The 65,848-nt window shown below is 42.3% G+C and overlaps 2 protein-coding genes across 2 annotated transcripts; both read right to left on the reverse strand.

The window, feature by feature from the left end:
• Window positions 1-368: 368 nt before the first annotated feature.
• On the reverse strand, window positions 369-34,659 carry LOC128424906 (WD repeat-containing protein 70). Its single transcript, XM_053411346.1, has 18 exons — window positions 34,591-34,659; window positions 33,768-33,827; window positions 33,574-33,657; window positions 33,403-33,490; window positions 33,100-33,280; window positions 32,192-32,251; window positions 31,748-31,881; window positions 30,318-30,471; window positions 27,369-27,445; window positions 20,754-20,928; window positions 13,519-13,618; window positions 13,090-13,174; window positions 12,854-12,992; window positions 6,571-6,671; window positions 5,484-5,563; window positions 3,751-3,867; window positions 1,839-2,001; window positions 369-1,210 (listed from the first exon to the last, which is right to left on the reverse strand). The coding sequence occupies exons 1-18, from the start codon at window positions 34,613-34,615 to the stop codon at window positions 1,123-1,125; spliced, it is 1,911 nt and encodes a 636-aa protein (XP_053267321.1). The 5' UTR covers window positions 34,616-34,659; the 3' UTR covers window positions 369-1,122.
• A 1,060-nt stretch (window positions 34,660-35,719) lies between these two features.
• Window positions 35,720-54,384, reverse strand: cplane1 (ciliogenesis and planar polarity effector 1). Its single transcript, XM_053411765.1, has 50 exons — window positions 54,254-54,384; window positions 53,788-53,927; window positions 53,565-53,700; window positions 53,351-53,470; window positions 52,823-53,055; window positions 52,596-52,699; window positions 52,357-52,513; window positions 52,141-52,244; window positions 51,780-51,962; window positions 51,255-51,504; window positions 50,938-51,135; window positions 50,043-50,827; window positions 49,724-49,914; window positions 49,364-49,444; window positions 49,110-49,274; window positions 48,739-48,906; window positions 48,432-48,663; window positions 48,175-48,311; window positions 47,871-48,088; window positions 47,619-47,783; window positions 47,326-47,473; window positions 47,129-47,238; window positions 46,885-47,034; window positions 46,677-46,788; window positions 45,727-46,036; window positions 44,531-45,640; window positions 44,067-44,218; window positions 43,904-43,977; window positions 43,754-43,815; window positions 43,169-43,424; window positions 42,851-43,078; window positions 42,106-42,747; window positions 41,858-42,012; window positions 41,679-41,766; window positions 41,515-41,590; window positions 41,111-41,245; window positions 40,927-40,989; window positions 40,749-40,819; window positions 40,090-40,333; window positions 39,729-39,979; window positions 39,480-39,579; window positions 39,150-39,308; window positions 38,738-38,780; window positions 38,518-38,649; window positions 38,252-38,432; window positions 38,095-38,150; window positions 37,854-38,021; window positions 37,520-37,662; window positions 37,161-37,399; window positions 35,720-37,023 (listed from the first exon to the last, which is right to left on the reverse strand). The coding sequence occupies exons 2-50, from the start codon at window positions 53,866-53,868 to the stop codon at window positions 36,868-36,870; spliced, it is 9,522 nt and encodes a 3,173-aa protein (XP_053267740.1). The 5' UTR covers window positions 53,869-53,927; window positions 54,254-54,384; the 3' UTR covers window positions 35,720-36,867.
• Between the last annotated feature and the right edge of the window lie 11,464 nt (window positions 54,385-65,848).

Here is a 65,848-nt window from a genome sequence, read left to right on the forward strand (position 1 = left end):
GTAAGTCGCCGAGTACAAGCACCAGCTCCATGACAGAGTGCTAAGAGTCTCCACGTCTTAACAGTAAAAAGCTAACATCAGATGTCTCAGGGAGCTTCTGTCGTCACGTCAGGAAATATTCAACCATCACATGAACAATGTGACTCATGCTGTGTTTGAAACACTGGCACTTTATGGCAGAGGTTTCATTCCAGAGAGATGTGTAAAGAACTCAAACATGGGTTTCATTAGGTCTGCACGTTGTGGGCGGTATCCTCCCTCAGTTAAGACACATATTGACACTGTGCAGGTCATTCGAGGCATTTGAATAGAAAGAGAAATTCCACATCATTATGTTTTTGTAACAATAATGCAACAAACACATAATGTATAGTTGTGGCCACACCTACTTTTAATGTTAAAAACTTAGGCACGAAAGCAACTAGACTCCATTTCAGATTTCACTCTGGATAAAATGCATCACTATTAAACAAGAGAATACTTATTTCCTTATATCGAGGTGGAATAGTGTGTAGAAAAACCCAAACTATCAGATACCTGGATGAACTTCTGCGTTTCAACTTCAACAAAACAGTAAACCTTTAAAAAAATACTCCGAACTAAAGCGGGCTGATTTATTTGTATTTCTTTGCATTTTGCAAACTTATGTGGCAGACTGTTCTACATAGTTCATGAACAGAACCAGACCACAAAATCTGGAGCTGGTTTAAGAGGCATCAGCCAACTCTGGAGACGTGTGAGGACAATAGAAACGATAGAAAATAAAGTCTGCACAATCAAAACAGACACAAAAATCCAATTTCTTCCAAAAACTGATGAATTTAAATGAAAGGAAAATAAACCTGTTTAAGATTATATGACGCTTGCCAAGTTCAGATGCCTGCACATTAATGTGCTGACGCTCAAAACAGAAGCAAACATACACAGTTAAATTCAAATACCAGGAGGGAGGACAGGAGCTGTACTATTTAGTCATTTAACTGATGCTCATATGCACAGTTTCTGACAGTAACTCATTTTTATAGGATTGATCCTGAAACCTTGTGGCCGTGGTGCAGTAAACCAAACCACAAGCTCACCCTGTTAACTATCCGATACAAAATGAAGTGCAGTCGAAACCTCTCAGATCTTGCGTTTCTTCCACTGTGGCTCCTTCTCAGCTTCCTCATCCTCCTCTGATTCCTCTGCAAACAAAGGCTCGGGCTGGGTCCTGAAGGGATTCACAAACACAAGGCCAAAGCATTGAAGTAAAGATTAAAGAAAACAACCACGGTTAATTACATTTTAGTGCTGCAGATAATTATCTATTCTCTTCAGGCCAACTGAGGCTGAAGATAGTGTGGGCTTCAGATGTGACATGAAGCAGTGGACTGGACAGTAGAGACCTGCTTTTCACTAAGCTGCTCCTCGGAAGAATCAACTTGAGACGCTTCACCTTAATGTCTGTGAAAGAAGGAGTTGCTGGTGGTGTACGTCACCTGATGTCTGCATCACTAGTATTTAGCAAAAGACCGTTTCCCTGCAGCACTGTAGGTGAATCTGTTGGATTTGGCTCGCAGCTTTGTTCCACACTTTCATACTGTCGCTGTCTGAGTGCGATAGGGATCTGAAGCTGCCCATTACTGAAGAGTGAAGCTGTAAAACCGGTCAGCTCTTTAAACATTCATGTGTCACACCAGTAGGAAGAAACCTAAGAACTATCACAATACCCTGAGAAGAACTCAGAGTGTTCAGCTTACACCGACTGCTAATGAGGAAACAAGAGAAGAGACTGAGACACAATGAGGTTGATGTTTGGGGTATGAAGGTTTACAGAGGAAGATAGCAGTTATTCTCACTCTGTGTAGGCCGGGGCGACCCAGTACGGGTTCTCTGAAGCTTCCTTGGCGTGACGTAGGATGGCAGCTCGGGGGTCACTGTCATCCGTTTTGTCTAAAGCGATGTTCTTCACGATGAACGACGACAGCGTGCCACCGTGAGCTGCGACTCTGCCTCCACGACCTGTCACCACACAGGATCACCGAGTCAGACACATACATGGAAAAGGAACACAACTTGTTGGATTACAGAATTTGTTGGTTTGCTTACTTGTCACCTACCTCAATAACCTTTTATTTAGAAAAACTAAATATAAAATTACCAACTTTGGCGCCCCCTATAGTTACGACCACATTGGCAGACAGAAATTCACACTGCTGTACCTCTTAAAAACCAACATGATGTAATAAAGTAAAAATTGAATTCACCCAAAGGCCTGACATTTACCAATGAAGTGAGGACTGACATGGCAGCCTGCTATTGGCCGGTTGTTGCTACTAGATGACGTCATCACGTGTTAATCTACCATAATCTCTGTGATTTAGCATCAGATTCATTCAACTGTGTAATCACATGGACGGATAACAATAAAAACATTAATAGTGTTTGTAAATACAAAACTGAAGCCTCCTGGTATAATCTATTTCAGGTCATTACACACTGGATTATATTTTTCAGATAAAAGACACAAATACTTCATACCAGAATAAGCCGTGCACAAAAGGTTATAAACGGTTTTGTAATTATGAGCAGTTTATCACATTTGGAGCTTTTTATGACTTTGGGCCGATTTTGTGCATTTGTTCCATTTTTGTTTCACAAAGAGCTGCAGTGAGCCCTGCTGTAGCTGGAGTGCGTCTCTGCTGCTGGCTGAACTTTACTACAGTTAATGGAGCCTCAGGGGGTAAAAAATGTCCTGCTTTCCAGAGAGGACATTATTATGGTCGTCTTAAAAAGGTCAAGGCTGGGACAGGGACACGCACACATGCACATATCAATACTGTACATTCAAATACTCTTAACATGCAGGGATTTCCGGCTGTACTGGGGCTGTTGGGCTGTCTGGGGATCAAGAGGCACCTCTCTCCAGTGCTTGTAAGCATTCTGCCAACCACCGAGCATTACCTTGCACTTATGCGAGTTAATTCACACCGAGGATAAACAATATAAATACAGCCTGTCATCTAAAGACCATTGGCATACCATCAAGCGGTCAAACCTATTTTCATGACAGGGACCTGCTTAACATTTTATTTGCCCAAGGAGACAGTTTAAACAGCGTTGTTCAATCGGAGAAACAAAAACTTGCACTTTATTGCACAGTGGAACCCTGGGACTGTTGTAAGTACATAGTACTGAGGGACTAAGTGGGAAAAGAAACAGCGAAAGTGAAAAGATATGAGCCAGCTGGAACACAATAAATCAAGGAACGCTGTCTGGCACTTTTGCCTATTGGAATGAAGCTTGATTTTTAACCATGAATATGCATGGGGGTGGTATTTGTGGACTTGTGTATTGGTGTAAAAATACAAACACACTGAGAAGGGGTTCCAGAGAAAGTCGACAATGCATCATTATGTCCGAGCAGTTAAGAAATATGAGGCAACAGCAGGCCACAATGAATCTTAGAGGGGCCAAGTGGGAGCAGTGCTGTGAAAGCTCTCCACCTCAGCTGGGTTGCATCATGCTGAACACATCAACAAGTGTGGATTTGTACATTTGCCTCAAACAGAATCTGCCAATGAACATGACCTTAGAATATGTTTTAAAGAAAAGTTACAGAAATATTTTGTTTTCACACATTACATGCCTCGTCGACTAGGGACATATATACGATATCCTTTGTATTTCCCTTTTTATTATATTGTATTAAATGTTATACACCAATAAAAGCAAAGTAAAAACAAACAAATAAAAAAAAAAATAAGTTACCTGGTCCCGACACTGGAGGCTCGGGCTTGTTCGACTTCTTGGGGTCAAGTCTGTCCTTCTCCAGCTGTTTCCGTGTACTCCGCTGTCGGGCCTCTCTGAACATGGGTAACGCATGAGCTGGAGAAGCACAAAGTAAACACGGATAATCAAGTTGCTTAGGTTACTAAACGGCAAGATCAAATAACACAGCCGCGCAAATAAGCGGGCAGGGCGTCCGAAAATATGTTCAGTGATTGCAGCCCCCGGACGATGACAGAAATGCAAAGCTGCGTGTGTTTTCAGAAGGCGCAGAGACCCACCGGCCCAATCTCACCTACTACTACACCTCACGAAAGATGTGCTTGGGTTTGCACCAAAATACACACAGACACACACACCTGCTGATCTCTGGCAGTGTCTCTCCATTTGTGTACTCTTTCTGCCATAGTGCACACCAACATATTCATTATGTCTCGCGTTGTTTAGATTCAGACAATTACTCTTCACACTTTTGTGAACACTATCGCAATAAAAGGCCCGCAGCACTTAAACCCACGAGTGTGCGAGTGAACGCGTGCATGAGTAAGTGAGAATGACTGCCCTCGAAAGGTGTGTGAGAGTGAGTGTGTGTGCAAAGCCAGTGTGCGCTCAGCTCTTATCCTCGGGGGTTACAAAGAGACACTTTTTTTTTTTTTAAGGGCGAGATAAAGTGATTTTCCATTCAGGAGCCCTGTCGCTGTTCAGTGTTAATTCTTCTCCTCCACGCTACATTAAGCAAAAAGGTTACTGTTAACAGATTCCCTCGCTTTTCTCAATGGGCCATCACTTTTTTCCTGTCCCCTCTAATTTTCCAGTGCCAGGGCATCAAGTGCGTCACTCACTGCTTGTGTCAGTCAAAATGTCTAGCTTCTTCACACCTTGTTGGCAAGGCGATGAAATCACATGATGCGTTTGAAGCGGTTGCAGCAGACCAAACAATAGATTATGTCTGAATTGGGTCTGAGCAGCCAATCAGGGACGACGTGTTGGCAGTTGTCCGGTTCCTGTAGGTTCATGACTTCAGTGTGGGGACAAAGCACTATGAGGCACGCACAGAGGAGGTGAGGGCCTCGTGTGTTGGTAATATGACAGGATGACGGATTGGGATGTAGTGTGTGTGTGTACGTGTGTGTGGACTAGCAGGAGATCACGCAGCAGAGGTGGGAGAGATGGCTGCCCGTAGCGTGATCTGCCGTGTATGCAGACCACATGGACCTCATGGCCGTTGCGTGGCACAGTCGATCCGCTCATCCACACTACACTCCATCAGCTAATGTGCCTGTGAAAGCCCTGAACACTCTCCTCACAAAGCCCCCAGTGTGAGGTAGTGTGTTTGCATGTTTGTGTGTGAAAAAGAGAGTGAAGACACAAAGAGGTAGCGTGTTTCTTCAAACTTTAGAAAATGCTCTGCTGGTTGTGTCATGGACCTGGAAGACGGATGGCATGTGGAGAGCACTGTGGGGTAGTGAACTTAGCTGGTGCAAGGCTTTGAGAAAGACACTTCACTGATTGTTTACTGATCAAAGGGTGATGCCATGCCATGCACGAAAAGACAAGAGAGCAGAGAACTAGGATCAAAGTTCATTAAGTGGCAAACTGTTATCCTTGGAAGGTACTGTACGTATACAAGTGTGTGTGTGTGTGTGTGTGTGTGTGTGTGTGTGTGTGTGTGTGTGTGTGTGTGTGTGTACAAGTGCAGACAACCAACAACTTACGCGTGATGATGTAATCTTGTGTTAGGACCTCGGTGTGCTTCTCTTTCCGCTGGCTCTTCACCACACAAAGCTTCGCCCCTCTAGAAAAGAGCCAGTTGGTTACACAAGATGCTGTTTGAAGGTGTCACATAGAAAACAAGACATTAGGGATAAGCCCTTTTTATATTCACCTGAAGAGACTAAAACTAGTGTGGATTTTGTTAAGGAAAACTACAACTAAATATGTTCTTCAACAACCTTTTTTTCCTTGACAAAGACAAGACAGAAACGATACAGGATCAACCTCATTACAAACTAAATATCTCAACATGGGATATATAAAGACAAGATACAACATATCATAAAATATAAAAAAAACTTGTGACTTGGAGTAATTTAATAGAAGTTAACACTGATAATATCAGTGCTTTGGAAGAAGAAAGAAAAGAGGCATTAAACTACTGGTAAGAATACAACTAACCTTGACTGGATAGATGGATTTTCAATATAACCTGAATTCTTCCCAGAATTTGAAATTAATACTTAAAAAGGGATGAGCTTCACTAAATATGATACAAACAAGGATGTGTGACACAGGAGTAAAACAAAAAAATTTATAAATAGGCAAACTCAGCCTATTATTTGTAGAATCAAGCAGATTAACTCAGTTGTTGTCCAAAAAGTATGAAAAACAAGTAATAGAGTGATGCATAGTGATGCACTGAGTGACATGTTAGTGATTGGGAAGAGCAGTGAAGGATCCAGTCCTGGTATTTAGTTTGACAAACAGAAGCAGATGTTGAACTTGAAAAATATCTTGAAACATTTGGGTCAAATATTTTTTTCTCTGCCAACTTCACAACAGCATTTTTGATGCGAGTTAGTGGGGCAGTTGGGCAGATGTCCTGTCTCTGCAACACTTCCTGTGTGAATAAATCCTCTATAGAGTTCTATAGCACAGCTAAGGCTACAGAGACAGTACTGCTCAGTAGAATACATTCATTGTTTGGGTGGTTAGAAGAGATTCCAAGTGACAGTTGGTGGTTTTGGTGATCAGTATAAAGAATAAAACACTAAACATTCCCCTGAAGGTCTAAATAGCACATACCTGTGGCTTTTGAAAGGATCGTAGTAGACCTTGGCCAGTCCATTTGCAGTTCCCACCATTATCTGGTTCAGTTTTGGATGCCACAGGCAGCGGACAGCACTCTGGAACACACACAGAGAAAGACAGAAACGTCAAAATAAAGTTGCTGCACAATAACTGAAGAACGTCATGCCTTGGAAAAGCAGTTCATATCAGGTAGAGAGCAACTTTCTCTACTGTGGTTGGGATTAACGAGAGTATTTCTGCCTCTCGCCAACAAAAGGTAGCCATCGTGTTTTATTGTCCTATAAGTATTGTGAGTGTGTGACCTGGGTTGGCTGTGGTACAGCGGGGATCAGTCCGAGCGTGCTCTGCTGCTCTAGTTGACTATATTTGGTTGCTGGGATGAGGGCTGGATCCCTCGGTCTGTGTGTGACAGATGGCCCAGTGCCAACAGGCAAATGTGACCACATTTATCCAGAGGTGTGTGTGTGTGTGTGTGTGTGAGAGAGAGAGAGAGAGAGAGAGAGGGGCAGAGAGAGAAATACAACCACAGTTGTTGGACAGAGATAAAGTCTCTGCTCAGTCTGTGATTTAGAAGTTTATAGTAAAGAGCTTGTCTGCCTGCTGTCGTCCCGTCTTTCTATGGACACATTACTGAAGTATCACAACCTTCTGTCACTACTCATCTTCAACAGTGTCATCATTAACACACATCTATATTCAGTGGGCTCAAAAGTCTGAGACCCTTTGCCTTCTCTCTTTTATGAGAATGAGAACATGGTCTCACTTTGGACCCCCACTGAACATGTGGTGAGTGTATATGTTCTGCAGTTGGAGAGACATGTTTAAGCGCGATTGAGTGTTTTCTGCGACTTTATGCAGAACACAGAGGGCAATCTGGGGGGCGGGGGTCTAGGACAAGAGCGCAGGGTCGAGGGTGGGGGTAGGACAATGACTGGGACATCCAGATTCTGTGATGGTGAAAGCTGCTTAGCGCCCAGCTGTTCAGCTTCCCGCCATGATACCAGAGGAAGGAGTCTCAATCTCACACACACACACACACACACACACACACACACTCACGCACACACGTGGATAAGCACGTACACAGACAAGTACTCACACATATACATAAGAGAAAATCAAAGTATGGCTAGTTTGTGTTTTACAACTATGAGTGATCATATCAAATATTAGATAAGGATGCAAATCAATTTAATAACTTTGTCTGTGAATTACTTGAATTCACTATCAGCACAATTGGCTCCAGTAACATTACCAGTATACTTCTCCACTATAAGGCCAGCAGCAGCTCAGTAGTAGTGTGTGACTCGTGGGACAGACCAGGGTTAATCTGCTCAACCAGATCATGAGCCAGCTGTAATTAATAGAAAGAGCTAGAAGTGCTTAACATCCGCCTCATGTGGAATTTATTTATAAGCAGATAGAAGATAACATATAAATGATTCAAATGAATTACTTAATAACCACACATTTTAATACGTTTGCACAGTGGATATTGCACTGCATCATCGCAGTATAACCTCCAGTTGATTAAAGGAGATTGATGATGCTCTTTCTTGTGCATTTTTTTCAAAGTTCTGCAAAGTTAAAAGTCTGCGGTACATGAGCTCCTCTCCTCCACAGAAAACATTCCTCCAGAAACATTCAGTCAGTTGTCTGGTCAAAATTTCAGGGGAATCTGGATGTCACATGACCTCATGATGCCTTACATAATGCACGTCTAGCGGTTTGTTTGGCAAGGCTCTTCACAAAGTCAGGTAAAGCAAGAGCATAGGCTGGAAGCGGTTGAACAATCCCAACAGAGTGGACTAGCTGGTCAATCAGAGCAGATTGGGATTAGATCTTAAAGAGACAGGAGCTAAAACCAAACGGGGACTGAAAGAGGAGCTGCAGCAATTGCCAGTATGAGCAAAGTGATGCGTTTTCTGAACATTACAGAATCTAAATTAAACCTCTTAAAATAATAAAACAAAATGAATAGGTATGAACCTGAATATGAGCATAATGTGTCTCCTTTAACAAATTACCCTGAACTGTGAAACCTGCAGTTTTTCTGTCCCATAGGAAGCTCCAAAAAATGCATTAACATGTTTGTATCGTGACCAATTGAAGTCTTCGGTTTGTTGATGTGCCTCAGGGTGAATGTGTAATGGGTTATGAATATGCCTGTCATGGTTGCTTTAGTAACCCGGACAGCCCCACATGCAAGTGAAGCAGAGACGACAGTAAGGAATTCTGTTACACTCCGCAGGTACTGTCAAAGATGGAGGAATTCATCCGGTGCTCAGCAACACGGCACAGAACGGCCCCAAATCAGGCAGCAAAACCAAAATAAAAGTGACAACACAGCCAGGCAACTGCAGTCCAGTTAAATTCAGAAAACTGCCTGTTCAGACCAAACAAATCATTCTGTCAACGGGGGAACAAGGAAACCAGAGAGAGCAGAGCAGCCTCAAACAGGCCAGTTAAGTGGGGCCCACCCCCAGCTGGATCCACTGAGATATCCACATCCAAGTACAGCCCAGTCCAGTCCAATAGTAAGACTGCTTTCCAGATATTCAGAGCAGCATGTTTATACTCTGGGAAACCCTGTTTATGCTTCACGTCCACAAAATTACATCACATCGTGAAGAAGGAAACTTTAATCAGTCAGTTCTTTAGTAGCAGCCTCCTATACGCCATCGGATAAAAATACCAAAGGCTGATTGGGGATAAATAAGACAAACGCCACTCACCCAGTATGTATGCTGATTATGAAATAAAGTTATGCAGCACTAATGGTACACAACAGCTGTGTGCCTTGTTTAGTCTCTGGTGAGTGGATCCAAATGTACACTGCTTCTGACAGACTGGCACTGTTACACAGGCCAAGTGAATGCAGTAGAGTAGGAAAATGCCACTGTTAGCACTTCAGCGACACACTGAGTGGGAACACGTCCAGGAAGTCTGTAATTACTATGAATACCTTACTGGAACAACTGGTGTTTACCATTTCAGAGATTCACTTGGTAAGTAAAAGTTGATCAAGCATGATAGCAGGTGTAGCATGGGCAAATAGCAGCGATGGTTGTAGGTTGCAAAGTCATTTTTCACCAACAGAAATCCCTGTCTATGCAGCATAAAATCATATTTGAGTTGCAATCTTGAATTGTAAATTTTTTTAGTACAAAGAGTCATTCAGTTTTCAGGCATTTAAAAAGCACTTTTAATTTCATTGAATGTTTTGACCTGTGAGTAAAATACAGAATATCAATACCAATCACATCAGTGATGCTGTGGGGTCTCCATTTGAAATCCAGCCGGAAGCTCAGTGCTTTGATAGTCAGCAGGGTCTCACCTGGTTCATGCCCTTTTTGATGGACTAAGATAAGGTTGAGAGTGTCTGAAGTATTTACTGAATTGGCCTTAAACAGCCTGCGCTCCCATGCACAGCCCAGCATCCAGGTCCGGGGGTTATGTAGACTGTTTAGTTAGAAATGATTGGTGGCCCTTCCTCTCACTCTACTGCCTGGTACGACACTTTATAAAGACTGCACTTAAATTCTTGGGCCATCTGAGAGGCAGGTGGGTGATGTAAACACAGTAAATAGCACATTCATCAGGTTCACTGAGTGCACGTCAACCATATCAACTGATCTGCGGCAAAAACTAAAATTCTCTATCAAAATTAGTTTTGAAATGGATTAAAGGTATCGATAAACTCTGACATGGGTCATTTCACTCAGATTGCTAGAGTAATAGAAAGTTGGGATCAAAGATGGAATATCTAGAATACATTTTATGGAAAAGTAAATATCCAAAATCTCTAAAGGCATCAATCCAAAAGTCTAGGAAATGAAAATAGTCTAGTCTGCAGGATGTGGTACCACCCTTTCTTTTTTTCCATGCTTCTCTAAAACACTTTGATTCTCTATGTTCCATTCATGTTATAATACAGAAAAATAAATAAATATTTCTATGCAATTTTATGATATTGCAGAAATTTATTTCAGCTTTCAACAACTTATGAAAACTGCCACTTAGAAGTTCTAGCACAGAAAGTATTAAGCTGTGGCCACTCAACACGAAAATGTTGGAACTATAACTATAGCTTTAATTAATACGAAAGGAATTTATATAAATGTTGTTATATTCTTACAAAAAACGTCATGGACAAATAAATGGCTTTAAGGGTAATTTTCATTAACTAAATTGGTTAAAGTTTAGAAGAGCAAAAGCGTAACTTAAGTACTTTAAATCATTACCGTATAGATTTTAATAGGCAAGTACAATTAACACAAATAAGCTGTTGCTAAGACGACTTGCAGCTTTTACTAGTTTCTAGAATGCACTGAATTGTGTAACACTGGCTTGGAATTTGTGGAAATTCGGCTGCATTTCTCTTAAGCACAACGGCTGAGCAGACAGGAGGAGGTTTTTCCCTCAATCCAGCTACACCGTGCTGAAGCTTTCTCACAATTTCTCACAATGGCAGATGGTGGAACGAGTGAAAGGCCAATGGAAAAATCCCTCCCAAATGTTTACCGTCTTCATTAAAGTGAAAGAGAAGACAAACGTCCACGGATAGATGCATGAGAGGAGGTGGGTTGTTAAGTTCTAAATAGACTCTCTGACCCAAAGTGTCTGGGGTCTCTCTTTGACGGTCCCAACAGCAATTTCCTCACTACAGTAAAAGTGAGAGCAAACGTTAACTCACTGTCGTTGAGTGACACAAGTTGAAGTGAACACTTTAAATTCAAGTGTGCTTTACCTGGAAAACACAGTTTAGCTCTGGCATGTTTTTATGTGGTTTCACTCGCACAAACAGTAGATTAAGACCTGAGTGTGACACAGGGGTTGCTGTCTCAGCAAAACACACTAAACTATTTTCAAACATTTGGCATTGATGGATGACAGTGATGTCGAAAATGCTACTTTCAGTCAGAGTTACAACAGAAAAAGAGAAATCAGTCAATTCAGTTTCAGCGTAGTGTCATTTTTCTTCAAGTGTCAGCACTGACGGGGTATTAAAGCTCTCCTAGTTAAAAACTGTGCACAATCTTGAAAGTTTACACTCAGGCTTGAATCTTACAGTAATCCTTTTAATTAATTTTAACACATTAATATATTAAAGTTAGTGTAATCCAGCTGCTAATGTTTTAATCCAAGATCTTTGAAGGGGAATTCAGGTCATACTTGGATTAAACAAGTGACAATAACTAAAAACAAATTTGGGTTATTTTCATAAAAAAATATATATAAATTGGGTCGACCAAAACACAGCCCGCCCTCCCCTCCTCTCAGCTAGTGCAACTGTGCAGTGGTGTGTGAACTTTGTGTGGATGCTGTGCCAAGGTTTGCAAGCTAACAGCAGCTGGCTGGCATAGCAGGAGGATATACACACACACCCACACAATCCCTGCATTTGTCTCTTTCCCCTCTCTCAAACATGTTCACTCCAACGGCCCACGTGAAAGTGTCCTGCCCGAGTCAGAGAGACCAAGTAAGAAGCCATTAGTCTGTCGGACCTCACTGTTATGACTACAGATACACAGAGGCTAAATCTGATGAAACCGACTTGAAGACAGTGATAGGAGGAGCAGGGAGCTCCTCCACTGTCTGAGGAGAGCACCTCTGCCCTTCTTTTCAGCACCTATGGCTAGTTGCCCTTACCAAATGGATTTCTGGGAAAGCAGGGATAGTCTAAATTACATATTATGCTAAAGTTTGTGGCAGCGCTGTCTGTACATGTGAAGTGAATGGAACATGCCTATTGTGTGAGTAGATAATTTAATTTCAAATATAACTAAAAGGCCAAACACGTAAAAGCGGCAAACACTGTCCTGCCAAAGGTTTGTGGGACTTACTTTCTGTAAGGAAAGGTCGCTTTATTCCACTTTCTTCAAATTTGCATGAAACCATTTAGTAAGTTTCCTCTTTAACCTTCACTTCCCGTCAATAACTCTGTCACCGTCTTCTGCATTTTCCCCACAATCGTGCCGCTGTTAATTTATCATCCTGGATTAATATTGAGAAAATTCAGATTTTGCTATGTTGCCAGAAGTTGCTAAATAAGTCTCTATCTTGTAAAGATATAATCTTAAAACATATCTCATGGCGTTTGTGTTTGAGCCCAAACTAGTCGCATTATAACTGGCATGTGGATTCATTATGTGTCTTCTCCATTGTGTATGACCTTTTGGTTGTTTTGCTGTATAAACAACAAATCACATCAACCATCTGAAAACTCTCTAGTAATGAGGGTATTTGTGGATGTGGGGATCGAGGAAAGACTTACTGCATTGGTGACTTCTATTTCATAGACTTTCTGGAAGGAGGCTCGGTCAAAGAAGACCAGCTTCCCGCTGCCCTGGTCTTTCTTCACCGACGTCCCGGTTAGAATAAGCTTGTCGTCTGGGCTGAAACAGCAGTCGGTCCTAATAGAGACATTTACCCAGACGCAACATCAGTTCATAATCCACACCCTTATAACAACAGACAGGCAGATTGTGAATAAAATGAAGCGGGTCTTACATTGTAAAGTTGTTAGGTAATCCAGTAGCTACATTCACTGGCTTCCTGAAGTTGCGTATGTCCCACGTCTTCAGAGTGTCATCACCTAAAAAAGATATACACAACAGATGAATATTGATCGGCGAGATTTAGTTTAATGAGTGTGTAACTTTATTAAAGAATAATTTCTGTAAAATATGTGTGCCTACTTTTCCTTACTACAAGGGATGTACCGAGTTATTTCTGTTTATCTTTGTGTTAGAAACCTCTTTTTTTTTTTTTTATATGCATGTCTTCAGAAATTATCCGATGCTGTTTGTCCTTGTTTATTTGCGCAATCAGGAAGGAGATGAGCTCATTCTCTGCTTAAAATGCATCGCTTCGGTGATCAGCCATTAGAAAAAAACCATTAGACCTGAGCAGCAGAGCTGCTTTTAGGCATTGTCTTACCCCCACGTGAAGCCAGAGTCACGCCATCATAGGAGAAAGCGAGGCAGGAGGGGTCTGATCCTGGAGTGTGTGCTTGCTTACAGTGGAACTTTGTATGGACCTAGTGGGGAAAAAGAGTAAATAAGTATTGAACACTTTGATTTGTAGTGATATTTGTACATCAGGGTCTGGTGTAGATTGGTGGTTGATGGTTCAGGAGTTATGTGTAACCCAGCTGCAGCCTCATATCCAGGTCCTGCCTAATGGGCATGAAAGTGAAAGTCTAGTACAGGGGTCACTCCTGTTTATGTCTAATTATAGAGTTGTGCAAGTGACAAAAATAGACATGCTTGAGCAAATACAGTTTCAAGTTTATTTATATGCTGTTGATATTCATAACAAGCAACTCTGAAGAGCATTACGGAGACATAAAAAAAATAACCTGATGAAATTGATCATTAATAACACATGAAAGTGATTAACTAGTGCAGTCCTGGCTTCGACTGCAGTTTCCATAAACACGCTGCTGTGCTTACTACACATAATTAATATTAAAAAATAGTTTAAAATCTCCTGATGAATTATACTATGAAACCGCCAGTGTTTTGCTTCAGTAGCAGACATCTCAGCCTGTCACTGCAGTAACTGAATGACCTTTTCATTCTGTCTTCATAACAACACAGTTTCCATTCACTTGATCCACAAGATGTTCTATTTTTAACGAGAATGTCTCTTAGTTGCATTTCCTCGCCCAACAGTCCACTTATGAGAATACATTTAAATTCACTAGATCCACATTTTTATTTAAATCTGTGGGAAATGTCCTCTAAACGTGTCTGAATGCTAAATTCCTCAGTTTCAATGGCATAAAAGTTTACTGCAGCCGGGTATCCTCTGCAGAAACCAGCATTTCCATTACTCATCCAAACAGCTGTTTTTGATACACACTGCCATTAAATGTAAGAGGAGTTCTCCGGTGGCACAGATATGCGAGAGCCAAGTCTGCAGGTAATAATCCAGCTCCTGATCATTAATCATTTTCTTACACATACACAAAGAAATGGCCAAAAAAATAAGCTGCACAAGCAATTTGTGAACAATAAACAGCAGTGAAGGAGAAAACAAATAAGTCAAATTACGTTTAAGTTATGTTCATGTTTCTCCAGCTAACCACAGGTTTATATAAGAATCTTCATACAAGTCAAAAGCAATGATACAATTTTTTATTAGTTTTTTACTCTGGATTTCAGGGAAATCAGGAACATACATTCTCCAATTAATCAATTAATCTTTTAGTGGATAAAATGCATCACAGCTTTCAAGAGCCAATAATGCTGTCTTTCAATTCTTTGATTCGTCCAAATCAGTCCAGACTGGAAATTAAGTTTGTGGCAGTTTTTACATATTGTCGTCTTTACAATTTTGCCCAATGAATTAACCCAATGATTAATCAACTGTCAAAAATGAATTAATCAGCTAATTGTTTCAGCACAATTTGAATGGCTTGTTGTCAATGTCTTCCCTTCCACATTTTCACCTCAGTGCCTCATGCAGTTTTACCTGAGCAGGGTTGAGCCAGAGATCGATCATTACTAGACGCTGGTGAAGCAATAGTCTGAAAAGTGGGCTGGCTAACACTCAAACAAACATAACCTTGGCTTATACCGCTACACTTTCATTAATCCTCAACGAAATGCAAATAAATCACTGAAAAGGGGAATTGCAGCAACACTTGACCAAGAAAAGAGGATAAGGTATCTTAAGTGAGCCCACGAGCGCAGAAGACAGATAAGATAGAGCAAAATAGAGAAAGGCTGGCAAAAAAAAAGAGCAGGGCAGAGTGGCGTGTAAGGTGAATGAGTGATGTGTCGTCATGATACAAGAAGGAAACGAGGCCATTCTTCACTTCCAAAGTAAATGCAGGGGAGTTAATAACTTGGACGAGACAGATAACAACGTTACCTTGATAACGTGGATTCGAGGTTTTCAGGCCTTAGCCACTAAGCTCTACAGTCTCAGCGGGGATAATTTTCTGCTTCGTTTCATCAGCATTCTAATCGTATACCACCTTTGACTCAATTCCATTTTCCTCATTTGTTATCTCTGATTATCTACCTGTTCTTTTATTTGCTGCTAAAATTGAGTTGGTGAAGAAAGTCAAAAGGTCAATTTCAAGTAAAAAAAAGTACATTATCTAATTTTTTCAAACATTTCTAATCTTGTGGAATAGTTTGGCCCTATAGGCTATCTCAGGCCAAATGAGTAGCTGCTAAAGTATAATGTAAAAGGCTGAGCTTAGAGAACAGTCAGGCTTTCTATGATGGAGTTAAAACAAAGACACCAATCATGCAGTCACAGTGACTACTGCCACTGCTGTTTAATTATAGCTTATACAATCATAATCCATATATGGTGGGCACAAGTAGGTTGGGTTGGATCAACGAACTATGACCAGAAGGTTATGCTAATGAGCAATTATCTTGTAATTATATTAATTATGTGCTTTGCATGGAGCTCAGAAGCAAATCAAAAAGTGGGTCTAGCGGAGAGGACAATCCAGTTTCTAGTTTGTAAGAAAATGCAAGTCTCTGTAGGGCGAGTGCATTTGTTTCTTTAGGACAACTTCTTTATAATCATAGTCACAAGTTTCCTCAGGTCATCTGGTAAGAAAAGTTATGAGCCTTCGTTCATCTCCTGATGAATCATTCTACTTAATTGTTTCTCTTTTCATCTGATTCCTTTATTTGTAAGATTGAGACCATCTGCTTATAACACATACCATGTTTTAACCCCTGTTTTATTGTTATGCTGCGCTACACTGGGTTCAATCTGGCTCTTTTGCACGGAAGATGAATGCAGCGTGCTTTTACAGACATATATTTAAGAACATATCCTGCTCACAGACAGACTGAGTGAGAAGTCGACATTACTCTGGCCCAGAGGAAATGTTTGAAAAGAAAAAAACTGATGAAGCAAGGGAGACGAGAACAACCAATTATAATAGAAATACCAAATAAATGGGAGGGCAGATACACATCGAAAGTAGTGCTTTTACTAGGTAGCTTGTGGTAATTCTAGCTGTGTATTGCAAACATACACCCACTTCAGCTATTCCTAGATCATATACTGCAGTTGGAAAAGCCTGAGTGTTTACTTACTATCCTGATGTTGGCTGGCACTGGCAGATGCCATGGTGTTTGCTTCCTGTGATAATCTACACAGCCGGTTTGTGAAACCAGACTCTCATACACTGTTTGAAACTTCTCTCACGCCTTGTGACATCCTCTGTGCCCTTCACTCAGCCCAAAGAGTCTCTGAATAATTTGTCATAATTGTGTTAGAATGTTTTAAACAGGTGTGCGTGTATAGCACTTTATATCAAATTTTATATACACACATACATGCATATCCAAACTGACACACACTTGCACCTGATCCACATCAACACACATTCAGCAGCAGGAGTTGATAAATAGCTGAAAGAACACAGCATTGGGTTTCATCCTCAGCAGACTATGACAGCAATCTACCGCAGGGCCAACTGTTCCTGACCACATCGAGTATCGCAATATAAATACGGCGCGGCACTGCATGTCTCCTACTTCTATAGTTTTACAGCCGCACACCTGAAAGACTTTGTGATGCCCACAGTAAAGTCAGTCGTAACATCTCACTCTGACCTTTGTTTCGTTCTGAGAATCAAGTGGCCAAACCGCAGTCCACAGCAGCTGCTCTGATCTTTCATGGAAATCAACAAGTGGCGATGGGATGTAAAGCCGTGTGTTAGAGGATCACATTGGATTAAGTGTCCGGATAATTCAATAGTGGGCTATATTAAAGGAACTGTACATCTCTATGTTACACGCTGTGTAGAAAATGTGATTCTCTAGTGTTGTTGTTTCCAGGTCTTTGTTCAGGAAAGGAATGAGTACGAGCTAAAAGCTGAAGAATACCTAGATGAAAAGCATCTTTTCCTCGTCCTTTAGTGACTCCACATGTGGAAAGGAATGATAGGAGGAATAATCTTCTGCTGGACTGAGGTCTGTTGTAAATGTTTATGATCAAGCTGCCTTCAGATAGCATGGTGGACCAGTTTAATTGCTCTTTGAATGCTTCCACAAAGACAGATTCATGGTGTGTAGGTACTCTAGCTGGTTATCAAATCCTAAACATTTTCATTGGACTTTTCTTCTGTGTGTGTTTTAATCTCCCACAGGCCCATCTTTTATGACCTGCAGAGTTAACGTTGATACTGAGCAGAGTCGCATTAAAAGATCCTTTTAGGCCGCTGACTAACTGATGTGCTGGTGATCAGTTTATGCAGGCGACAATAATTTATGTTTGACTGGAAAAAGAAGCAGTGCTAGAGTGGAGAAAAAAGTATTCTGAATTATTGATTAATTCATTAAAAATGGATTCAAAGGAAGAATGATAGAATATCAAAAAAGATCTAGATAAAATTTTCAGAAAACCCATAAAACTTCTTGGGGATCTGTGTTTCTGCTCATGACTAAGTATCAATTACAGAGCATATAGAGAAAATAAAATAAAGATTGACATGTCCTCTCGTGATAACACTCCCCCACTGTGTAGTTTATCAAAAACCACTGCTTCTGGGTTCCCACTTTGAAGTCTGGAAACATCTAAGTCCACCAGTGACATCATAGCATTCCTCAGGACTCTGTGGTAATGTTTTGGAACGGAGACCTGCACCCTCAATGCACAATGCGGAGTGCACATTACCTGGCAACCATTTAAATGCAGTCTTGTAATTCTGGCACCGACCCCTCTGGTCAGAGAATGAGCATGCAATCACTCTCTGTGGCAGTCCACTAAAAGAGCCGTACTTGACTCCCATCACAGGATCAATCAACCGGTGTCAGGGTTCAAGAGCACGATGTGTCATCCTCAATAGCTTCTCTTCGGGCTGAGCTCGAGATCAAGGTCATGTACGTGATTGATCGTGATTGATCCGCCTGCATATTCTGGCCGTGAGTAATAGAGGAGATACAACAGGAGATAGGCTTCGTTTGAATTGGGGAGGGAGCTTGCGGTAAAACCACAGAGAGGTCAACTCCTTTTTAGGGTTGTGGCTGAATTTGAGTCAGCGGCACAGGTTGCTGATTAGTGCAGAGGGCACTGACTAAATTCTTGAGCCATTCAGACAAGACAGGCTCCAGTGGTCAGGCAAGAGACATGACTATTGTAAGCTGCTATGGGACGCAGGGTAAATATTTAGCTTGGAGAAGGAGGGGTAATATATTTTGAGAGCTTCAACCCAATCACTTGGAGTCTGCTGCTATGAGCAGCCCTGGGGTAGAAAGATGGGTGAGTGCAGAACGGAGTCTATTCAAGCGTATACACAGTTGCAGCGGAAAAAACAACCACCCCCGAATCTAACTGCATCTCGAGTTCTGTGATTTGAAAGTTGACTGTTGGGAGTAATTATCGTGTAGCCTACTTCTCATTTGACTAATCTGGATAAGCCACTCTTTCTGCCTGTTCCAACTCACTAACGACAGCTTTATTGTCACTGTCTCTATTCTCATCTAAAATAACAGAAGCATTCAACCTTGTCCACATATGGTGCTGGACAGAGGAAAAGATATGAAGTGGAACAAATGAATGAGGCTAGAAATGTGCCAAAACACTGAGGTCAGAAGAACTTCATTAAGCTACACTCACACCAAATTGTCAATATATTCCTGATTGTCTCAGACAGTATTATGAGTGTTTGTAATTTTATTTTTCATCTTAAAATGTTGGTCCATAGTGTTTTAAGACTCCATGGTGAGTAAGGTTGAAACCATATTTACAAAAGAGCGAGCCATAATGTAAGACAATACCTCACTGGAATGACACCTGCAATAAATCTTCTTTGAGTGCTGCAAGTCCCCAAAACATGCTCTTTAACAGAAACACATTCATCCAGCTGTTTGTCCTCCTCTTTCCATCCGTTGTAGAGGTGCGTCTTGTGAGTTAAAAAGCAGGTGAGCAATAAACTATCAAACCTCATCTGTAAAAGATGATCATCAGGAAACCAATGCAAGTGATATCCCTCTACGGTCATTACCCTGTCACTGTGACAGGCAGACTCATGGGAAGACAGGCAAGCATTGGTTAAGGACCAACCATCAGTGATGTAACGTTTAGTTCCTCAGAAAATCTTCATGACAAAATGCGTTCTCCTAAGGGCAATGGAAGTCATTTATTTCCACAATGAAGATTTGTCAAGTAACTCAAGTGAAAAGAGCCAAATGAGAGAGAAAAATGCTTCCAATGAGCCAAGATCAACTATTACCTCAACAATGTGAACCTTGAAAAATGGAATAAACACTTTGATCACTCAAATGACTCATTAACTAATGGTGGAAAATCTGCAGAGGGAAATTGTGATCGGGCCTCCCACCAACTTTTGTGCAACCGAACTCAATCATCACACGTCAGATAATTCAGTTACATAATCTGCTGTGTCATGCTAGTGATGTAGCTCTAGGGACTGTAATTCTGTGGGTTTGTCCACCACTTCAGTGATCCCCTGATTTTAACTAAGACGCCTCAGTAAATGCTGAATGATTTCCATTAAGTTTGCAACATGCATTTGTTCCCTGATCTTCTTCTCTAGTGTCATCATCAGATAAAAATCCTTTGACTGGTAGTTAAGATCTATACCAACAACACTAATGACAATGCCATCAGCCTGAGCAGTACTATGTGTTAGGTTACAGTTAGTGAATGCTGGCATCCTATCACAGGTAACTTAGATTGTGAAAACAATAAATAGTACTGTAAACATAGCATTTAGCTTTAAAACACCAAGGCCGGCCTCACAGAGCCTCTGACATGGTTGTCTTCTGTTTCTTGAGAGTTACAAAACAATAAGAGAGACTCTGAACAAAGCTCAGTGCCATGTACCTGGACAGTGTGGTAACAGGGACAATATAAGCAGGGAATTTGAATTCTGGTCAGTGTTAGTGACTTGTTGACCTCTGACCTCTCTGGCCTGTGACCGGATGACCTGCATCCCATGACTCTGTAACCAAGGCCACAGCAACATCCTACGTTTACAACCACGCTGTTTACACATTGTGATGGTTGGTATGTGTGTGTCTGTGTGTGTGTGTGTATGTGTATGTATGTGTGTGTCTGTGTGTGTGTGTGTGTGTCTGTGTGTGTCTGTGTGTGTGTGTCTGTGTGTGTGTGTCTGTGTGTGTCTGTGTGTGTCTGTGTGTGTCTGTGTGTGTTTTCAGACTCACGCTGAGGTTTCTGTCCCAGATCTGGATGCTGCCATCTTGGCAGCCGGCTGCTATCAGCTTCCCATCACGGCTGTATGTGCAACATGTGGGTGTGACCTTCTTCCCCTGGAAGCTGCGCGGTTTGAACACGGCCTTGTGCTTCTTCTCAGAGTTCACGTCCCATGTGCGCACAGTGCTGTGGACAGGCAGAGAATTTATCCTTAACCAACTGCCATGAATCAGTCATGAAATATCAGTCCCTCAAAACATATTTGGTCATTAACACTATCAGTCACTGTAATAAATCAGAATCATATAAAGATACAGTGAGACCCAGTCATGTTCACCTCATCTGAACATGAGGTTAGGCAGCTATGTGTTGCAGGGTGAGGGCTTAGCAAACAGCAGAACAGTAGATCAGTCTGACAGGCATGTCTGAAGCTTCCATGAAATTCAGATTTTCTCTCATACATCTGTTGAACATATTACACAACCTGGGCGACTGCGAGCAAGGACTTTAGGTGTAGACTTTTCATATATGTACAAATAAAACATTTAAAACCTTCAGCAAATGTACCCAAAACAATAATCCCTGGAGGCTCCAGATTTTGATTTCAATCCCTGAAAAGTTGTGTTTAAACAATAATTGTGCAATTTTGACTCAAGCAGGTTATGAAGTTAGATTTATACTTGCACAATTAGGGCAGGTAGAATGGCCAAGTCTTCTATCATACGCAGAATAGAACACAACAAAATACAGACATTTTTGTGTGAACTGTTAAAATAAGGAGGTGAAGGACAAAAAAAGCATTGGAGGAAGAAGATGATTTAGACTATTACAAGCAGTTTTCATTCTAAACCTTTGTGAAATCATCAGAAAACAAAAAAATGTGATTCAGTGGTAATCAAAAATAAAAACAAATGTAAAAACTAATTTAGGTGCATAGCGGTACCAGACATCCCTTTTAAAATATGTAAAGCTCCACATTCATTTATTGAAATGCATGACTAGACACAAAAATGTTTAGCCAACCTCTCACATTCCTACAACCAACACTCATGCCAGACAGAGTGTGTCCAAATGAGTCTGTGACCTGCTGCTTGCTTTCGTGATCATCATGACCTTCAGGTCACGAGGTCAGCAGAGGAGTATAAACACACAGGCAGGGCTGCTACTAACAGACAGGCAAAGATTCCTACACGGCTGCATACAAAGTCACAGACACACACTCAACTGTGTTTGGATAAGTCTAACAATGTGATACAAATGCCAGCTGAAGACATATGGTTTGAGTGAGAACTGGCAAGGGTCAAATAAAACTCTGTTTGATGCCTACTTGTGTATAAATCCACACAAACTAAAGCTGTTCATAAATCAGAAAACCTCTCTCTTGGAAACACTGCGAAAGCCACGTATATATAGAAAGTCCCCCAGTACAACATGAGGGGGCCTCTACGTTGTTCAGTTAAATGTTTAAATAAGCTGATATGTGAGTGTGAATAATTCTCTGTAGTAGCCACAGACTGGATGACAAACTGGTCCACCTGCTGCCTCACACAGAGATCTTGGGTTTTCTTTACTGAAGACTGTGGGCACCTGTCAAGACACTGAAGACAACATAACCTTTCGACAAAACGTGGAATGCTATTTATCGTAAGGGCTCTTTCCAAAACATGGCACTGCGGGCTGTCAGTGGAATAAAGCCGAAAGGACGAAGCCCACCGGGATGAAGGCTGCAAACTCTCAACCTGTCAGGACAGGGGGAAGAGGGTGGGGAGGGAGAAACTGTCAGCACCAATACGTGGTCCTCTAATTTGGTTGTGTAAAAACGATACATCACCCATTAGAGTAACAAAACTCAATAATAAAAAAAATTAAGTGCAGCTTCACCCAATAAAGGTTTGACCTTTTCTTCCAGAGGGAAACATCTGGGGCAGTCTCAAAACCTACTCTCTCACAGGAGGTGGGTGGTTTGGGAAGGTAATTATGAGAAAGCATGAGATGTCAAAATATTCATATGCAGCATAAAGAAACCATCCAAAAACATTCAAGGGAAACACCTTCCTCCTTTCTTCCTTGCAACCCTGTTTTCCCTTCAATCAGCAGCCCCCCTTTCCCCTGCACATACACTTCAGACTGTGGGGTGAATGTAATAAAAATGAGACCCATACAGCCTCAGTCATGCATGTGCACTTTACGAGGTAGCACTGTCGTTCACACATCAACTGAGGAGTGACAACTTCCCAGGCCCCAGATTTTATCTGTCTCTCAGGTTATAGGCCTAGTGGGGGTGATGGTTGTATAGGCTTATTTTCCCAGATGACGAGATAAGGAAGAAAGAGCGAAAAGAAAGGGGTACAAGTTTTGAATAAGGTTGTTTACTGGTCAAATTCCAGCAATGAACCTATAGTTTGTGTTGCCCGATGGCCGGTTGACTGACTAACTGGGGCCCTGTTATGGGAAAAGCGGATTAGGAGAAAAGATGCCCCATCTTCCATCGCAGCTGAAGAGGACAAAGTGGGGCAATAACAAGGGGATTTGAGAAGAGGCTGAACGGTGCCATTCAAGCAAGAAACACTGGGGTTATGCACTGTGGATACACAGAGATGCTGATTCAAGCTAATTCACAACATTATTACTGTGGCTCCAAGTAGCAGCACAGGTGAGACCACACACTACAGTACAGGTTAAAGAAAAAAGCTTGAAGACAAGAAGTCATGACAGCTCTTCAGATTTAATCAAGCAATGGCTCCACAAAGAAGTGGCCTGATTTTCAGTCCAATTAGATAAGAAACCCGCACACACACCTAAGAGCCAGACGTTAGTGTCAGTCAAAAATTCAGTCATGAATGTTAGTTGAAGAAGAGTAGATGCACTCCTTAAAAGGTATGGTATGTGCATTCTTGGGCAGGATATGCAACGGTTGCATTGTAAGGCTGGCAACAGAGATGCGCTGGACTGTGGATGAACCTGATGTTTCAAAATAATGTGAATTGCCCCAACATGCTCGCACACAGTTTGTGGTGTCTGTCCTCACTCTTCATCCTTGCTCTGTCAAGCAGCCCAGGGCGCCATAAAGATGTAACTAAAGAAACAGATAATCTACTAACTTGATAACATCAGTGTCAGAAATAACTAATTAGGACACACAGGATACATAAGGAGAACTGTAAAAAATTCTGATATATATAAAACAACACTTAAAACACAGATGCAAACTACCCCTGTGCAAAATAGAACCATTGAATACTGGGATTTATTTACACTCTTCTCTGTGTCTTTTCCTATTGCTGTGGACACTCTCCATAGATAATTGCTGAATGTAGCACATGTGTAACATCATGTGTTTGGTTGGAGCACATGACAAAGACAAACAAAATTCCTCATCAGTAAAGAGGACCTGCCATGTTGTTCTCTGGGTCTCCTTGCATACAGCTACACATCCAATTCCAGCTGCAGCGCTGACAGCAGGCCAACATGGAGGCAATCCCTGGCATTCAAACTCCTGGATACATCCTTTAAATTGTGTGTTTTTGTATGTGCACATGCGCAAGTGTGTCCCAAGCCTCAACAGAAGTAACATGTGTGCTCAATTAGAAAGTCGCCATTTGTCCGCTCCTTTGCTGCAGTGGCAGAAATTTCAGCCACAAAAAGAACAGAATGTGAATTATTGGATGTTCTCCTGAGGCTTCGTGACAAACCAAGGATCAGGGATGTCATGTCCTTAAAGTCAGTACGACATAGTTTTCCTCAAGGATAGTTACAGTTTGTAATTACATTGCACTGTGTGTGTTTTTTAACCTAATTTTCAGGAATTTTTGAGAGCCTGGTGTTTAAGATTCCGTTCATTAGAAAAGGCTGCAGGTCCCAAAATACACCATTGACACAAAGTCTCAGTCATATTTCAGTTTACTTCAAGTTTAATCCTGCCAAAGAAATAATTCCACAGGGACTAGACTCGGCACAGAATGCTTTCACTTTCTGAGAAATAAAGCTGCGCTTTTCAAACAGGTGTCCAGTCTTTCAGCAAAGACTCGGTTATAGTAGCTCTATGCTTATTACACATTGGGCAGCCCTGGAAGAATATTGTTGGAAAACACTGTGCTGTTTTACAATCGCACAAACTCTCAGAACAGAATGACAGAAGAATGTGAAATGTTGACACATTCACACCACCCTGAGCAGTAAATGCTTTTCACTGACTCAAGTCCAATTCTGCTCGAGCCTCTTTCAACCCTTCTGTGTGCACGGACAATCACCACCACCCTGCTGCTGCATTTTCAAACTGCTTCATCAGTACTTCCCGCTCATCCAAGTCCTCTCAGAGAAAAATGTCAGGGTTAATGAAATCATTCAACAAGCTGGGAGGCAGTTCTGATGAATGAGATTCCACACAACTGGGGGGATCTTTAATTAAGGTGCTGGGCGGTCCAGTGATCATGCTTAATAACCCATTCACATAAACACAACAAAGAATCTCTAACTAGGCAGGCACAGAAGAAAGGCAGAGGTGTTGGTCTGATGTTTAAGCTGACGCAGCCAGTAGCAGGCACCCACTGGTGCTATTGGCCGACTGCTGGTCTGTTCTCAAGAGGCCTCAGCAGACAACATACCTATTCAAACGATGGCACCGAAGTGGACCAGCATTCATAAAGTGGGGACGAGGCCATTTTGTTCCCAATAGGCAGTAGTTCTGGGATGTGGATTCACTTTTTACATTAGTTGCACAAGCTGCTGCACTATATTTTTTCAGCTGCACCAACACAATTTAAATTCACTATAAAAGTTGTGCATCACAAAAATTATGCGACTCATGACTTTCTAAATGGAGTATTTGGACTTGGATACCACTGGCTGACATTCTAGCTAGTTACTGAAGCCAGAAGCCACATTTCTGTGGGAAAACAAGGGGGAAGCGGTTATTCTTGAGGAGAAGTGAGCAACTATCACTTCTGAATGTGATAGACTGACACTCAACAAAGCCCCACTTTGCTATTCTGAAATGAGAAATTGGACTATATAATTCTTTTAATTGAAGATCGTTTTTAAATCATTCCAAGTCCTGGGCCCTGTTTCAAGTCGAGAATAATTCTGCTGAGCAAAATCCAGAAACTCCACATATCTTGGATGGAACAGCCTATTGCATTTTGTTTGGATTCACATACAGACGCGGGGTCTGTCCATGATGCAACTAAACAAAAACCTATGTATACTTAAATCCTGAACATTGAAATCAACATTGCTGTGGCCAGGCCCTCACCACATTTCAGAAACAAGGATTTTAGTAACGTGATCTGTATGTTTGGCACCTGTTCAAACCCCAGAAGCTACATTTTGTCGGCATTGGGGGAATAAGGGGGACTGAAGACGTGAGAAGTTTAAGGGGCAGTGGGACCACCAACAAAGCAAAGTAAATCACATCGTTGGGATAACCCCTTTACTCAAGTGCACATTATTACAGTACATGTGCAATTTGGTAGATTATATAATGGTTAGATAAAGGACAAACGTATTCCACCTGTTAATCTCTACAGGCATTCCCTCTCATCATCGCCCCGTCGTTCTATCGCTGACGTTCCTGCTGACCTGCTCGGCTGCTGTGAACCTTCCTCACATGCAGCTGCTCTGCCTGTGAATGGCTCCCCTCCTGCTAGCTGGCCAGGGGCAACACCCACAGCTAATGTGCCAGGGGAGGATTTCCAGAGCCTCAGTAAGAGCTAAATAAACCGGCCTACACATCTGGGAGAGCAGGAACACTGGTAAACACTGGGCTGAGGCCTGCCCGCAAAGTCGGGCCCTTGTTTCCACTTAATGATGATAGCCCTGGATTTCTGCACTGCTGCCTGTCACACTCACTTACACTCATCACCGCGCTCTCACTCACAAATACTTGCACACACCTGTACACACAGCAAAGGGTTATAGCTTCCGCAGCCAAACTGGTTGAGTGCTGTTTTCAGTGAGACAGAAAACTTTGCTAAAGGGAACAGAGCGCGTGCGTGTGAGTGATGTCGCAGTACTGCTCCGAACTAAACTGAATGGCTGGACTTGGACGATGTCCGTAGTAAAAATGTGACCTGTATCGAGGCTGAGAAGCCAAGCTACTGTCTCCAGAGTCTAGATGAGAGGCTGGTGACAGACAGGAGGCCAAAGTAAAGTCTGTTGAGTCGTTCAAGTAAATCTTAATATTCAGGAGGCGTGTCAATGAATGTAATTGTTGAATATGCAACAGCCCAGAAAGAAGAAAAAAAGCATAATGGTAACACATCATGCTAATTCGTATGGGGTAATGCATCTAAATCAATTATTTACAGAAACAGATAGACACATGTAGATAGGAAGGGGCAGCATATCGGTTTTGCTGATAGTAGCTTGTAAGCACAGCATATCCTGTTTCATGAGGTAGATATTGTTACCGTACCTTACAGATTTCCTAAATAATAATTATTGGACACATTTTAATGGTTGACGACCAGCAAATACACAAATGCGCCTGTGCCTCTTGAGGCCGTTGTCATGACTGTTTCCCCTTCAGAAGGTTTAGAGGATTAAACCATGATTATCTAGGTTAGTAGTTAGTAGGAAGACAGAGATAAATTGTTACGGCCTTCTGATTACACTTATATCAAACTCACCCATCATTGGAGCAGGTCATGAACTCCTCTTTCATCTTTGGATGCCAGCAGCCACAGTTCAGCATAGCTGTATGGCCCTGAAAAGAGCAGAGTGGACATGAGAAATCTGCTCACATTCAGAGTTACCATTTACCCTAAAATGTTTTTAGAACTTTATCTGTAAGAGTTGGCCACCAGGAGGATCCAATGAAGGCAAATTAATAAAGATGAATGGGCAAAGAAGGAAACTGTTCTTCATTGTAAAATTTTAAACAGAGCATTAAAACATTTTTGTGACAATACATTTAAATGATTCTGTTGTGTGGACTACAAGGCAACTTTGAGGCCTGTATTCAGAGTCAGATTAAATAGCTCCCAGGGAGAAACAATTATTTTCTTTTTCATTTGATTTGACCTTAAAGGAATCTTCCTTCAGGAAATGACATTTAATTTGATCATTTTGTAACCTTGACTTTTGGCTTTCATTGACATAGGTCACCTTTCAACTGAGCGACTGAACCCTGGAGCAGTGCAGCGTCGCAGCATCAAACAGAAAACGAGTGACTTTTAGACATTTCCCCTTCTAGAGAAGTCCTGTGGAGAATTACTCATAACAAATGACTTCAGAGTGGAACAACCCGGAGAGAGGCCTCCCCCACTGACTGCCAGGTCAGAGAGGAAGAGCCTTCAGACATGACATACTGCTATTTGACAGGATGCTTAAGAAAGCACAGCCTTGCATGAGCAGAAGTTAAACCAAATGCCATTGGTATGTGTGCATCGGGAAGAGTGGCTTGCCTGTTCACTGTCAAACACTTTAAACACACCACTTCAATGATCAATAAATAGGAACTACATAAGTTGCTTTTTACTGACTAAAATGGTTTCATAATAAATTGCTAGTACTTAAATTTTATGGTAAAACATCCTATCTCTATGGGCTGAGAATGACTCTGCTGTGTCTCTGCTCTTAGCAGTAACATCAGTATAAAAACAGGAGCACCATGATTAAGTTAAAGGAGCTGCAGCATTCCTGAACGAATCCGATTCCTTTTCCTCAACAGTTTAGGGCAACAAATTGCCAATGACTAAAGAGAAGCAGACTGACACTCATACCAACAGTAAACACATAAGGAGCATATTAATGACAAACAGAGCCAAGAATAGAGTCCTTCCTGATAACAAAAACAGACTAAGTGAGGCTAATACTGGCATGCCCTGTTTGTCTTCATGGAAACTGCATTGAGTAAAGGTCTACAAAGGTTTCTGTAATTGTCAAGTTTTAGTTCAGGAGCACTGAAAGGATCAGCTGATCAAATACAATTTGGAGCTGCACAGTCAATGAATCAAATGAGTCAGCAAGGAATGAATTCCAACTTGAAAGAGAAGATCACTTGGTGCTACCATTCATCTTTAGTTAGCTGAAATCATAATATTTCCCACAGTGCAGAGAGAAACCAATCAAATCCCCAAACTGCTTCTGTTCATCAAGAAAACTTAGTTTTTTGCAATAACAGATGCTGGAAACTTCTTAAGACTCTCGTGAAGATATAGAAGTGTGAGAATATAACAGGGAAATCTACTGAAAATATAAAAATCACATTGCAAATAGGATCAATTCTATATAGTGTTCATTTAGTGTGCAGCAGGTGTTGATTATTGAGTAATCCTATAATTTAGTGCCAGCGATAACAACCTAATCCCTTCATAGTCGCCCCCTGTCAACAGAACGCTGGGTGGTATATTTCTGTTGCTTCGTGGTGAAGTTCTGAGTTAAGATCCTCGTCTCAATTTGGCAGAGTCAAACTAGTTGCCTTGGAATTTTTTTAGGCTTTTGCTGCTTTTCAAGGTTTTTCCCTCTGTCTTGATTTTGGACTGTTTACCCAAAAAGACCTCGCTGCATGCATATGTGTGGCAAATCACTCCGCACAGTGTGATGAGTAGGAGGCAAGTAATTGTCTGTTAACAGAGGCTGAGTTAGGGCACGGACTTAATTATCACAATCACATGCAACACAAATGATCGCCTGGGACGCTGTCAGCCTGCCAAAACGCATTTTCATTGAACCAAACTCTGCACCAGCTGGAACTGAGCAGTACAAGAATTTAGGACAACCAGGAAAACACTACTTGCAATCAATGGGCCTTCACTTTCAGTGATTCATATGGGTGGTATAAACCATGTCTAAATGCGCTGCAGCTGACACAGATGGTTAGTGACCACCAATACAGCTTTCTTAAACTCTGCAAAAACCCAAACATGGACACTTAATTAAGATTCTCCTTTGTAGATGCAGGTATAAGCAAGAGATGAACCGCAACAGGCCTGAAAGCATGTGGTGGTCCTCTCCCCGTGAAGCCGCCGCTGGCTGGTCACATAGCACAGACCATTATCATCACATATAACAGAGCAGCTCACAGCTACACCTTGCTACCATTATTTGTTGGCAGGTTTAACCCACAGAGCCGGGGAGCAGAGATCCAGCCTGCATTTAGATTTAGCAGTTGCTCTTGGGCAGGCTGCTGTTGCAATAAATATGATATACATCTCACATCTTTAAGATTACTTCCAGGTTACTTCAAACCTTGGCCATATTTTTTATAGTTGAGGACATGATTTCGATAGGTAACACCCCAGAAGTCTGGGTAAACATCGACAAACAGCGATAGTCTGAAAATTTAAGAAATATCAAACAAGTTTTAAACTAAACAAACCAAGAATGAGAAACAGTGAAATGATTACCCAAGCTGTCTGTTGTAAACATTCATCTCAGTTTAAAGACTTACATCTTGATTTTACTCATGTTTATTGGCCTTGTGGGGCTCACTGTGGCTGTAGTGATGACGCTGTGGTTTGTAATCAATGCAAACAATTGACAAAACTATGAAATCAGACCCAAGGTAAAATGAATCCCAATTATTAGTGAGCACTACTGACAAACTTATTATATTAAAAAAAAAAATTGCCTACCTTGGTGTTAGCCATATCCACAATGTACTGGTCTCCCTTCACACACTCCATCACATTAAAGCCGTCACGGTCCAACACCTTGGCCTGCGCGTTACCAGATATCACCAGGATGACATCACCGGTCACACTGTACTGCACATGATTGATCTGATGGCTGAGTGGACACACAGAGAGGATACATATGTAGAGGAGATGCAAGACATAGTAAATCCGTTTAGATTGGTTTTCTGTGGTGTTGATAAATTCTGATAAGTGTTTTGTGTTTTGTTTGCGAGCCATCCTTGAGTTGTAATTGTACAAGACTTCTGCGTGAGAAAAAAATAAACGTAGTTATACAAGAGTCAAGGACAAGCACGAGATACAAGTAGCTATAGGAACAAAACAGCACAACATCTGATGTTCATCTGATGATTGGTCTTTTTGATCTACGACAAGGAATACATAAACACACTAACGCAGAACGGGGCATCCAGGCATTTTAAACTAAGCAAGGGAACAAATAACAACAACACACTCTACGAAACAAGTGACATTGACATAATATAAACAAAATAAAAATCTGTTACAGATATGTATCACGCTAAAAAACATATGGCATGCACATTGAAGAAAGGTGTATTTCGTGATTTTCATAATGAATGCGACTTCAATGTTTTCAATTTATACACTGAATAACCCTCTTGTCATTCTACATTGCACAGCGGTGCATGCAAGTGAAGAGACAGATAACTATCTGGACCACTTAACCAGAGTGAGATTAGCAATTCAGGTCAATATCAAATAGCATTAACACAGCAGGGAGTAGATGAGGCACCAGGATTTCAGTGCAGAGAGCAAAAAGTTCCATCGCTGAAATGAAAGTAAGGCTCTGCTGTTTTTAACTGTGAGACTTCTTTAGATTCTCATCACATAGCCCAAATTCTCAGATTCTTTATTATTTAAGTAAACTGAGTTCAATTGTTGCCTTTTTGAGTCGGGAAAAAGGAAGAGTGACCTCAACAGCGCAGTTTTCTCTATGAATCCCAGCTTGTTAGTAAACCAAAAGGCTACTGGATCTCATTGCATTCACATTTAATTTAGCGTGTATTTTTGTTAATAAGGGGAAGCCTGCTCCAGCTCAGCCCTCCAGTTCCCAAAATCAAATAAGAATCTAATCTTTGATGATGGCTTCAGTGAAACACAGAATAAACACAGAGAATCACACAAACACCCACATATCTCAACCATCTGCTTCTGAAAGGCTCATTTTGAATGAAAAGAGAGGATGTCACAGAGTTAACATGAGGCTCAATGAGGCTCAACAAATGTGTGGTTGTGTATGTGTGTACACTTTGGCACGCTGAGTGTGCTGGATGTTTGCATGAAAGTAATTAGCCACATGTTAAACAACTGTGTTGTTGTGCATGTTGCGTTCTCAGAAACTGACTCACCACTCACAGGGCTGCAGGGACCTGAAGGCCTGCAGAGACTGGTCCATCCCAGCAAAATCCCAGAAACGAACATCATAATCATATCCGCCCGTCACCAAACGAGCTCCAGACGGGTCCAAGCCAAGAGCCGATACCTGAGGAGTCAGTTGGGTTATTTACAACTTAAAGACAACTAATAAACCTGCTAATTTCATTTGTAAATTATCATTCGAAAGAACCAAACCAGCTGCAGAGGGTTGGTTAAACTGATCTGGGAACCACCTCGTCTCTTTACTGAGGACAAAGATAACTCACTGACACATGGAAGAAAAACAGACTGGTTGCTAATCTTGTTACTAAAATCCTGTGCAAAGTTCGGTCACCTTGGCCAAAATTCAAGTAACTGATGCAGATCAGCAAGACACAATTATAATGACTTGAGTGCTGAAAGAAAGAAGTTCTTACTGTCCTGGTGCCGTGCTGCAGAGTGATCTCATGAGTGTCTGGAATTTTCTTCACTGGATTCTGCGGCACAAAGTACAGATTAGGTGTGTAGTTAAAGTTCACTCAACGATTCAATTACACACAAAATTCTAACTTTAGTTGGTTCTGTGACAAAAAAGTTGTTTGCTGCAAATTACTGACTAGGAAGATTCGCGGTCACAGCCTGCGACATATAACAACGAATCAGCACACTTTTGAGTAACCCTTCTTTTTTTTATATGAAGATACATATTAGCTGGTATGAAAACATATACATTTGAAATAAAATACCAAATACACGATAGAATAACTGTTAAGAAGCATATGGTAGTTTAGTCTTCATATATAGAGAAACTTTTTATATGCAGTCTTTGAGTATTGCACTTGTATTTACTTGTGCTGCCATCTAGTGGTGGAAACCTAAAATCACAGCAAAATACAGTAAAGACTGGTGCCTTTACAAGTATATTCTACAGGAGACATTTGATAATGTCACAGAGGGAAAATCACAAGTGTAATTAGGAAAATCACAAGTGTAATTAGGAAAATCAATTCATGGCTGAATTTTGTTCAGAAGCTTAATTTTCAGGGTTTTGGCATTTTACGCGCTGGCTGACTGTCACAATGTACTTGACACTTTAATGTAATAGAGCATTAGTAATGTTGTTTGTAACACCTGCACTTTACAAAGTAAGAGGCCTGTGTGAAGGAGCAGGAGGAAAGATGGAAGGTTTTCCATAAATATTGAGTGTACTAAAAATGTAAGTCGCTTTGGACAAAAAGCGTCAGCTAAATGACATGTAATGTAATTTAATGTTTTAGTCATTACATATTAAATCTCAAAGAGATTCATGAAATGCATTCTGTTAAATGAGTCATTTCCGACTTACGTCTTCATCATCTGCCTCCTCATCATCATCATCATCATCATCATCACTGTGAGCCGTGCTGCCCGTGTAACCTGGAGGAAGAGGCGGTCCTACAAGCTCATCAGGCACTGGCGGCCCAATTACGTCAGAGTCTGAGTCAGAGTCTGAACCACTGTCACTGCTGCTGTCAGTCTCCTGTTTACTAAAAAAGAAAAAGTAATATGTCAAACAGAGCAAAAACTTGTCTTACACTTGAATGACAGTGGCAGCCTGACTAAACTGTAATTCAGTATTCATTCAAACAGCTTAGAAATAACCGGTTACCTGGAAGCAGCAGCTGCAGCTTTGACTGGTGGCTTGACCGACTTGGAGCTCTCCCCTTCCTCCTCCATGTCCTCCTTCTCTCTCTCCTCTAAGGGACGCACCAAAGCATGATTACACACTCACTGATATTACTACACTGCTTGTCATTATTATACTTGTCGGTACACCCACCTAACACACGCTGACTCCTTTCAACGGCAGTTCGTCGGGTCGTCTCAAAAATGGCATCCAGGTCAAATGTGCGGGCTTTCTTACCTGGAAGGGATCAATGACTGTGATGATGACTCATATCATCAATGAATACAAACACGAGTAATAAAACAAGCACATGAAATTTTTCACTATATGTGATCAGCTGCACATACCAAACCCAGAGAATCCCATGACAGATGCCATCTCTGCATCATCGCTCATCTTGTCGGATGCTGCAAAAAGAAATCCCAGCACAGTAGTTATCACAACCTGGTTGATATCTTTATATTTTACTATAACCAAGAAGGGTAAGTGCCTCCTGCTTGTTTGTTTGTAAACAAGATGAATGCTCAAAATACAGAATGCAGTTTGATTGTGTTGTTTGTCATTCATTGGCTTCCTTCGTCATGAAGAGGAGTAAAACTCATAAATTACATTTTAAACAACGACAGCCATGCATAACTATATAACAACAGGGTACAAATGGTTATTAGCCCCATACAGTAAGGTGTGCTACAGTCAAACGTACAGAGAGAAAACAGTGTTTTAAATACAAATAACTTCATAACACAATGCAACGACACACATGTTATTGGTTATAAAACAACACATCACCCAAAATGCTTTACATCCGTCAAAGTAGCTTTAAAACTAGAAGCATGTCATAAAACGAGAGAATATTAAGCTGTACCTGTCCGCTAGCAACACTGATATCAATTCAATATGAACGGTACAAGCAAAAAAACACCTTTAAGACGATTAAAGCTAAAGTTAAACACAGCTAAAGAGTCTATGTTGGTAACAAATGTTGGCTAACCTAGGAGCTAGCACTAACAGCTAGCTTCTGTCTGTTTTATGTCATTTACCCACTAACAGTTTGCAGCTAGTTCATGTTACGCTGACAGGAAAAGCCGCGCATTACACCGACTCACAAATTTAACTTGTTTAAAGTTAAAACACTAAACGTATAGACGTGTGAGAGCAAACAGCAGCTACCTTCTTCCACTCTGCTGGGATCCATGTTTTCAAACTGCGACGCTTACCTCTGACCCCCGGAAGTTCTTCTTCTTCTTCTTCTTCTGGCGCTCACAGCGCCGCAGCTGCTCGGTACAGGAGTTTATTTTTTTTATATATATATTGCATTCCTGGGCGGCTCATGGCACAGAGGACATAGGCGGTAGACTAGGGCGCCTGCAGGAGACAGTTAATACGGGTCCGTTTGTGATGCGCTCCTCATGTCGAAGCTGTGGAGGCAAAGGCACAGTCATTTCCACTCCCTGTCATTCCTGCCGTGGGGCCGGACAGACCAAGCAGAAGCTGACTGGGACGGTTCCTGAGCCTGCAGGTCAGTTACATTCCGCTGCCTTTATTTTGGTTGACATACCCGATATTAATAAGTTGTATATATCCATATGTAGATTAATTATGCTTGAATAGAAATAATGGGAGAAATGTTTTTTACTCCTCCAGATGAAAATGCTCTGTGCTCTGCATTCTGTTTTTTGCTTCTTATCACCAAGTGATCATGAATATTAATGAGAAACTGAAAATGTTCACACATACACATCATGAGAAAGTCTCTGGTTAAGTTAATGGGTTAAACAAATGCCTCTCTAGCCAGCCTGATAGCCAGTTTACGAGCATGGGGATTCGAGCTTGACAACAACGTGTGTGGTTAAAGTCAGTGGCTGGAAGTGCTTCTAAAGAAAAATATAGTTGTGTTAAAAGATTCTCAAAGTTGGGATAGTGGGGAGAACAAGTTTTAAAGTTGTTATCAAACAAATCTCCAACAATTTCTTTTTTCTTTTCTTCAAGGTATAAGATCCTGGAATTGAGAGAGTCCACCTTGCAGGTCGGCGGGCGGAGAGGATGACGACAGTGTAAAGCAAAGACAGACACATCGCAGAAAAGGGGACAGAGGCTTGAGAAGCAGTGGGTGGTGGATGAGGACTATGAGGGTTCTGGATGGATCATTAGGGACCCACCTATCACACCCTGCAGTGGACAAACAAGAGAATTACCTTCTCTTTTTATCTGTCCAAGGTGATCCTCCCACGAGGGGATGAAGAAGCCACTCACCTGTCTGTCAAATGTCCACGGAGGATACTTTGATTACAAAGACTGGCCATTTATAATATGAGTCATGTGGGTTTTCTGCTGAATGCCAAAAGAAGAAAAAAAATATGATGATAGTGACAGAATCCTTGTGCTCCAAAAATTATTATTGTATTGACAAAGAATGAGAATAGTCAAAAGTTTTTATTCGGGATTAAATCGCTCTGATGCATTTTTCCATATGTATGTATTTCTTGTGTTTTCACCCATTTCCACTTTAATTCTCAGCAATGTCACACATCACAGGTCCAATGTCATCAGACTGCATGTTTTTCTTCTGGGTTTTAGTGTTGGACAGTGTGGGAGTGTCTCTATTTCTCACTCTCTCTGATGTAGGATAAAAAACATTGAAATGTCATTTTCCTGAAACTCACCCTCATCTGTCGCTCCTTTAACTCCAGCATTACTTGGGAGTTTGAACTGTAATAACATTTATACATAGACAGCTAGATCATACATACAACAATGTGTCATATAGAGGAGATATACTGTACAGCTATAATAAAGCTATGGTCTGGATAAAAGCCTGTTTTTTGTAAATCTCTTAAGTAATAGTACTTAAACCTGTTATATTTATCATATTTGTATGGTTCAACCCCATTCATATGCAATACAAAACAAAACTAATCTCCAAAGTCTAACATTACAAACATATAGAATTGCTTTTTGCAGGGAGATTGTATCAGATTACATTGCATTGCACATGTGCACCTAATAAACCTGCATTTTTGGGGGGAGAGTAAATGTAATATTATCCTCTGATCCTGTGTTGAGAAGTTAATGAGGTCACTCATTTACCTATTAGGTCCTGCTTTATATAACATGGTCCACAGGGTCAATAACTGGTTTTCAGAATATGATGTGTGATCTCCATCAGCTACTTAAAGGGACAAATACATAAACTCATGGGCGTGGTAAAATCGCTCAACGGTACCCCCCGAGACCCCCGAGACCCCTTGAACAATAAATCGAAATGTGATTAAATCACATTTCGATTTATTGTGGGCCTGCTTTTCAAATAAAATACAAAAACTGTTTTATAGTAATATAATATATTTGTTATCGTTGATGATTTTATATTTTTTTATTAAACAACTATTATCATAGTTTACAAAAGAATTTAATAGGCACTTTTTCCATTCTTTGAGACACTTGAGCTCAGTCTTCGTCTGAAGCCACCATCCTCTCGATAGCAGCCCAGTCGATTTTGCTGAGGCAGCTGCCGGCGCCGTCAGACAGGTTGTCCAGCCAGTCCATGTCTGACGCACCAGCTGCGGCTCCATCATCCTGCTCATCCGACAGCCTGGTCAAAACCTGATAAATATACAGAGACGTATGAAACTAGATGTGTACTATATCAACAAATAAGTACCTGACACGCAAGTAACATTACTATAATGATGACACAGAAAGATAAAGGGAAAATAAGTCGTGAAATATGGGATTCTTACCGTGTTAGACTCCTCTCGCCTCTCCATTTCTTCGTCTTCTGTCTTAGTCTGCTCCCACTGGATTCCTCTTCCAACAGCCGTCCCCCCTGGGGGCCTTTTGTTCAACTGCTTCTTTCTCTCATATCCAACTTGATGATCCTCAATCTGGTTGGCCATGTTCATTTTCATGTGGCTCTTTGTGTCGGTGAGCATGCCACGTCTGGTCACCTGAGACAGACGGTCCCTTGGCAAAGAGGTAACTAATACCAAAAGAAATCACACAGCACAAAAATGTTTTGTCTAATTTAATATCACCCTTAATGGCACTAATCATGCTACTTCATTTTCACAGGCAACTTAGGTGAATATCATTATAATACCTGGTCTATGTAGACCCAGTCTCCTGCTGTGATCCCCCGTAGGTCGTCCCAGCCCCTCAGCAGTCCATGGACGGACGAGGGGCTGAGAATGACTGGACGGGGATTTAAGATGTCTTTGGTCATTGGAAGATGTCCTGTAAACCCTGGAAAAAAGAAATTACCTCCATTACAAAAGCGGTAAAATCCCAGGTGTTTTAAATGAACATGAAAAAAAATTGGGTCTTTACAGATTCTGATCACTGTGGAATAGTTACTGAATAGTTTGAATGGGAGAAAAGTTAAATTACTTTTTAATGGGACGAAAGCCTGGTCAGATTACAGTGGCAGACAATACCTGTAAGTGTTTCCAAAAAGAGGAGCGGATGTGGACGGTGTGGTGGCGGGCAGCGGAGGACCTTCAGGCTGGGAAGAACTGCGTAGGACCAGAGGGGAGGCGGGGAAGCCAATGGCCAAAGAACAAGCTTCAAGGGTTCTCTGGTTGTACTGCTCCATCAGCATGAACCTATTGAAATTTAAAATAAGAGTTACTGCACATTAACCTCTCCTTTACACGCACAAAGCAAGAAGGTACATACTTTTCTTTTTCCTCTCTAGTTTTCCAAACGGTCGCTTGATTTCTGTTTGTGGATTTCTGTGGAAGGAAGGGGAAGAGCACATTAACGATGATGTGGATGTCTTTTTATATAGGACAACATTTATATAGATTCTAATAAAAAGGCAAACAGATCTCACCACTTTTCGAGTGACAGGAAAAGGGTCTTTCTCCCTCTCCCTCAGGCTTTCTCTGTGTTTCTGATAAACAGCATGCCTTTCCCTCTGTTTCCTTTTCATCCAGATCCTCAGCTCACTCTTCTCGTCATCTTGGAAGACGCTACTCGGCGACACCCAGCTGTGGTCCTGCCGATCCGGCCTACTGTGGGTCACATTACTTCTCAGCTCAGGAAAACTCATATTTGTAAAAGGAGCTGTTTGTTTTGCAGTCGTTTTTGGTGCATTACCTGCTGTGGTGTGCAGGCTGTGAAGTGGACGAATCCAGTTCAGTTCGGGATATATACCCTTCCCTAACCAGCTCCTCTAAGAGTTCCGCTGTATCCGATAGCCCAGTCTGACCCAGATTCTCATCTTCCGATCTAGAGGTTGACAGGTAGAGGGCAGATTGGTGTGAAATAGGAGATCGGTCATTGAAAATGCACGTCTTCAGATTAAACTCAAACTTACACATGGGATGTTTCAGATGCTTCAGGAGAGGGATCTTTTATTTCTGTGGAATAAACACAAACATTGAACAGATGAAATAGTAACTTATAACATTTTGACTGCACTGTGAACATTTAAAATCAACGTAAACAGTCCAACCTTCGATTTAAAGTCACAATTGTTTTTGTCATTTGATCTTCTTATATTATTAAAAAACAAATACAAAAGCTACTTTAATACCATTAGGTGACATTATCTTTCTTATAGTTTGTCATTTAGGAGTATTACCGTAACATACCTTGAGGATGTGTAAAGCCGACACTGCGGTTAAACTTAAGATACATTTTTAAACATCACGCTATTAACTATTAATTCAGTGAGTTGTTTCAAGTAGTTTTTTTGGGAATATGTTTGAATAATTTGCAATCCTTACTTCGAGGGGCGTGAACGTAGGAAGGACCGGCTCTTTGACTGTGAGAAGGAGTGAAATGACGGGAGGAGTCACTGTGAGGCACAAATTGGTCGTCCTGATGCTCCTCTTCCTCTTCCCAGGCGTTTGGTTCAGTTAAAACCTCTAATCGGGGCGTCCATGCTGCCACAGAAGGAGAATACAAACCTGATATTAACCGAGGCTTATGGGGGTTTTATAAACAATGTCACTATGTTATAAGTTAATTTATTAAAGCTACAACTTTTGCTTATGGGTTTCAAAAATTAGCAAGTTGACTTAAATGCTAAGCAATTTGAGTGTTTGTAGACTCACCTTCCTTTGGGACGGACAGTCTGACATTCTTCTTCACTGCCCCGGGACTCTTCATATTAGGAGCAAATCCAGGGTCGAGATTTTCGATGGTGTTCACAAGCTACACCAAGACAATGTAGGACAAGCAAGGAAATATTTATTATAAACAGAAATGTAGCCTCACACATTTCTGTTTATAATAAATAGAAGCAAATTTTTGAATCTAAGGTTCATACAAAAAACATCATCCTTATGTAATAGAAATATTACCATTCTTGAGTTGCAAAAGTCCATCTCCAGATTGTCTGCAATTCTCTGCAGTGAAGCCACCTGGGCATCCAGCTCTGACAGGCGAGAGGAGAACACGACTGCAGGAGATGAGAAGGAAGCTCTGTGAGGTCCGACACTCAGCGTCCTAATGGCCTGACAGATCTGAGAGTCAGAGGGATCTGCCATGTCTTCTAGAGTCACTCCCTCTGGATTGGACTCGTGACTGTGTAACTGAAAATCCTCAGGGGTATCTGGAACACACAGTTCAACAGATATTTAAAGCATTTTGAATACTTCACCTGGAAGGCCTAATCATTTTAAATGTAAAGACAGAAATGTATTAGAACATTAAAATAAAGACCTGGATGAGTGGTGGGTTTGAGCAGATTGTCTGTGATTGTGAATGATGGTTGAGGATCAGCAGCAGCAGCAGCATGACTCCTGATAACAGAAGTTGCAAGAACATGAAGCTGAGCAGAAGTTGGTGATGAAGGGCGTACAGGAGGAACATCCTGTGTTCCTTGGCTGAAACACCATGGCAAATCATGGTGCAGGCCATTGTCTTCCAGATCCAAGACACTTATGAACTGGTGGTGGTGCACGTCCTGAGGAAAAGACACAGAGAAACACAGAGAAGTGTATCATATACATATATGCTATATCTTATATTATAATAAACATGACTTAAAATAACCTCTCGCATCATATTTGATATACAAAGGAATGAATGTGCATATATGTGTGAAAATGTGAAGTATACATTCTAGACCAGGGTCAGTACATTAAAAAAAACATGAAACAAGTCTCTATCTTGTTGGGGTATTATCGAGAAATTGGAGAGAAGACAGGACATTGCCTCCTACATAAGGAATAATGGGAACTAGTGTTTTGTACTGTGGTCATCCCACAATGATCTATTTAGACACATGTTAATTCTGAAAGAACCATTCTGAGGCCCTACAAGTTGTACTGCTCCATTTGCGTACAGTGCTGAGTCAACCTCCACATCTGGTCTCTCACCTGTACCCTCTCTGGTTTCTTTTGGTTCTCCTCTATGTTTTGAACGAGATGAAGATTCTGTGAACCTTGTGCTGCATTGAGAAAAACACACATACACACATTTTTGACTCAACATTGTATCCACAAAAAATAGATATCAGGGTGACGTCCTTGTAGGTTTGAATTCAGATAAACTTACATTCAGGGCTACTAGTGGTGACAGAGGCAGAAACAGCTTTATCCACAAGCGTGGGAGGACAAGCTGAAAGAAGACATGTCAACATGTTACATTAATATTTTCAATCAACTTCAAATACAACAACTGGGTGATAACATAAAAACTGTGCAGTATCACAATGTTAACATTATAAATCCTCACTCACCTGGCTCTGTGTTGGTGAACGCATCATGACACTCTGGGGGATTTTTACATGTGGAGGCAAAAGCGTGTAGCTCAGCTGAAGTGGAATCAGCCTTGTTCAACAATGTCTGACCAGTCAGCAGAGAGTCAAAGGAACCTGGGAGTTGAAGTTAATTAAACAGATCAACAGAATTGTGAACACAGCATCATAATATACCCACATATGTGATTAACCCTTGGACACACAACATGGGTCAAAAGGGACCCGGCTCAGTTTTTACTTTCTATATCTCTGCATTGAATGAATTTCATCACTCAGTATTTCAGGTACTCCCTAACTAACATGTTTTTGATAATCACAAATGCTTATTATAATGTTTCCTTTGTTACTTTTCCTATCAATCAGGGAATTTATGGGAGACTTACCGAGAGGAATCACAAAGTTGCGTCCAGGAGTGATCTCTGATACTGCAGGATCTTCATTTATAGTCTCATCTTGTGGCTGTAGGCATATAGGAACAAACTAATTATAGTGGAATAACAATTTAACATTGTGAATAATAGAAAGTACCTCTTATAAAAATAAATACCGTCTGCATAGGGATGATGGACTCATTTGGTTTAAATGTGACCGCCGTTTTTCTTTCCTCGCACGTCCTCTCTTCTCTCCTCCTCTGCCTATAAACAACACACAACAAGCACAGTGAATTAAATAGTCAGCATAATGCAAGTTAAAATCAGTAACAGCATTAATGAAGCTCATGATTGCCTTTTGCTGGAGTTCGAGCTGGGAGAAGTCGGAGCTGTTCTGGTGCTCTCATTAGGGGGGTCATCTCTGACCAACCGCTGTTGAGCCTTTTCCACATTCTGCCTCCCGACCAATGAACTGGTCATTTGTGTGGAAGGAACTGCAATGAGTGAAATCTGTGACAGAGATAAATATCCGTACATAAATTAAACCTCAAGGTTTCATGATGCCTAACTTAAACATCTGGTAGTAATAGAAGTATCGCTTGCCATTTTTGGTCCATGTAAAATCTTGGTCTCAGGTATTGCGGACATGACGGTAGGCAAGGGTAGTCTAGGGAGCGTGGTGTCGCTGGTTGCCCTAGGCGGAAACTGCAGCAGGCGAAGGCACTGCATTAGAGCAGGTGTCTGAGCTGGAAAAGCAGGAGGAAGCAATGGGAACTCCTGCCCCCTGGAACTCTCTGACATCTGAATCCAGGGTTGAGAGCTGCTGGGAGGTGGATCCTGTGAATGATTAAAACTGAGTTGCCTTCGTAGAACTGAAGATCCAGTTCTTTTTTTTTCTGTCCTCTTTGAGGCGGCTTTGTAGCTGTGTTTGAGCTGGGGCTGTTGGGATTCAGAAAATGCAGGGTTTTCAGTGTGTCGCGTTTGGGAATCCTGGGCTGAAGGATAGTGTGGGGCTCTCTCCTGATGCAATGGTGGATATCGAGCCTGAAGTAACTTGCAGCCCAAGACCTGAGGAGCCGGGTTGTTTTGTATGCTAATATTAGAAGGCAGTGCCACAGGAGCACTGGGAACCGCCTGTCTAATGTCAGTAGTGACCAGAAGCCCCTTGGAGGGCGGGATCAAAGTCCTACTCTGTTTAAACTGGATGTCTGGTGACCCCACGAGGACAGAGAGCGGATGCATTTCCTGAAGAAAAGAGAAACAGTATTTAGCTTGATTTCACTGTGGTGTAGACATAGTTAGTTGACAATATTTCACATCTTTTCAATACATTTGATTTGACCAATACCTGATCATTTACACCTGCTCCACTTGCCTGTGTCTGGGGTGCCACAGAAACTGAGGTTTGAACAGGTAAGACATTTGGTTGAGGGATGAAGTGGGTTACAGAGGATGACTGAGCATTAGGGTGTGAGGAGTTCATGTTAGACAGAGCCAAAGAAGAGTTCTGCTGGGCAAGTTCCAGGCTGGAAAAGGAAGCTCCCAAAACCTCCATCATGCTCATGTAGTTGATATTCTGCAACAAAGGCCAACAACTCTTTGGGTAAGAGTCAATCATAAGAGACAACAGAATGCAAACCTTTCCTTTCAGGCAATTCTTTCTTACCTGAACTAATCTAAATAAGTCTTCACCCAGTCGCTGTCTCATCTGTGGGGGCTCATTGGATAATGGCTGATCGGGTGCTGCAGAAACAGGAGTGGATGCACCAGCCGTGGAGCTTTGTGGCTGAAGGTTTGGAGGATCTACAGGTGCACTGTGGAACAGCCCACCAACTGTATCCGTGACATCTGTGTGAACTGAGGCCTTGGGCTGCACAGGAGGAAGAGCTTGGGGCTCTGGGTGTAGAGGAGCTTGTAAACTTCTAGGATGGCAAAAAAAACAAATAGCAGTTTGAGACAGTAAAGAGACAATGTCAGCCTTTAAATGTCCGTTCTATCAGCAAAAAAACATAAATGTACAAAAATAACTTCACAATAACAATCTCTCCTTATACATTTATATTAGTAGATGCAATGTTGATGAATTACTGTCAACATAACTAAAGAAAACATAACATTAGAGACTTAAAAGTATAAATCTTATGTAATCGTGGCACCAACTTATAACAGTAATGCTTATAAATCTTTTTACACATTTAGTCCTTTCTAATTAAATGATTTAAAATAAAAATTATAATAATTAAAAACTCACGGAGAGACGGAAGTGAACGTATCGTCCGTGTATTCTGGGTCCAAGTCTGCAAGCTTCAAACTCTGGAAATGACAAGAACCTTAATTATATCTGTTTTGAGAACACTGATGATACATATGAGGAACAAGAATCCTGAATGGTAATATTCACCGTTTCAAGTGTGCGGATGTTTTCACAGATTTCAAGGGATGACACCTCCGAACGCTCACTGCCACTACTTTTACCTACAAATATCAAACACATTTAAACTCTCAGTTATAAAGGTTTATATAAGCAAAGAAATTGTTTCATCCAATATAAATTACCACCATACCTTCTTTTTCAGGTGCAAAATCTAAGTCATCGAGATATGGTTGTTGTGAACTGGACTGTGCCCGCTCAGCATGAAAAGTCTGTTGGTCCTGGTCCTCAGAAAGAGGCTCCCTGTGACGTGTCAGCTCCTCGGGTTCATCTGTGCAAGAGCTGCTGCAGGGAAGCAAATAGTAAATCAAAAACAGTATAATATTCATTTAAACAATAAAAATAAAAGAATAATAGATATAAAATACTAAATCAATATGTGTACATTTTTATTTTAGTTTGTTGTTTTGGAACAAAGATTGAAATCTTTAGTATATCTCAAATCCTTCAATAAACATCACACAAACTGACCAAATCCCAAACTACTGGTCAACTACACTCTGAAGTTTATGGCACAAACTGGCTTTAAAAGCAACAGAGTGTAGGTCCAGCTTGCCCAGTAACAAGAATGTGTAAATAAAAACATCAGGCACTCACATGGAAAGTTCTCCTTGCTGTAGATTGTGATCTGGACCGGTGATGGGAGTGTTGGCAGATCCAGGGTAGCCTGTATCAATACTGCTCTCTCTCTCCGGGTTCCCGTCAGCAACAGGTTGCACCACAGTGGCCACATTCCACTGTGTTTCTGGAATTTGGATGTGGGTGCTGTAGCGATCCGTCCCAAATAGAGCCGTGTACCTCCACTCTAGCAAACTGAGGGAGGTGAGGACAGCAGGCGCTGAGGCTTTGACACGAATCACTACCCCTTCGTCAGCTGTTCCTCCGACCCCTCCTCCCCTCTCTTTCTTCTTTCTTCTATGATGAAGAAGCACCCTCCTATCAGCCCAGCGCACCATCCACTCCAGCAGCCGGCCCAGCTCTGGAAACTGAGCCTCTAATTTAGGGACCAGGCCCTGCTGCAGTTCAGTGACAGCTTCCACTGAAGTTGGGGAGGCAAACATCAAGCTCTCTGATGGCTGCACAATGGGAAAGGTACTTTTACTAGGGCTAGATTCTGAACCACAGTGACCCATATTCTTCCTTTGGGCTAAATGCACACTGCTTTGCTTGCGGAGGCCAAACAAACCTTTCATCTTGCCGGGTCTCGGCCCAGGAAGAGAACTGACTGAAAGACTGGCTCTGGATATGGAGGCTTCATTCCAGACGGCGGACGATTGAGGTTCAGGTGTCGTGTCTTGCTTAATGGGCTGGTAGCAGCACCCAGCTCTGAACACTGGAGGTTCGCTGCTCCAAGGTTTCCTTCCTGGATGGTGCCCGTCTCTTTGACGCCGATGTATCGTTGTGAGCACATCAAAAGTGAGCGAGTGCAACTCTTTCTCCCTCAGCTTGGAGGAGAAGCTCTTCAGCAAAGGAAGTTCACTGCCCGGGTCCCCTCCATCAGCAACATCCTTCTCTAGCTCATAGCTGATGAAGAGCTCCAGGAAGTTCAAATACTCTTCGCATTCCAACTCAAACTCCCAGGTGCCAACCACTGGTAAGGTGGACTTCTCATTCCCCTTGGTACCGTCTGCGTGAGTCTCCTCCTGAATGGCGCTTTGAATCTTAACAGCATTTTCTCTGTCTCTTACTTTATGTGCTTTTTTGTCCCTGACAAGAAAAGAAACAGCACAAAAATAAGCCACAACATAGATGATAATTCAGAGAAATAGCAGTGCTCCTGTTTCACCGGCTACCTGGACATGGCTCTGCAATGCTGTTCAGGGGAGATGGCCTCAGATGTGTTCTCTGCTGTGTCTCCATCGCTGCACACTGGGGGAAACCCGCAGTCGGTTAAAGTGCTGGTGCTCAGACTTGTACCCAGTGAGAGTTGCCTCATCATGCCATGTTTGTTTCCCCTGTCCTCCTCTTCCTCCTCCTTCTCCCACAGGTGCAGCTCAGGGGGAGCCAGGTGCCTCCGCAAACGCCCAAGATGTTTTCTCCTCTGCCTGTGTTTGTCCTGAATCAGAACCATCATCAACTCATTTGCCTCATCCCTTTCGCCTTCTAGAGACAGAGAAGAGACAGAATAAAGTGGAGGAAGGTTTAGAAAAAAAAGCTCACATAAATTGTAAGAAGTGATGGAAATTGAACACAAGAAATTTGTTTTAAAAACAATAAAAAAAAAAAAGGTCCAGGTTAGATAGTAAAAGGAGCAGCATATAAAACATATAAACATAAAAATTATCGAAAGGCTAACCAAGACAGATAATAGCCCTTTTGTCTCACAGCAAGAAGGTTTTGGGTTTGTACACACAGATCGGCTGGGGCAATTCTGTGAGGAATGTCTATGTTCTTTCTGTCCCTGCTTGGGTTTCCTCAGGGACCATGGACTTCCTCCCACAATACAAAGGTTAATTGGAGACTCTAAATTGTCCTCAGTGTTAGACTGAGCTGGTTGTTTGTCTCTATATGTCAGTCCTGCTACGGACTAGCAATCTGTTCAGGGTGTACCCATTCATTTCATACATTCTCTATATGTTATAATAGTAAACGAAAAAAAAGAAGAATCAAGAATAAAATGTAGGTCATCAGGTAAGTTAAACAAAATATATTTAAATGTAAAGTTAAATATAAATATATGGACCATTTCAGTGTTTTTCAGCATTTCAAAGGAACTTGTTAATGAAACAGAAGGGGTTCATACCAAGGACATTGCATTGCCTCAGTCTCTGTAGCAGTGAGTTATACTTTTCTCTCAGTGGGACTCTGACAGACTCTTCCTCCCCCGGGAATGCTTGTACCAGCGTGTCTGCAACCTAAGAAGGAGCAGGCAAGGATGAGACATTTACTCACTCTGTTCTACTTTAACAAACCCTGCTTATGTAATAAAAGGCAAGAAAAAGCAATTTCACCAAAGAGACCGGAGGCAGTTCAGACACGAGGCTGAGCAGTACGTCCTGGAGAATTTCTTCAGCATTGAGGAAGCGAGAGAAAGGCAGAAAGCGCCGGGCCCAGCGGAGAGCTTCGGCGCAGCTAGATCTCACATCTGAATCACAAGGGATCTATGGGACAACAACACACAGGCATTCTCATGGGGCCTCAATAGCTGAGAATATTTACAGAAATATGTCATCCTCTCAAACACAAATATAATACCTGTTTATCTCTGCAATGTTGCCTGGCAGCCTGATACTTCCTGCAGGAAATGGAGAGTTGGTCCCTGACATGCAACATCCAGCATAAACCACACAGCTCCCTGAAACAGACTTTTAGCAGAAATATTATTGGTAAGTTCCATCTGAAAACTGATTATTGATTATGACATCCACATTGCAGTTTGAGTGGCATCTTACTAATAGTTTGGATCGTGTCGGAGTCCAAATGACCGTCTTTGTTAGGCCCCAGTCTGAAGAATCCACTGCGCGTGACAAACTTCATCAGCCCTTCTGGGAAAGCTTTCTCTTCTTCATTAGCTGCTGGATATGCGTATTTCTTCTTGATCTGAAAACAACATCAGATAGAAGACAAAATTACCTTTAAAAACCTATGTTTTTCTTTCATTAAGACTTAAAATGTCTTAAAACATAGAAACATTTTATCCTTTTATTAAACCAGACATAAACCCTCCGGTCCTTGTGTAAAGTACCTTGTATAGTAGGTGTCTGGCACGGCGCAGATGGGTGATGTACCACTGGGCAGCAGGTTGGCAACAACGGGCAGATCTCAGAAGTAAAAGTAATCTTTGGAGAACCGCAGACACCTTGTGACGTGATGCAACCTCTGCAAACTGCCCTGCTGTTCCTATCGGGTCCTAAGAACCAGACACAGAGAACAACAACATTTAATTACATGTATGTGTGACCATTTTTTTACAAGTTTATCTTCTCTTCTGATGTACCTGTGTGTTCGGGGAAGGCTGAGGGCAATAAAGAGGTGGGGAGGGGAGATACAATCCACTGGGCACCAACAGAGGTAAACAGGAACACAAGTCTTTGGCTGTGTCCAGCAAGGAAGACAAGGGTGAGGACATAACATTCACTCCAGCCATGACTGATGCTCTCAGAATCTCTTGCATGGAAACTAGTAATAAATCCCAGTCCTCTCCTTCCAAAGGGTCTAGTAAAATGAGGTGAGACAAGGCATGGATTAAAAGGGGTTTAATGATTGTCCGGGTTATCTAACAGTTCTCAGGTCTCACATACCTGTCAAGCTCTTGTCATATTCCTTGTCTCTGTGCCCCTGGGAGTCCGGCTTATTCCCAAGAAGACTCTCCAACTCAGCCTGAAAAATGCTTTCTGCTTCCAAATCTGTCGGGAGGTGGAGCTCTCGCCTTCTCAGCCTGTCATGAAAGATGTTATTGGCATGATCATAAATCAGATATTCTGTATGATCAAATAAGATGGCAACAGTAACCGAAAACTTTTCCCACATTATACTGAGCACTTTCTTTTACACTGACCGAGCAAAGTCACAGTGGTCAGTGCAGTAGCTTGTGTATGCCAGACTCAGAGAAACCGCTGTCTTCCAGTCCCCGAGGTGGGAAGCCAACCACACAGCCTCAGGCAGCAGACCCCCGAGAAGGAGCAGGTCCTGGGCATATTCCACTGTCCACACCTCTGAGAGATGCTGTCGTCGAACTGCTGTCGCCACCTCCTCTTGGCATAGAGGCACTAAGCGCCCAACACCCGGGCCTGAGAAAAGACATAACGATCAATATTATTAAGAAACTACCACTTTGAACTGATGACACATATTTGGGAACGCACCATGAGGTAAATGTAGAGGAGGCAAGACGGCCACATTGTGAGGGGGCAGGATGTGGAGGGGTTGGTTGGCGAAGTAAGAGGCCATGACTCTCCCCAGACTCTGAACCACTGCAAAGGCTGCATCGCTGTGAAGATCGACTGGGAGCGATGTGCAAGGAAAAGAATCTGCTGCAGGAAACAAAAGGCAAGGCTGATAACTACCACTTCTTACTTTCAGAGTCAGATTTCGTCTGCAGCTCTATAGCTTGACCTTTTAGACAGGGTGACATATCTTAATAATGCATTTAAATAAATCATACTGGAAAGGCTGGGATGTTGGCTATATACAATTTGATGACATAAACTGACTTACATATAAAGCTCTTTCTGACCTGTTTTGGATTTTCTGTTGTCCTTCTGATGTCCAGCCCTGTGCAGGATGAGACGTGCCATGTGGTCGCCCAACTCTTGGGCTTCCCTTAGACGGTACTGGGACAGAAGACTGTACAGGAGTGACAGACAGAGCCGTTCCTCCTGGAAGACCCTGCGATCGCAAACTAATACAAAATATATGGAATAACCATTTCAGACTGAACGTGAATATATGGCATACTTATTTTTGAAAAACTGAAGCAATGAGGCTTACTTTTGTTACTCTCCTCACAAATTTGTGACAGCCAGGCATCAGCGCTTTTTGGATACAAGCCACACAGGAAAAGATGTTCACCTGGAGGGAGACGAGTCGAATGCTAAACAACAACAGTAATTATTCACAAATAACTATTATTCTAATTGATCTGAGCCATGGATAAATAAGTTAATTGTTTAAGATGAACTAGTGGCTCAATATGATGCAAGATTTTGTAATAAGGGGAGCGGTTGAAATGCAAAGTTAATCTTGTCCCTTTAAACACAACTGAACTATGCGGAAAATCAACATTGTCTTTTCCTGTAGTTGGTACAATAACCATAGCTATAAATAATAAACCTCAGATGTATTTCAGACCTGGGTAACTCATCAGTGCAGGGCCCTGCTCGAGCTTTGCTCCTGTGGCCTGCAGAGCTGTTTGAATCTGGGACATGAGGAAAGTCAACTGCTGCTGTTCCTCCTCCCAGCCGTCGCTGCCTTCATAGTTTTTCAGTTCTTCCAGATACTTCTGGGTGACCTTGTACACCCACTGCCACAATTCAAACAACCTGGGGGGAAAAATAACATCTCCAGTCTCTTTTGACTTTGAAATCACCTGAACTGTCAGGTAGAGCATGATGTGCAATTACTAATACTGGCATCCACACCAGCAAAATCCAAAAGTGACTATCTCTACCTGCTTGATGGTCGCTGGGGAACAGGACATCCGTTATGCAGCGAGGTGAGTTTCCTTTTCTTCTCCTCCTGTAGCAGAGGTACATTGTAAACATCTGAAGGCCAGAGCTGCTGCAACTGGGAAACAGATTCCTTCTTAGCAGAGGACCACACAGTCTTTTGCTGCAGGCTGTATGTGTGGTCAAGAGAATCAGAGACCAGCTGCAAAATGTGCAGCACAGAGGACAAAAGTTGAGAAGACATCTGACAGTGACCGGTCTGGTAGGACTCAGGGTGAGGAGTCAGCAGGAGGCGTATCAGTCGTTTACTGAGCTCTACCACCAGGCCCTGGCAGCGTGGCCCATTTGAGTGAGTGCCATCCCAGGGAAGAAAAGATAACAGGGTTTTGATAAGATGAAGGAGCCTGGTAGAGCTATTCTTTTCTCCTGTGTGGTCCGTGGAGCTGGAGATCAAATGGACCAAAGCAGCAAATCGCACCACACAAAGGAGGGTATGCTTCAGCAGACACGCTCTATGTTCCACCTCATTTCCTAGAGACAGGCCAAACGCCCAGGCTGTTAGCAGCTTAGTCCGAATTTTTCCCAGTTCACGATGAAGAAGAGGAGTCTTCCTCTCTGGCTCAGCAAAGTCCTTTTCATAATCTGGACCAGTAGTAAGTAGAGTGTCAGTTTGTGTGTCCAGGGCATGTAGAGTGTCAAACATTGTGGCAAACTCCAAACGACCGACATTCTCCATGTGAGAACCAGAAGGAGGTCCGTCTAAATCAGAGTCGTCATCAAGGAAAGTCTAGAAAAACACAGTCAAACAGCAAGTCAAAGTCAACTAAGTGTATGAAGGAATGTATATTGCAGTCATGCCACATTATAACACAGTGCAATTACATGCATGTGACTGACCTGCACTTTTTCAAAAAGCCCCTTGGTTCCACCCAGTGTCCCTTGGTCCTGCAGGAAAAGTGGCAAAGTGGATCCACCTGTCGGTCCCGAGAAGACAGAGTCTGGAGCGTTGGGACGATTAACGATGGGACTGAGTGCCTCAAGGCTGCTGTCAAGATTTAGGCAAGATACTGACTCCAACCATGCCCTCACGTGAACCTGAAAATATTGAGTTTGAGGAAAGGCATATTGTCAAGAATAGCAATGCATTAAATATATGCAACAGCTAAGATTGAGTAGGATCACTTTTCCCGCTTCTAGACGTCCCTGATTTATACCTTCGATTGTTCCAGCTTCAGACTGGTCTTTTCCAGATCCCTGCTGGTTTCCTTTAAAAGTGATTTTAGCAACATGGCAGGAGAAGGCCTGTCGATTACTCTCATAACGGTGGCCATGTAGCCATCAGACACAATGAGATACATAAGCCGAGGATGCCAGGTCACGGAATATCGCTGTCTCAGAACGTCCCGCACAGACAGGCTAGAACTGGACAGATTGGCCTCCACTGACCCTGCAGACACTGGTGGCCTGCAGAGAGAAAGTAGTGTGGGTCAAAACCATTATTACATATAATGAAACAAATAAGACAAACATTATATATGATAAATCATCACATTTGACATAGGGTTCGTACTTCATTCATGCTTAAGATAAAATAAAAGGAGAGATGCATGGCTCTTGGATAAAAAGTGAAGAAATTGGTAGAACAGGTGACCAGAATTGAGGGAGATGAAACAATAATCAAGATCAGCACAAACAAATCAATAACTTGAATCAAAGGGCAAAATGCCTCAAATGTATACCGGTAAGTGACGAGTGGATGCAGTGGAAGGAAGTGTGCCGGCCCAAAGTCCACATTACAACCGCAGCTTGTTAGAGTGAGAAGGCCCCCAAGCCGAGCCAACACAAGGAGGGAGCCCCTCTTGAGGACACATGACAGGAAAAGGCTGCTGGGGGACCAGCTCACACTGCCCACCCAGTAGGACCTAAAAGAGAAGATATGTTCACTTTAGTTCTAAATAAATACACACTGTTCATCACAGAATTTAAAGTAGACATTTTGTTGATAAAGGTGGGAAGTGGTCACTCCCTTTCTGGTACATTTTATATCAAGACGTTCTGAAAATGATGCTAAACTCGTGCATGTGTGTATGTGTGCTGTACCTAATGTATTTGGAGGGAATCGCTAACGTCTTCATTCCACATCCTCCGAGGCTGCTTGATATTGTGACAAAATTCTGTGTGCTCACATACAGGACCTGTGTAGCCTGGTTTGAAAAAACAGAAAATACAAAACTTGATTCACATTTCTACAGATGAACTTGGGAAAGAAACACACAGACATGTGAAGAATAGGGATAGGAGGGGCCAGATGCTCACCTTTGGATCTTTCTGGTTCAGGATTATGGCTAGCAGTTGGCCATCTGGGGAGAAGGCTGGCACGATGGCCCCTCTAGACTTGACTGGTTGGCAGGCTGGGGTGAGATGAGACATGGGGTATGTCTTGGTGGCCCACTGTATGTTATATCCCACAGAACTGCAAAGAAAACTGTGATTTTGTTTTGCTATTGTAATATCCAGTGAAAGTCCTGACTGTTACATCGTTCCCTCTCACTTACCCCACACTCATGTTGCCTTCCTCCCAGTGGATTTTCAAACAGGTGATTATAAGCTTCTGCCCGGATGTGAAAACGAGGGCTGATAAGCAGGCATCACCCACAGCCTAAGAGAGTTTTGAGAGAGATAAAATAAGATTTAAAGCGTGAATAACATAGGAATTGGAAGGCATGGTCTGAAAAACAGTGAAACATTATATTAAACATATACTCGTATTGCAAGTACAGACCTCTGTCTTTACAAATATTGAGTGTTGGCATGCTTCTTTGTCATGCAAAGAAGGCAGAACGGTATCCTCAAGGGGCTTTATATGGGCCCAACGTCCCTTGACTGGGCCATCTCGAACTCCTGTCAAATCCCTGGGATCCACACACTCCCACAGGAAGACGTGTCCGGTTATGGCTACCAGAAGCACACGCCTTCCATCCCTTGAAACCTGAAGAGAAAACCGCGTGGTATTTCCTGTGAAAACACAAAAAGCAACATCATTTAGGATTAAAATATAAAATAAATGGTGGGATTTGGGACAGAGGATGTGCCGGACAAAGAATCAGTAAACACCTCCTTATAAACAATTAACAGTGTACATCTATATTAATAACTAAGGATAAAATATGTCTGCAAATAACTACTTGTACAGATCTAGTACTCACAGCAGTACTGGGATGATATTGCAGATATCTTCTGAAATATCTCCTGCTGCTTATCAAGTAGTTGAACTAAAAAATGATGTATTTGCTTCTTATTGTGCATGTACCTTGACCAGAAGTAATAACTTGAACTACTTCTGGGGCAGCTGCAGCAGTCTTCAACAGGTCCTTATCCCTGTTCCACAGAAAGAGTTCTCCCGAGACCAGAATCCCACAAAGCCACACACCTAAAAAAAAATCAAAAAAAATCAACCAGTGTATTAATGTCTTCACAGAATTGACAGGGAAGTGTTTCACTTTGAGTTCATACAGTAAACTCACCGCTGCGGGATGAAGCCATCGTCACCACACTGCTGAGCAAAGGATGGAGTTTCGGGGTCCTCTTCTTCGTGCGACCGGAGACCATGTTGATCTCGCTGATCCGCTTGTCATCTAACAGGAACACAGACTCCTTCTCCTGGAGGGATGACACAGCAGAGGGCTCACAGTCATTTGTCCTCATGCACATCAGGGGTTAAGTGTGTTTTCACTTCTCTCTCCTCACCTGACCGAGCCAGCAGAATCTGGGCCATGGTTTCTTCCGTTTGATGCTGGTCGACACAACAACCTCCAGCTTCAGCTCCATGTTTGAGTGCCAGCATCAGTTCTTCGTGTTCTTTGGTTATCAGAACTGACAGAATCCCTCTGGACAAGCAGGACGATAGAGAGCTGTGGGTTAGTGGGAAAGCCTCACGTTTATGTGTCGCCAGTACACATTCTGGTTAGCTCCATAGCTAGAACCATTAAATACGCGATTAAAGTACATATCCACGATAACAAGAGGTGTCTACAATGTTATGGCGCCGTGTTATAAACACAGACTGTGTATAAAAGGGATTATTGGCCGTTCTTTCCCTTTGTTTTCATGGCGTTAACCGTCGATAGCCACCGAGCTAACTCGGCTCGCATCGAGGAAAACTGCTCCAGAAAAAGCCCAATTTGAATATTTGCGATGCTCAGACTCTACTCACGTGCTGTGTTCGCGTCGGGTGGTGGAGAAAACGTAACACGAGCGAGGAATATTGTTTAAAACCGAAGCTAATCGTGAAATAATTCGAAACTCCCTCCGCTTCTGTAGCCGAAGTTCTTTCCCATGATCCTCTCTGAGGAAGCTTCCACGCGTTGCCGTAGGAACGCAGCTGCAGCGCGAGGACGCCCCCTGGAAACTAACGGGATATTTATTTATTTATTTATTTATTTATTTACTTGTTTATTTATTTATTTATTTATTCATCTTCTTTATGCTGAATTCACTTCTGTATAATCCAGGATGGGTGACCGTAGCCCTCACTCAGACCAGTATAACCCAGTCCAGTGTTGTATATAATTACTACTTCTTCAATGGAATTCTCTTGAATATCTTGTGTATATGAGATAAGTGGTGTTATATAAAGTATGTGATGAAGGAATTGTAAAGTTGTCTCTCTCTCTTCCTTTGTTCCTGTGTTAAAGTGCCAATACACTTAACCTACAACAATTTTCGAAAATACGTTTCTGGCAAAACTATTTAATATTAGACAAAAAAATAACTGTCAATACCGCCCACATTAGTCAGTGGCATCTCAAAAGCAAGCAGGAAATAAAAACACATTAAATCAGGGAGGGCCAAAAAACCTTTGTTACACAGATGGGAAGATTTTCCGCCTCATGCCAGTGAAACGAAACCATAGTTTTCTATTTAAATTGATAATTCACTACATGAATGCTGTTGAAAGATGCTTTGTTGCTTTTTTTATTCATGAATTGATTTTGAAAAGGAGCCAGTGGCGCGCGCACACACACACACACACACACACACATATACACAATCAAACACACACACGATCAGTGGCAAATGGGATGAAAATTGTCAGGGCTATTACGAGGATGGGATAAACAACACAAAAAAGACAGTTATAAGTTGTGTTGGCCTAAAATCGAACCAGCCACTGGAATATTATTATTCTATTTTTGCACACAGGTTAAGGATGCACACAGATTAAAGTGCTGTTTAGTCTCATACAAAGATACATAGGGACAAATCAAACATAAAACCCTGTAAAGACTCTTAAGACACTCATACGCAGATGCTGCTGAATACAGTTGTACATGTCCTTTTTTGCCAGCAGGTGGCAACATGCTGCAACAGGGATCACTGTACCGTTTATAGTCTTCACCCAGGACAGCCAAGTATTTTTGATTTCACATGAAAGATACTTCTGACTCAAGCAGGAAATATCCCTGTGGCCGACAAAAGGTGCCATAAGAGGTTTTTGCACTTTGTCTGCGAGCTAATGCTGAAACCTCTCCACAAGGTCATTCTTCCCTGAATGCTGTGAACATATATGAATGGCTGTGTGCAGTAAATGGTCTCCTTCACCATTACCACGCTCTGGGTTGTGTGAACCCTCAAGCAATAAGGCATTTTATTGGCTTGTTACAGAGAGTTATTAGGGTTTGCCCCCCTGGCCCCTGCTGGTATTTAATTACCCTTGCACTCTTTCCTTTTCATCATGATGGAGATGACGGCCGCCATCACCAGTAGGTGAAGGAGGAGACTTCACCGGGGCCTTAATTGGTTCATTTGCCTCGGCTTGCCAAGCGCAGATGGAGCACTTTATTACTGTCAGTGCCAGGTTCATTTTGGTCTGATGAAGGCTGTCTTAAGAGGGGCGAGCTCAACAGCACATGAGGACGTGGCCAAAACAGAATGATTATCAGGATGAGAGAAGCTACAGCCCCATACAGAGTGTGCATTCATAATATGAGCTTATTCTTTCGTCACGGATTTGCTCTGTTGTTTCATTATTTCCGGAGACGACCACAATGTTATAGTCATGCTTATGAGCCTGTACGTTTTATTTGCATCCCTTGGCATCTTTCTAAATAAGGATTTCTTTTGTCAGTATTCTCTTTGTAGTTTTGTTTGTGTGTCTGTGCATATATGTTTACAAATGCTTCCATATGTGCACACAAAAAAAGATGTGCTCTATATGTGCATAGCATGATCCTATTGCTGGGACGTTTTAGTCCCTGTGCATGTTTATTTACATAAATATAGCCATGGTCATGAATTTGATTATCATTCATTGTATGATTTATACGGGCAAACGTGGCATAATGGAGGGGGATATGGAGACAGGAACACACCATGCAAAAGCGTACGCATACAATTTTAAAATGCTTGTGTGTGTTAAAAAACATGAGATTCTAAATAAGCAAATGCACACGGCATCTCACAGGTAAAAAATAACAGCAATTTAAATCTTTTCATGGATAATTCTGATGTATTGAAAATACATTTCTAATAAAAAGGCAACGCGGACAAAAAAATTATTGACTTTGCATAAATGTGACTAGATAACAGCATCGTTGCATGGAAACACACTGTACACAGATCAGAACACATTATCAGGTTACGACCGAGATATGTGTGTGAATCACTCTGCACCATTTAACATCATATTATTAAAAACTGTTAAAATATGAAGTGGGTCTTTACTATAGGGTTAGAATTTTCTAAAGGCTCCTCATGCAAACTGAATAATTACTACTTGTGGATTTTGTTGAGATTTCAACAACAGGGGATCAGTGTTGTGTTTGCATTAAGCTCCTGTGCCAACACAGGAGCCCTTTCACTTTCCCTAGAGCCATTATTCCAACAACATGTGATTAACTAGAGAAGTATTTTCCATCCATATCCTCCGTGTTCAATACAGGGACATTGGTGCATAGCAACCTCATTTGCCATCTGCAGGCCTCATTCAAGTTGAAAAATGACACGCGGGGAGCTGTCAAGAAACAATTCAATATTCCTTCTCAGTCTGTCTCCTTCAGGTCTCGCTGCTTGGCGTGCGGCCGATTAGCTTCCACAGAAAACAACATAATAACACCTGTGTTTGTAGGGTTTTGCAGCGAGGGTGGTTGGTTTCCATTGTCACATTTACAACATTATTGGAATGAGGAATATTACGAATGAGATATCTGTCCAATAACTACAAAGATGCAGGTTTTCCTCTATTTATGCTAAGCTAAGCTAGCCACCTCGCAAGGACATATACGCAAATCAAGCAGAATGTCGACCGCAGGAACTTTCCACCAGAACTAAGAGCCATAAGGACCAGGGACTACATAAAGTTCCAGGTAAATCTTTTCACCTTGAAAATGTGAGAGGTGATGGGTCTTGCAAAGCTGAACCTTTCTGACTAGTCGGACACTCTCTGCCTTTTATTTCACTCACCGTTTTTAAAAAGTTGAAGCTGCAAACCTACTGTTTAAACTTTTGAGTCTCAGGTCATGATGAACTTGAAGAAAAGGTATGAATGATTGACCAACAAGGAAGTCCAGACCTTGCTTAGCATTTGTGCTGGGGACAACGTCCAGTGTGAAAAGGAAAAAGCGAACCATAACAATACGGTGAATGCTATGAACTCAAACAAGACTACGAAAAACAGAGGAGCACAAGCAGAACGGCAGCTCAGACCGGCGGACCTGAAAGTGGTTTAAACACCTGGACGTGTTGTTGGGATCGGCCTTCTCTTCTGCAGCCGCGACAAGTTCCCGAACATTTCTATTCCTCAAAGAGCATAGGTGAGTGCAGCTGTTAGCTCATAATACCAAGGGCCCCAGGCAAAAGGGACCGGGAGGGGACCTACATTGAACCATTCTAGTCTTCCACCAATCTTCTAAAACAACAAAGCTTTTGGTAGAACACTAGTAGCATGGGGCCTTGTGTGTGTGTGTGTGTGTGGGGGGGGGGGGGGGGGGGGGGGTTCTAACTATGTTGTTGTTGTCAGCACAAGGCTGATCGGAAAGGGCGCTCTTGCAAAATTGTCATTTCTGTGACAGCTCTAAGGAGCCCCCTCTCAGCGTGAGGCCCCAGCTTTGTGCCCGCCCTGTTGCAGCGCCCCTGCATCATGCATATCGTGAATGGTATTGGAATTCTAAGGTTTTAGCCCTGGTGTTCCTAACAACATCAATGATGGCCCGGTTCCATTCAACTGTCCCTGGGACTCAAGATAATGTGACCAAACAGAATTCAGCCATCAGTCATTTCACTATTAACACTTGTACTTTTCATCCTGGGACATGTCAAAGTGTCAACAGTGAAAAGACCTGCAGAGGAAGCCCACTGGCTCAGGAAATGAGCACCCCCCCCCCCCCCCCCCCCCCACACACACACACACAAACACATGCACCGAAAAGATTCACAGCCACACACACACACATATGCATTATGCAGTCACCTCATGCTGTGATGCCATTAGACTTACAACATGTACATTTTGGCAGCCACAGGGAAGTAATATTAGATTTCAGATGGGTGAGTAGTCAAGCATACGCTGTCATTACCATCTGAATGTGTCAAACACCTCATGCCCTCAAAGGACAGTCGACAATTATATTGATAAGTGCTCAACATTTGGGTGTAAACCAACTCAGGGAGCAGAACATGTATAATTCACGATTTCACCACAGACACACACTGTCACCCCATCATTAGAAAACTATAATACATTTTGAGGACAGGATGAACTTGTTTAATTAAATGATTATTCCGTTGGTGTTGGTTAAACAAACAACACACCTTTTTCTTTTTGGACTTGGACACAGCACATTAACGATGGCTTCATTCCATGTGAGAGTCACGGCGAGCCAACCAGCACAATACCAGGATACTCAAACTGGAAGACGCTGCTGGCACGGAGATTAATTGCGCCCGTGGCTTCCATCCTATGACAAGTCAGGCTGTCTGCCGGGGAAATGGCACACTAAATTATTTTCAGCAACAGATCGTGACAAGCTCTCATCCAGAGACGTTTAACCCGAGAGACATCATTTATAGTCGGGTTGGTTCTCGATTTTGTGTCAGACAAGAGTCGCTTGCATTGAAGAAGGCTTTTTAGATCCTTACTTTCTGTTTGTGGTGCTCTCTGCGTTCAACCTGTTCTTATTCACAGATGTTTCTTTAGGATCAACGTGCCTATGCTGAAAAGACAGATCTATAATTAATGTATTCACTGTATCAAACTGCAGGTGCTGATTTGACACCACTGAGGTTTTGTCTCTGCAACGACATCCTGATCTTCTGACCTGTATCTGTAAACACTGTGCTTCAGAACAGATCTCAGGTATGTGCACTGCTCTACTTTTCATTTTACTCTGCTTTCACAACATGATCATATCTTATACTCCATATTTTACCTACACAAATGTTTTCACCTCTCTTTGTTTGTTGCAGATTACCATGAAACTTGGTAAATATTGGATGCTAATTGAGGATTTTCTTTTTACCACTTTCAATAACTTTGCAAGATAGGGCGTTTTTCACACTTTCCAAAGAAATAATTAATGGATCTGTTATTAATGTTATTTATGACTGTATGAAAGTTGGTGAAGCTTTATTGAATTGAAGGAGACCTTGGCGGAGGTATGCGCTCCACTGAGTACCATTATCGTTTAGAGAGTATAGCTGATATGTTCTGCAATTTCAATTGCAGAACATATCCACTTATAAAGAAAGTGTATCTTTAATACATCACAAATAGCAATCATATAAGATAGATAGATAGATAGACAGACAGACAGACAGACAGACAGACAGACAGACAGACAGACAGACAGACAGACAGACAGAAAGACAGACAGACAGATAGATAGACAGATAGATAGATAGATAGATAGATAGATAGATAGATAGATAGATAGATAGATAGATAGATAGATAGATAGATAGATAGATAGATAGATAGATAGATAGATAGATAGATAGACAGATGCTTTTGGACTTTTATGCAGTACATTTGTATTTGGGTATTTCTAAACCTTTTATACTTTTATTCCATCGTTGCTCCCAGTCCTGAGGTGATGCAGGTTTCTCTTGGTCATCTTCTATTAAATGGAGCTCCTCTGATTGGCTGAGATTCAGATTTCATAATCGATCAGACGTGCAGGGATCAACGTCGACCCCCAAAAAACTTGAATCCGCTCCGGCGCCGTCACATCAGAGGCTCTTCCCCTTTAAAACACAGCAACGTGCTCGCTTTGACGGCTCCGGCATCGAGGCAGCGGGCCGCCTTCCCTCGCACCCGATTGGCCGAGCCGTGGGAATATTCAAATGCGGCCTTGATTGATTGGCCCGGAGCCGGTTTCAACAGTGCAGAGGACTCATTGCCATTCCGACATCACTCGCTCTCTCTCTGTGGCACACACTCACACACACTCTCGGCTTTTGTCAGCTCCCGGGATGAGCGACAAGCTGCCGAACGGAAGAAACTAAACAAACCGGGGACGTTTCCTTCTTGTTACACTCGTGCTGAAGATGCTGAGTAAGTTCGGCTAATGGAACCGGCGTCATCCATGGATGTATCCCCGGAGGTCTCCAGTGCGCACCGCGGAATCAGAGGCGAGATTGCTTTTTGCGGAGGAAATACGCCTTCCGAGCAGGGGAGCGACCAATCAGCCGGGGCCGACCAAAGATAAACAAGCCTTATGATAAGACCAAACTCTGTAAGACTTCTTCTATTTACACTATAACGCTCCAAGTGTGTGTGTGGCAAATGTTTATCTTATTTTACCCCTGCAGCTCCATAGGTTGAATGATTGCTCTGTGTGTGTTTGTGTGTGTGTGTGTGCGTGTGTGCGTGTGTGTGTGTGTGTGTGTGTGTGTGTGTGTGTGTGTGTGTGTGTGTGTGTGTGTGTGTGTGTGTGTGTGTGCGTGCGTGTGTGGCCCGCACGACCATGACAGAGTGAGAATAAAACATGTCTGGTTGTAAAGATGCTCCGAGATCCTGCCCCGCATTGATTCCAGGTCGACGGGGCTAAAGTGGTGAAAGATGCCCGGTGCGCACTCATGGAGAGGAGTGTCTCGCCCTCACTATACATCAGTGTCCTGCTGTTGCTCAATGTATATTTAAATGCAGCTATAAGCACTGTAATTTATATCCAACATAGTGAATTATTCATTTAATGGTCAAAAATAGTCCCTTTTTTATTTTACAAATATGGGAAATGTGCGTAATTTGGTGATAATATGGATGAGAAACGTTCGCGTCATGATGATTGTGTAGTTTCTGGAGGTTTTTTCCGCTTCTATAAAAACTGTTGTTTTGTGCGCCAGGGGCGTTTTTCCACTCTCATCAGCTGTGTGTGCATGTGCGAGTTGGATGCTGGCTGTGCATGCGCGCACCGAGGAGGCGCTTTTATAATGTCAGCGTCTCAGTGGAAACGGGAAGTGCTTTGAAGTATATTATCGGTCATCGAGGGCTGCCAGCCTCTGAAGGTTTCCATTTCTATTGTGTGGAAGCCGGAGGTGGGATCATCGCACCTCACTGCACCGGTGGCGGCCGGGGTTGAAGGTTACAGCCGCAGCAGAGGGGGCCTATAGATTATTGGCCAGGTGTGAAATTCTAGCCCGCGTGCACTTCCTGCTTGTTGCCAGATCCTTTATTACCCAGAGAGACGTAATGTCACAGCTTCTCACCAGAGGCAGAGAAGAAGAAAAGCTGCAATTTGGTGTCAGTCATTGTCCTCTTCTTCTTCTTCTTCTTCCTCTTCGTTTGTGTGTGTTGTTGCTCAAGCTATTTTCTGACCAAAAAAGAGAAAAGTATGTCAACTCCCCTGGGTTAATTCTTTCCTTTTGAGGCATGTGGTGATCAGGAACAGGCGTAACTGTCTTTCTTATGATTTCCTATAAGCATATTCAAAACATGCCACTGTTGCCTTTGATGTACCACGCAGCGGTAATAAACATTTTAGTAGCTTGTCCCCTTTTCATCATAAAGTATATTGGTTTGGCATTCGATCCATAAATCTGCTTCTCACACTAAAACCCTTTCCCCCCAGTGAACACTCGGCGCTGCGGGCTCACACATCACAGGCTGTCAGTTCACTTGGGCTTTAGCAGCTGCGTTCTTCAGTTTGAGACGGTTACATGTCACTAATTACACAATGACAAATATTCATGTTGCGGCTGTTTGCTTGAAATGTGCTCTGCCCGGCCCCTGGAGCTCTCCTGAGCGGATTGTAAATTGCGCGGTATCACGAGCTGTCGGTGTGCAGGTATCCCGTGGGGGGGTTCCCTCTGATCTCACATCACACCCCGGCAGTAATTCCAACTCCGTGAAGAGAGAGGGGGATTTGTCATTTGGCTGCCTGCTTCCCTTTGCCATCTCAGGAGCCAAGCTGAGCTCTGATCTATTGTGAAGTTTCCCCAGGCTCGCTCAATCTCCAGGCCCACTGAGTTACCGAATGGAGGAGATGGCTCACCACGACGGTGACCTTTTCTTGGACGATTATTACGCCGACCAGAACAGGGACTGATTAAGGTCACGTCTTTTTCTGCCGTGTCATCCGTTGATTCACATTTGAGACTTGGTATCTGCACGGGGAGATTTCCGTCGTGCATGCGTCTCTTGCTGGGAGATTGAGCGATGAGATGATGCAAAATGACTTTGATCATATCTACATATGCACCCAGCCGCTCTGCCCCATCACACATGGATAATGTAGCTGGCGCAGTTGCTTCGCCCTTTTCTCCCGTGCACCCTTTGTAGTCACCTTTTTATCTGCTGAGAGATGTCATGTGTAATTACAGGCAGCCTGCCCTCTTTCGAAATCTGTCTAATTGGTCTTTTCACTCTAATAGGATGATGGAGTAGTGAAACTGGGGTTAAGGGTGGGAGGTTAAAGACTGGGCCTCTGGGGTCAACGGGGAGGGGGGGAGGGATTGAGGGGGGGTTATGTGGAGCTCCGGTAATCTGTATTTTGTCTACAGGACGGTGCTCGGTCATTACTACGAATTAATGATCAAATCGGCCAAATTGCATCTGATGCTTTATCATTTAAGAGATGGAAGCCGAGATGATGACATCTTTGTTTGGTCCAGAGATCAAAGGGCTTCTTTTTTTTTCTTGAATATTTCCACGATGCCGGCTCGGGAGCTTATCATTAGGTTATGGCTCAAATAAGAGCCGTGCGAGCAGCGTCTCTCTCTCCACGGTGGTTTAATGAGTTTTTTGTTTGCTTCAAGATTTTAATGACTAGAAGGAATCGGTGACCCTTAACAGTGTAACAGTACGCCAAACAAAAAGATGACAGGGCTCAGGGAGGGGGGGGGGTGGAGCTGGGAGGGATTGAGTTCACGCTTGTGTATCGTTTTTTTTTGTGAGTTTTCTCCTTCATAAAACTCTAAAAAGGAGTCGGCCCGACAAAATGTCAACGTCAAAACTGAAAACATAGTGCCCTTCTTTTCCCTGCAAAACTTTTCAGCCTACTCTTCCACCATCTGTTATCTTTAGTCAACGTTTTCTAAAGGCTGGACAGCATACCCATAGCTCTCTGACAGCGTGTCTCGGCGTGCACACTGGGATAAGGATAAGATAAGGCTCTGTTTACCCTCTAGTGCTACCTTGGCATTGGCCAGACTTTACCCCATGCGGTGAGTTTCTTTTACCTTGGCACCGTAGACGGGCAAGGGCAGATCTGGGTCAGTCCGAGCTTTCTACTGCCGACCAAAGCTGTTCTCGGAGATAAGGTTTAATTGTGCAGTTTTGGATTAATGGTCGAATTTGTGCCGGGCAATCTGTTTTAAATGAAAAATGTCCGAGTTAATATTTATCCAAAGACCAAATCCGGTGATGAAGCCCACTTGTGTTTCTCAACCAAACTTGAGAAAGTGCCATGGATATATTTGCACAAATAAGCAAAGAAAATACCATTAATCAGCAAACTACAAAAATAGTGATTATAATGTTTATGTATGACACATTCATCGTCATGCCAAGGCTGTTTTGAAAGACTGACTCACAGAAATGGCCTGCATTAACTCCAAAGTAAACGAGTAATTGTTTGTCAGAACTGTAAACCTCAAAGACAAATACATCACGCTGGCAGTAGCTGCGGCTGCTGCCGGAGTTAATGGTGCAGGCTCTGATCCCCCGGAGCCGGACTGTCATTCATTTCAATCCATTTGTTGCCGCATTTTAGATGTTTAAATATTAAAATCCTGTTAAATCCTGTCTGAGATTTGCAGACTGCGGACTGATGTATTTTTATTTTCACTTTCAGGTAGTGGGGAGGGAAAAAGACAGAGGGTGAAATGTGGGACTGTGGGGTTTCTCGGCAGGTACACGGGAAAAACAATCTTCATTTATCCTCCGACTTTTTAATTGAGATCACTCTCGTTAAGACTTTCAAATCCCTCCAGTTAGAAGGTGAATTTACAATTTTTCTTTGCACAATCGACCTATATTGGATTGTATTCATATAGAGCTTTTCTGGCCTTGATGAACAAACCATACAATACATCTATGACTTTACTAGATATGTTCTTTTTGTCATGTGATTCACACAGAAGCGCTGATCCCTCGCAGGTTTGACAACAAAAGTAAAGATGCAACTTTCCCTATCACACATCACACATCAGGAGCAATTTTGCATCAACGTCTTGCACCGGTACACTTGCAGAATGGATGAACTGGGGATCACACCACCGACCATCTGGTTCCCAGACAACTCGCTCTACCTCCTGAGCCACAGCCTTCCACAAAGAGATCACCTATGAGAAGGCAAAACAGGAATATAAAAGCTCAGGGATTGTTGTCTTAAACTGTGGAAAAACATGAATACAACTTAGCTAGTCCAACAATAATGTGCAGGTCTATGTTTGATTTAAACATGCAGCAGATGTTACTATCATATTTACGTCTGTGCAATCGTGAAGCAATATGTGGAAGATTGTGTGGTGGACAGACTGTTCCTTGTCAGTGGATGATTGGCTGTTGTTACAGATCCATCAGACTTCTTCTCCCTCAACTTTCATTGTAACACAACTGTTTAGCGTTGTGTTGTGACGTTGTGCACGGGAGAAATTGTGACGTTTATGTTCATCCCAGGCAACCAGCCATTAACGCTGCATGATTTACATCCGTCTGAAAGCCGTGGACATCTGTCTGAGCATTGCCCGGCGTTTGCATTTACATAAATTTTGTGCTTGCACGCAAGTTGTATAGGAAATGCTTCTTTTCTGTTTGGTAAAACCGTTGTAATACCTTTTACAGGAGCTAATCTCAATGGAAATGAGCCGCATTGTTATCGGCCTCGGGCCTCGAGTGTTCTTTTAGCGTGGAGCAGAGTGACTCCGGGTTGTTTGGTTTTCCTGCATTTGAACCTTTGTGTCCTTTTTTCTTCTTTCTCCACAGAGAAGGAGAAGAGAGAAATCTGGGGCTTTCTTATATGCGGCTCTGATACCAATTATGCAAACTATTATAGAATTTAACCAGGGCAGCTCTTATCGGCTAATCCAGAAGTAATAGATTCTATTAAAAATGTATGAGGGGGTTGGGATGTGTGTGTTCGTGTGTGTGTGTGTGTGTGTAAGGAGGGCTTTATAGAGATGAATCCAGCAGCTGCAGCAGCCCTGTATGTCAGACTACTTGTCTGGTCTCCATTACTTAAACAGGTTCATGCAGTGCCTACCTTAAAGACAGTATAAAAGCCATGCATAATACACTATTAATTATACAGAAAGTGGATTGTTATTCATGGGCCACGTCTTGTTCATTCAAAGAGCGAGACGCCGCTCTTCC

The sequence above is a fragment of the Pleuronectes platessa genome, chromosome 19, assembly GCF_947347685.1.
Source record: "Pleuronectes platessa chromosome 19, fPlePla1.1, whole genome shotgun sequence".
NCBI lineage: Eukaryota > Metazoa > Chordata > Actinopteri > Pleuronectiformes > Pleuronectidae > Pleuronectes > Pleuronectes platessa.

Coding starts and splice junctions, on each gene's coding strand:
- LOC128424906 (XM_053411346.1), bottom strand. CDS start 34,615: ATGGATCCCAGCAGAGTGGAAGAAG. Junction 30,472..31,747: donor TCCCTGCAGCCCTGTGAGTG/GTGAGTCAGTTT, acceptor GTGTCCACTCAG/CCATCAGATCAATCATGTGC. Junction 13,619..20,753: donor TCTGGGACAGAAACCTCAGC/GTGAGTCTGAAA, acceptor TTTCCCCACTAG/GTCCATACAAAGTTCCACTG.
- cplane1 (XM_053411765.1), bottom strand. CDS start 53,868: ATGGAGCTGAAGCTGGAGGTTGTTGTGTCGACCAGCATCAAACGGAAG. Junction 47,035..47,128: donor AACATTGCAGAGATAAACAG/GTATTATATTTG, acceptor GTTGTCCCATAG/ATCCCTTGTGATTCAGATGT. Junction 37,400..37,519: donor ACTGGGTCTACATAGACCAG/GTATTATAATGA, acceptor TTTTGGTATTAG/TTACCTCTTTGCCAAGGGAC.